This window comes from Carassius gibelio, chromosome A13 (genome assembly GCF_023724105.1).
Source record: "Carassius gibelio isolate Cgi1373 ecotype wild population from Czech Republic chromosome A13, carGib1.2-hapl.c, whole genome shotgun sequence".
NCBI classification, from domain to species: domain Eukaryota; kingdom Metazoa; phylum Chordata; class Actinopteri; order Cypriniformes; family Cyprinidae; genus Carassius; species Carassius gibelio.
Genome location: NC_068383.1, coordinates 27,639,315 through 27,711,403, shown reverse-complemented (window position 1 = coordinate 27,711,403; position 72,089 = coordinate 27,639,315). Strand labels below are relative to the sequence as shown.

At 41.1% G+C, this 72,089-nt stretch overlaps 1 protein-coding gene across 1 annotated transcript; it reads right to left on the bottom strand.

Annotated features, from left to right (window-relative positions):
- Nucleotides 1-16,665: 16,665 nt before the first annotated feature.
- LOC128026715 (phospholipid phosphatase 4-like) lies at nucleotides 16,666-43,049 on the bottom strand. Its single transcript, XM_052613972.1, has 6 exons — nucleotides 43,027-43,049; nucleotides 28,712-28,820; nucleotides 27,420-27,510; nucleotides 17,901-17,964; nucleotides 17,431-17,555; nucleotides 16,666-16,703 (listed from the first exon to the last, which is right to left on the bottom strand). The coding sequence occupies exons 1-6, from the start codon at nucleotides 43,047-43,049 to the stop codon at nucleotides 16,666-16,668; spliced, it is 450 nt and encodes a 149-aa protein (XP_052469932.1).
- Between the last annotated feature and the right edge of the window lie 29,040 nt (nucleotides 43,050-72,089).

Sequence of the window (72,089 nt, the reverse complement as noted above, 5' to 3'; positions counted from 1 at the left end):
GAATTTAGACATCCAATTCAAATATACATCACAGGGGATTATAAATTAGCAATCAGAGCGCATTATCTGAAATGGCCACAGGTTGGCAGCTTTGCACTCACGCAAGCTGGAATCAGAAAGCAGGGTGTACCCTGAAATTTCTAACCCACGCGTTCCCTCTGGTGTTTAGATAGCGGAACTACAATTTCAATATGACTTAGAAATTATCTGATCGTTTGTCAGGCTGATTTTCTGCATCAAAAATAACCAGTAACAAACCAAAGGTTTTAATCTCTGAGGTGCTATATTAACATAGGTTGAAGAAGGATCCGTTCACTTCCAAAACACAAATGTAACAAAAACAGGAATTTTCCAACTGTTGACTCCAATAGACATTTATCAAAATAGCACTTATGATTTAAATGTTTTAGGTTTAAAATCGGGTAGCTAAGCCAATTCTAGACCAGGAGTTTTTATCGTTTATTTTTTTTTTGAATATCATGTGGTTTACCATGAATTCAATAACGATATTTAATAAGGCCTTTTTAACTGAATCAGAGGAACATCGCTCATGTTCAGATTTACATGTTGCAACTAATAAAAGATTTCTTTATCTTTTAATTATTCATATTAAAATGTTCTCACTGTAAAAAGATTTTGGTCTTTCTTAACAGGATACTTTTAACATTATACTGCAGTTTACTTTCATTAAAAATAACAGTGACTATACTGTTAAGTTTCTATAAATACCTAGCGCGCTGACTGACCAGCTTTTTGCCTCAGTCAGTAGTGAGTTCGCGTCTTGCGACTTATCTCACAAGTAACATTACATAATTTCATACCGCACGTGCAGAAATTATTAAAAACCATATACATAGATTGATTGCTCACAAAACGAAGTTTGAAATGCCCGCGTTATCTCCACCAAAATGTAAATACATTGAGTTTTACATAGTAATTAACTCAAATGATATATAGGGAATTTGAATAATTAATCAAGAATTTGATTAATATATATCTCAGATGACAGTTACATTTAATTTTATTGATTATGAAAAATAGTTCAATTGCCAATACCAATACTAATCACAGGGCACTGTAATTTACTCATTAATATGTCAATATTACATTCTTCATATCAATTATTGTGATCTCTTACTGTAAATTACTGCAGATCAAACCGTGGTATGTCCAGCACACCACTGTAGACCTATCAATTTTCAATAAAGTTATCACGCCTTATAATTCAAGGAAAAGTATTCTCTGGCCATGAAAATATTATCCTATCCTTATGATAAATTTCTAAATTTAGAGCTTGTAGCTAAAGATCAGAACATTTCAGTGACTCGTAATGTGAGTGGGGTGGAGTCCAGGCCAATCATTTTATATATGGGTTTTTAATAATTCAACTAGTAATACATCAAACTACAAATCACACAGAGTAAATATGCGTACGAAAATACAGACAATAAACATTTACAAGACATAACGGAATCCAAATAAAAGAGAGAGAGAGAGAGAGAGGGAGCGCGAGAGAGAGAGAGAGAGGGAGAGAGAGAGAGAGAAGTGGAGAAAGCGAGAGAGATCACAGAATGAGCTCAGGTATGAAAATCAGTCAGTAAACCTTAGTGGAACCAACAACGAATCAAATAATAGCAACACTTTAAAGCAGCATTTAAATCTCCATAGAAAACGATACTTGCATGGCCCAGTGGGTGAGCGTGGTACCGGCGACGCACGTGTGATGTCACGTGGTCCTTTGAAAACTGCGCGCGTGGGCCGGAGGCCGTGTGACGCGCGTGCAAGCTGCGCTGGATCTTGGCGTGAGCGTGGAGTCACGTGTTCCTTTGTTGCAAAGAGGTGTTCGTTCATCTTCGCGCGGTATTTGAAAGGTTCAACAAACAATGTTCCAGAATTCGTCTTCATTGTGTGGAGAGGCGAATAGTTGAATAAACTTAGTAAAGAAAAGAAAACAAAAACAACGAAAATGAAAGTTTCCAAATGAGCCATGAAAATGGCTTTCCTCTCCTCAGTCCGTGTGCTGAGGGGGGAGGAGAACTGAGCGCGGCCCGAGGCCGCGCGGAGCGATGTGTCCGAGAACGGAGAACGGGAAGAAGAGAAGAGGAGAGAGGCGGACCTTGTTCGGTCGACTCTTATAGCTTGAGATGTTCACGCCTCTTTTCGCGTGAACCACCCAATGAACATCCGCGATCTGAAGCGGCGGGAAAGTTCCTTTGTCTCTGGGAACAACCCACCCTAATGATTTAGGACTTGTCCAATTTCATCAGGGATATTCTAGCACGTTCGTAATTCCAGAATAATACATTTTTCATTACTTTACTTTAGATAAGTGGGTCTGTCAAAGCATGACGATTAGAACAAGACTAGACATAATATATATATGACCAAAGATCTAATTTTTAGATCGAATTACACATTTAAAGATTTGTTTAACACATGATAACACTGCAGATGTTGGGAAACATCTAAATGTACCAAAAGGGAATACGTAATACATTTATAAAACATGAAAACAGAAAGTTAATGAATACATTCCATAGAATGCATTGTTCAAAAGAAGCCAGTGACTTGGCTTCTCTCCTGTCCTGTGTGGTCGTAAAATTTTACGAGCTACCAAGGAGTGTGGGGGTTGCAGAACATTTCTTTTTGAGAAAGTTAAAGTGAGGAGAGACATTTCCTAAAGTATGAGCTTGCAACTTATACTCTTCACATAACAAGGATTAACCATTTTATGCAATCCAAAAACATAATTAAAATACATATTAATAATAAAATGAAAGTAAGGAACTTATACAAAAAGGTTTCCTTTGTCTCCAGTGTGTTGGAGGAATTTGGGGGGGGTTTCAGGTATCCTTTGAGGCTCGCATGGGTATCAAAAAGTAATTTAAGTCCAGCCAGGCTGGCATTTAGTACCAACAGTCTGAATTTATAAAACAGAATTTAACCCATGAATCGCTGACCTGCATATCTGTTACACTTTAGTCAGTTAAAAACCTCATAATCATGAAAAGTTTACATTTGAGTTTTGCAACAACACCCAAATACAGTAACAGCAATAATGTGCATATGAGGATTTAAGTCTTGAAGATATAAAGTAAATAAATTAGGTGTCATCAGCGCAGAAACCATGATCCACTTCTACTAAACATAATCCATTGCGATGTATTTGTTATTAAATGAACTTACGTTTCACCAGATTGCCCTTCATCCAAGCCCTCGGATTACCCGTGCTCATAACATTAGCACAGAATCAGAATCAATCACCAAAAGAATCACTTCGGTTCAGACATGCTGTGAGTCAGTTGGCTTCACGCTGAATCGCGCATACGCAATATAATCAGCTCCTTGGTTTTAGAATCGGATGTGTCCGAAAGAAATGGTTTTCGGTTCAGTGTACTGATGATCCGAAAACCGATGCAACCGGTTCTTGACTCGAGAACGAGAATCGCTCTAACCGGCACGTGCTGCAGTTCAGTGTCATCAGCTGCTCTCCTCGTGTTCATGTTCTGTTTACTACAAACTCAATTTGTGTATGTATCATCATTAACTATAAATACAGTACAGATATTTCATAAATCATCCCTTATTCCTATTAAACATAAGAGTCTTTATTATTGTCCAACTTCTCTGAAAACCCATTTGGCCTATACACTATATACAATATAGAGATTGGAAACATTCATTTAAAAAAAAAAAATCTAAATAAAATATAGTTATTTTATCACACTTTCCGATGTTTAACAAAATACTTCTCAAATCGGACACATCCGACAGAAACGATTCTCGGTTGAGTTTACTGGTGATCCGAAAGCCGAAGCAACCGGTTCTTGACTCGAGAACAAGAACTGCTCCAGCAGTGGGCGTGTTCGTTCATTATCTGGCTCGTCTCGGTGTTCATCTTCAGTTCGGTCTTCACAGCAGTTCAGTCAGTGTACTGTTTGAGTAAATGAATTACTCCGGGATATTGGTTTATTCTGACTCAGAGGGAGTGTCAGTCACGTTAAAAAAGTTAACATCTCAAGTAATTTGTGGATTAATGCTTACTGGAGACGTGAACCGTTTCAAATGTTTCAGTTCGATTTGGTGAACTAGTTCAACCGGTTCACTAAGAAGAACCGGTTAAATTAAACGTTTCGTTCACAAATCAGCCATCACTAGTGGAAATTAACATGAACAAAGATGAACAATTGCTGTATAAGTGCAGTTCAATATTAGTTAATGTTAATTAATGTAGTTAACTAATGAACCTTATTTTTTAAGTGTTACCGATTTGTTTATTACGGTTAAGGTGTACAGTCAGACACATAAGCATTATTTTAATAAGAGATAAGAGAGATATATTTAATAATAAAAAACAGTGCCTATGTGAAGCAAATAAACAACTTAACTAATTTTAATGATTGTATTCTTCAATAGGCTACTGTAGAATTAACAATACATTATTTAAAACAATTACTAAAGTTCAGTAGCAATTAATATTTTATGAAAACATGTTTTAAGTTGTGATTTACCACCACTGCAATGTCATCGGACCTGTGGTTATCGTGGCCCCGAAGGGTTTGTCCCACCCAGGCATCCCTTATTTTTCTGTATTGACGGTGGCAACCCTAGGTTTACAATGCCTAGGAATGTGGCTGAGCAACTCTTAACTCAGGTCTCTCAAAAGCAGACACATAATAGACTGCTCCATTTATGGAAAAAAAAAAACAACTCAAAAAAGAAAAAACTAACAAAAGGTTTGTCAGCTGTTTTTTGTAGTATTGGGTGTACTTTATAACATACAAAAAGCTTACCAACGTTTGACCACTAGAAATGTGTGATTTTCAAGATGGTGTCCAAGATGGGCAGAGAGCCCTTAAAATATTCTAACTGCTTCATTATTTGACCTAGCCAAGTAATCTTGGTGTCTAACCCAATGTTTTCTGGGTCTATGAATCAATTGGCGATGTCTAAATTGCACTGACATGATTACATACTTATGAAATACATGATTTTGTGAGATTACTGTAAGATTTTATCATTGTTTGGGGTGAACCAGAGATGTATACAATTGAGCCTATGTCATGTAACTGCTACTCAGATGATCCACTGTTATTACACAACTGCCGAACACAACGGTGCAGTTGCAGGGCATGTGGACTGCCATGCATGCCTGCTTGTGGACCATGTCAAGTTGGGAATTGTTAGAATCATTATAATCAACCTCTATTGGAGGAAGACTATGATGACTAATGGGAAATATACAGGTGCTGGTCATATAATTAGAATATCATCAAAAAGTTGATTTATTTCACTAATTCCATTCAAAAAGGGTAACTTGTATATCAATTCATTACACACCGACTGATATATTTCAAATGTTTATTTCTTTAAATTTTTATGATTATAACTGACAACTATGGAAAATCCCCAATTCAGTATCTCAGAAAATAAGAATATTGTGAAAAGGTTCAAAATTGAAGACACATGGTGCCACACTATAATCAGCTAATTAACTCAAAACACCCGAAAAGGCCTTTGTAACAATATAAACTCCATGATCACGGGAAGAAGGAGGCGGGAACCGGCGGACAATCAAATAAAAACTTTAATACCAAAATAAAGACAAAATAGAGCAACAGCCCCTCGCGGACGACTGCCGCGCACAAACAAAAACCAAACACAAACTAAAATCCAGGGCTGGTCCTCTCTCGTCCTTCACTGTCATCGCTCCTCTTTTGTATCCTTCCGATCCACTCCATGGGACTCGAGCCTGGTGGGTCGAGCAGGTGTTGCTCATTTCCAATCACTCCACCGGCTTCGCTCCGTTCCCATGGCCCTCTGCCCCGCCCCACTCATCACAGCCTTTAAATGGTCTCTCAGTCTAGTTTTGTAGGCTACACAATCATGGGGAAGACTTGACAGTTGTCCAAAAGATGAACATTGACACCTTGCACATGGAGGGCAAGACACAAAAGGTCATTGCAAAAGAGGCTGGCTGTTCACAGAGCTCTGTGTCAAAGCACATTAATAGAGAGTTGAAGGAAAGGAAAAGATGTGGTAGGAAAAAAGTGTAAAACCAATAGGGATAACCACACCCTGGAGAGGATTGTGAAACAAAACCCATTCCAAAATGTGGGGGATTTCACAAAGAGTGGACTGCAGCTGAAGTCAGTGCTTCAGGAACCAATATGCACAGACATGGGTTTCAGCTGTCGCATTCTTTGTGTCAAGCCAATCTTGAACAGCAGACAGCAGACATGGGGACTTGTGACTTGGACTCGAGTCGACTCGAGTCGCTATTTTTAGGACTTGAGACTTGACTCGGACTTGGAAGTTAAAGACTCGGGACTTGACTTGACTTGAGACACGATGACTTGAATGACTTGAGTGTTAATCACATCATGTTTTCAGTTTGAATATAAAATATATAAATTATTTTTTAAAATAAAGTTGATTACTCAGCTGGAGCGCAGGCTGAGAATAGCGTCGTGACTGGATCAGGACACTATCATCAGTCATGCCCTCTCTACCTTACACACACCACGCCCACTTAAATCAGATATCACATCACATCAACATGTCAGCATGAGAGGTACCGAGGGTCATCGCTTTTGTTTTCAAAAGTTCGCGCCTGAAAACGCGTGGAAAACGCTAGTCGCGCCACTTTCTCCTTCTTTGCAAAGCGCTCGGGAAGAAGTGCTCCTGGGGCGTCTGTCGTTGCTAAGCATCCATGACACGCTCTCTCTCATTGAAGACGCGGAAATTTCAGCAAAGGATAAATGGATTTGCAGCACTAAAAATCTCTCGCAGTAGCTCTGCTACTAAATTCATTTCAAAATGGCAATCCATATACAGCTATGATCAGCTGTTCCTTCATCTTAAGCTGAGCTTTCAACGTTGATACGGGAAAGGTTGAAGCTGATTGGTTAGTTATTGTCACATGAACTGCGGTGCGCTTGCGGCATTCTGAAAAGTTTAGATGTTTTTAACTTGATGCGGTGCAGCGCGTCGTACATTGGAAATAACGAACTTGCACGCGCAAAAGACGTGATGTGAACGGCCCCTAATGATCCACTAGCAGGCCTTCAAAAAAACGCATTCCAGGGGCGGCGCTGGGGATAGGGCTAAGGGGGCATAAGCCCCGAATATTTTGTTACCTTGTCTTTCTCATAGAGCAAAACAATTAATCAGAAAAACAAATGTAGCTGCCGCGATTACCCAATCATGAGAAATGCATATATATATATATACATATATACAGTACAGTACAGAATATAAATATGACGTATTTTAAGTTGTTTCATACTTTTTTGTTATGTACAGTACAGACCAAAAGTTTGGACACACCTTCTCATTCAAAGAGTTTTCTTTATTTTCATGACTATGAAAATTGTAGTCACACTAAAGGCATCAAGGGCTATTTGACCAAGAAGGAGAGTGATGGGGTGCTGCTCCAGATGACCTGGCCTCCACAGTCACCGGACCTGAACCCAATCCAGATGGTTTAGGGGTGAGCTGGACCGCAGACAGAAGGCAAAAGGGCCAACAAGTGCTAAGCATCTCTCGGGGAACTCCTTCAAGACTGTTGGAAGACCATTTCAGGTGACTACCTCTTGAAGCTCATCAAGAGAAAGCCAAGAGTGTGCAAAGCAGTAATCAAAGCAAAAGGTGGCTACTTTGAAGAACCTACAATATGACATATTTTCAGTTGTTTCACACTTTTTTGTTATGTATATAATTCCATATATAATTCCACATGTGTTAATTCATAGTTTTGATGCCTTCAGTGTGAATCTACAATTTTCATAGTCATGAAAATAAAGAAAACTCTTTGAATGAGAAGGTGTCCAAACTTTTGGTCTGTACTGTACATAACAAAAAAGTATGAAACAACTGAAAATACGTCATATTTATATTCTATACTCTGAGAGAGAGAGAGAGAGAGTGTGTGTGTGTGAGGGAGAGAGAGAGAGTGTGTGTGTGTGTGAGAGAGAGAGAGAGAGAGAGAGAGAGAGAGAGAGGAGAAATGTAACAAAGTTTAATGTTGTATGTAAACTGTGTTTGAGAGAGAGAGAGAGAGAGAGAGAGAGGTGTTCAGAGAGGAGTCTGTTGGATGTTTAGTTTTATGGACTCAATGTTGATAATGTAAAACATTTCAAACACTGCTGGCAGAAGTGAAAAATAAATATTTTAGGAAGTTACAATTTTGTTTGATTCCATGATGTATTTTACTGAACATGAGTATTTACAATGCAAATCCAAATTATTTTAATTTACTGACAGTTACTTATATCTTGTCTTTTAACTTTATTAAGATCAGATTCTGCAGGTAAAATAACAATATTAAGGTGACTTGACTTGGACTTGACTTGATATAGCTTGTGACTTGACTTGACTTGACTTGCCCAAGAAAAAAATACTTGGGACTTACTTGAGACTTGAAGGTTAAGACTTGAGACTTACTTGAGACTTGCACATGTGTGACTTGGTCTCATCTCTGGCAGACAGCGTCAGAAGCGTCTCGCTTCAAAAAGGACTGGACTGCTGCTGAGTGGTCCAAAGTTATGTTCTCTGATGAAAAGTAAATTTTGCATTTCCTTTGGATATCAGGGTCCCAGAGTCTGGAGGAAGAGAGGAGAGGCACACAATCCACGTTGCTTGAGGTCCAGTGTTAAGTTTCCACAGTCAGTGATGGTTTGGGGTGCCACGTCATCTGCTGGTGAGGTCCAAAGTCAACGCATCCATATAGCAGGAAGTTTTAGAGCACTTCATGCTTCCTGCTGCTGTCCAACTTTATGGAGATGCAGATTTCATTTTCCAACAGGACTTGGCACCTGCACAAAGTGCCAAAGCTTCTAGTAACTGGTTTAAGTGAGTGAGTGACGATGGTACGAAGGACCATGGTATCCCTGTTCTTAATTAGCCAGCAAACTTGCCTGACCTTAACCCCATAGAAAATCTGTGGGGTACTGTGAAGAGTAAGATACGATATGCCAGACCCAACAATGCAGAAGAGCTGAAGGCCACAATCAGAGCAACCTGGGCCCTCATAACACCTGAGCAGTGCCACAGACTGATCGACTTCATGCCACGCTGCATTGCTGCAGTAATTCAGGCAAAATGAGCCCCAACTAATTATTGAGTGCTGTACATACTTTTCATGTTCTTACTTTTCATTTGGCCAAGATTTCTAAAAATCCTTTCTTTGTATTGGTCTTAAGTAATATTCTAATTTTCCGAGATACTGAATTTGGGATGTTCCTTAGTTGTCAGTTATAATCATCAAAACTAAAAGAAAATATAGCTGCAAGCAGCAATAACGGGGCCAAGCACTAAAGAAGCAAGCTTCAGACGAACGGCAGGAATGAGTAATTAAAACCGTTTTAAGATTATTTTAGGCAAAATGGCTTGAATACAATAAACACAACATCTAGTAATAGGATTTATTGGCCTTTCACGTGTAACCAATAGCTGTTACCAAATTAGTGTGGAATGGTCAGTGTGAGGTGACTATTGCACATACAAAGTTTGGTGTCAGTATGTCAAAGATTTGAATATATATAGCCTTAGATTCATTTAGACACAGTGCTTAAAGTTCATAGTGGCGCTGTACGAAAACGGTTGCGTCTATCGATACGAAATCCATAACTTTTTGTGAGCACAGTCTGAAGATGATTTGAATAAATGTTGGTGAAAATCGGAAGTTCGGCCAAATAAGGAAAAGTTGGTATCTATGTTCTCAGCTTGACCCAGGGAATCTAATAAGACCAGCGTCATTTCAATAGCCAGATTAATTCAAAAGTTATTAGCCTTTTTGGAAATTTTGTTATAAATTTTGACCATTAGGTGGAGCTGTTTCGAAATATTTTGAGTACCTTCAGGGGATGGTGTTGTTGGCAAATTCTGAGTTTTATAATATTACACCAATGCATTTGTTTAGTATAGCATTTTATTTCACAAAACTGTATTGAAGTCAATGGGAATTTCATGTTTTGTTCTATTATAGCGCCACCAAGAGGCACCAATGGAGTCCCACCATTTTTTAATTTTTCTTTAGAGGGAGCCCATTCATATGTGTATCAATTTTGGTGAAAATATCTCAATTCACTTTAGAGTTATAGACATTTGTATGAAAAAACACGTAAAAAATGACTGACACATGACTTTGATTGAATTGTACTACCCCTTACTATCAATATTTTCGCATTTGGGCATTGGAGTATAGCTATCGACCTATGCTTTCGAACTCCTGACGGTGGTTCCGTCTCGATCGGAATAGCGGTTCGGAATCAATCTGAATGCCATAACTTTTGGTCAGCACTGTCTGAAGATGATCTGGTTCAATTTTCATGTGAATCGGAAAAACCGTCTAGGACGAGTTCGAAAAAGTAGGGTTTTCAAAAAATTCTAAATGGCGGACATATTTCTATGATGAAAAATGACTTCATAGGGTGCAATCGAATCGGCATGAGGTCAGGAATCAGAGAAAAAAAAATTGTTGATTGGCCTTACGGTTAAAAAGTTATTAACAAAATATAAGTGAAATTTTGGACAGTTGGTGGCGAATGACTTAGACACACCAAAATTGGTGTACTAAATGTTGGTTAAATCAGAATGTCAAACCGTTACAACTTTCCCGCAATTGGCTCTATGGGCTGCCATAGACTCCTAGTCGGAAGAAGGAAGAATAATAATAATAAGAACGTGAACAAATACAATAGTTATAATAAACATTTGAAACATATCAGTCTGTGTGTAATGAATGAATATAATTTACAAGTTTCACTTTTTGAATGGAATTACTGAAAAAAAAGAAACTTTTTGATGATATTCTAATTATATGACCAGCACCTGTAGTGAAGGTCAAAGTGCAATAAAGTATATATATATATATATAAAAAAAAAAACAGAATAAGAGGAAACAACTGAAGAAAATAGAAAAATATATTTATAAATGAGAAAAGTAAAAAAAAAAAAAAGAAGCATAATAAATAAATAAATAAATATTTTTTAGTTTTGACTAATTTTACAGTACCACACAGTTCTAATTAACTTATTCTTTATTGGAATCAAAAGAATGGTTATGAACCATTGAAACCACCAATACTAAGCAAAACGATATGAGAAAGGAGAAATATGTAATTATTTAAAGAAAATTGCTTTAATATATAATTGTACTTGTAATCATTTAACTTGTAATCAATTATCTATCATGCAAATATGATAAATAGAATATGACATGCCCAAAAAATGTATCAGGTACCAGTATTCCTGCTCTAGGAAGAATACAAAGGAGTAATGGTAATTTTAAGGACCTGACGATTTTGAAAATGGGACATTTCTTGGAGTCAAACTTTGGTAAACTTTTAGTATGTTTTTAAGTACATCTGATACTACTGTAAACCATTGAGAAACCTTTTGTTAGAGTTTTTGGGGGGTCAAGCCATATTTGCAGCTCACTCTAAGGCACATAAAAAGGGACTCTTCTCTGATCAATTCAAAGAAAAACCTTTCCTTGAATTAATTCACATATAGGGCATTGTGTATACTGTTACTGTTCTTGTATATTGTGTTTTGTGTATTGTATATGTTTTATAAATGCTTATGATGGATCACCTCATCTACAGTATATGATGTTTGGTATCTATGAGTTCGTATTTTCATGATCTAAATGAGAGTGTATATATTATATGTCAATGCCTATGATTCGAACAGGTCTCATTTATTCTCTTCAGCAGAAATCAACTGGAGCCCCGTAATGCATCAGGACTCTTTATCAAACAGGTGAGACTTGCAAGTATCAAACTTAGTCTTATTAAATGATACATTAAGTATCATATGCACCTTTTACAAAGGTTTGTTTGAACTAAGAAACGTCTCGGTTACGTACGTAACCCTCGTTCCCTGATGGAGGGAACGGAGACATTATGTCGACCGACAAATGGGGTCTCACTTGGGAGGCCAATCATCTCTGATTTTAAGAGAACACGCCAATGAAATTGGCAAGTGGATTAACACACCTGAGCCACTCCCCGTGCCAACGGGTATAAATAGGGCGACAGGTGCATCCACTCATTTGGTTTTACGCTGAGGAGCCGAGAACGTGTCCCGGCAACAGGGAATGGTTCAAGGTTGTGGCATGGGGACAACGTAACCGAGACGTTCCCTATCTGTCGGTCACTACGAGTTATGTCGACCGACAAATGGGGTCCTATGGAAAACGCCATAACCTGAACCTCGTCACAACCCTGAGGCGCTGCAATTGTTGGCAAGCCTTGGCGTGCCACAAAAGCTACGCTTAAGGTCGTAACCTTCCCAAAGCCCCAGCGCAAATTCACTGACCTTGGTATCGAAGGGGCCAAAGGGTGAGTACATCGCTGCTGGAGAAGGCCATGCTGCTGTTCCGCCCACATAAAGTAAATGGAAGGGATTTCAACCTTATGTCGACCGACAAATGGGGTCTCACTTGGGAGGCCAATCATCTCTGATTTTAAGAGAACACGCCAATGAAATTGGAAAGTGGATTAACACACCTGAGCCACTCCCCGTGCCAACGGGTATAAATAGGGCGACAGGTGCATCCACTCATTAGGTTTTACGCTGAGGAGCCGAGAACGTGTCCCGGCAACAGCGAATGGTTCAAGGTTGTGGCATGGGGACAACGTAACCGAGACGTTCCCTATCTGTCGGTCACTACGAGTTATGTCGACCGACAAATGGGGTCCTATGGAAAACGCCATAACCTGAACCTCGTCACAACCCTGAGGCGCTGCAATTGTTGGCAAGCCTTGGCGTGCCACAAAAGCTACGCTTAAGGTCGTAACCTTCCCAAAGCCCCAGCGCAAATTCACTGACCTTGGTACCGAAGGGGCCAAAGGGTGAGTACATCGCTGCTGGATAAGGCCATGCTGCTGTTCCGCCCACATAAAGTAAATGGAAGGGATTTCAACCTTCAGTGAAAGATTGCTTCAAATCTTCCCTATTTGTTCTTTCAGCTGGCAAGACAATGGGGAAGCGAGCCTTTAGGAAAAGGTCGCTACGGAGACCACATCCTACCCGTAGGGAGGTGACATGTGGATATACCGATATGGACTGACCCAGGGGGCAGTACTACATATGGAAGGGTCTCTGAGGCAGGTCCTACCTTGGAGTAGGGATGGAACGGCTGCCAGAAGAGACTGACAGAATGATCTGTCAAGGGAAGACACGGGTTTGCCAAGAGGGAAACCTTACCGTGGAAGAATACACATATGGGATTACCCATAAGGAACCCAGCCATATTCGTCTCCGAACCGCGACCTCTTGGCCGCTGGCGAAAGGGGGCATCGTGGGTGAGAATGAGGAAGCTGTGCGTCGCTCATTGTCAGCCCACGAGCCTTGCAACTCGGAGGAAGGAGAAATTGCTCTTTCAATGAAAATGTGGGTGCCACTGGCCGTTCGACCAGCGGCGGAACAGAACCAGAAGATTCTCCACCCGGCCCTCCTCCGGGGGAAGGAGTGGCGCTGTCTTCGCCATCTCCTGAAGAGCAGTTCTCCACATCTCCGAGTTGCCCGTGTCAGGGCCGCTTAGTCGACTTCCTCGAGGACTTTGCAGCCGGGAGTGACACGGGGGGGCGCCGCTTTCCTGCGCGGGGCTCGACGCGCCGGCCTCGAAGAACTCTCAGCACGGGGCGGAGCTGGTGTGGAGGATGCAGGGGGGCGCCCTCGGCGACGAGCAGGCTGAGGCACTGCCTGCGACGGAATGGTGGCAACCGGAGGATCACGTCGTGGCAAGATGTGCTGTATGGCCTCAGTCTGCTGTTGTTCTGTCAGGAACTACTGGGCACAGCCCCTGACAGCGTCGCCACACAGGACAGCCTGGGACATGGGAGCATCGAGAAAATGCACTTTGTCAATGTCTCTCATACAGACCAGGCTCAACCTGAAACGGCACTACTGGACCACCAGAGTGGACATCGCCTACCCGAGGGACTGCGTTGTGACTTCCGTCACCCAGAAGGGGGAGGTCAGTCGCCATGCGCAGCTCCTGCATCAACCTCGGGTTGGTCCTACCCTCGTGCATTTGTTAAAGCCTTGGCTTGTTGGGTTTGCAGGATAGCCATGGCATGCAAAGCAGAGACAGCTTGGCCCGCAGCACTGTAAGCCTTGGTAGCGAGTGCAGCCGACAGCTTACAGGCCTTGGGTGAGAGGCACAGACTATCCCTCCCAGTGGCGGCGTTTTGCGGACACAAGTGCACCGCAATCGCACTCTCCTGCTGGGGAATGTCAACACACCCCTAGCTGCCCCGCCATCGAGGGTAGTGAGGACGGAGGAACGAAATGAGCTGCTTCCGGCCGTAAAAGGGGCCATCCACGACTACATCTCTTCCTCATGCACATCCGGGAAGAAAGGAACCAGAGTAAAACGCGGTTGTGAGTCGCGCTCCATACCGAGAACCAATCAAACAGCCATGAGCACTCAGGGCTGGGCGGTGCATTCACCTCCATCCTGATGCTCACAGCTGCCCGGGCAAGCACGGCTGTCAACTCTGGGTCCAATTCGGCAGTGGTGACAACACCCGAGGGGGGCAGCCCCGCCGAATCTTCATCCACAGAGGTCAACAGCCCATCCCCGATGCTGCAATCGACATCTGATCTCCGGCGGCAAACTGAATGACCCGTTGGGACTGCCATAAGACAGCCCAGCAAAATCACCCAGCAGCCGCACAGGACAAACACTGCGGAAGGGGTAAGAGGTCCGTGGGGCGTGGCCCGGCGGAGAAGCTCTCACTGTCACCTTCAAATCTCCCAGAGCACTAGCCGGCGGTCCTCTGCTCGGGACAGAGAAACCAGAACGGGTAGTGACAGAGGGGTCTGCTCCCTTCCCTTTAAGAAAGGGGAGACGCGATCACAGCGTTGCCATGGTCACACACGGAGTGTGTGCATGAACCATCCACGAACGCGCCTTCAGCGTGCTGAATGCCCAGACACGGAAGAGAGCGAACGTGGCCGTTGTCAGAGAACAGGAAACGACCGCATCCAGAAGGACGCGGACGAAACGGCGTCTTGAAAAAGACGCGAATCGTCCACGATTTGCTCTTTTAGGAAATCTGCTCTCTTAGTTGAAGCGCCCAGGGGAATCGCTGAAAGGGACACCGCTGTTTGCGCCGTACCGCCAACCAGAACAGCTTCCCGACACAGCAGATGAATGGCTTTGTGGAGTATAACAGCTTTCATACAACCACTCTTATTCGTATAACACTTGAGGTTGTTCATTGTTTGCTCATAACTGAAGTCCCTTATCATGCAGATTTTTGCTACATGCTCTGAGTAGTATTGTATGGTAAGAAAGTTATTTTTCCTTAACCAGGAAATTAACGTTCTTAGAATTGACAGGTAGTTGACACGGAGAGGCCAAGTAAAAACTTACAGCGGATCTAAATATTTATAACTTATCATAACTAGTTATGATTGATTATTTATATTTCCCCCTTGAGCTGATTCGTAACACTTGTAAACCCCCAAAGAGAGAATTGCAATAATCAAGCCATGATGTGATGAAGGCATGAATAAGCCTCTCAGCATCAGGCCTAGAAAGAAAGAGTCTATTGTGAGCAATGTTATGAAGATGGAAAAAAGCAACTTTAGTTATGTTTTTGAAGTGAGAATTAAAATTCAACAGAGCATCAAAAATCACACCCAAATTATGGACCTGAGCAGAAGGAGATATTTGGGTATTGTAAACTGAAAGTTACTGAACTTATTAAAATTAGATGGAGTGACCTTTAATAAAATTTTAGAACAATTTATTTTTAGAAAGTTGTGTTTCATCCATGCCTTAATTTCCAGCAAACAGGCAGAAAGAGTTAAAGAGGAAGAAGTGGGATCAGGCTGAGTGCTAATATAAATTTGGGTATTGTCCACATAATGATAGCCCAGGCCATACTTCTGAATAATCTGCTCAAGAGGCAGCATGTAAATACTAAATAGAACAGGTCCTAAAACTGACCCCTGAGGGACACCCTGACATAAAAGCACAGTCTGAGATCTATTAGTACCCATGTAATCAAACAGAACATTCTGAAAGATAAGATTTAAACCAGTTCAACACAGTTCCAGATTGAAAAGTCTCTAATAGGCTATTCGTGTAAAGATGAGTTTGGAGTTGGCTAACAACCACTAGCTCTAGGAATGGTAAATTAGAAATTGGCCGATAATTGGACATTATCACCAATATCACTCCCAGGTTTTTTTTAGAACTTGTGTAACTGCTGCTATTTTTAATGCTGGAGAAACAATCTGTACACTAAGTGAGACATTGATGGAAAATATGGGGTAATATAACAAACAGTTTTACAGTATTAGGGAAAGGATCCAGTATATACAAGTAGTTGAATTCATTGACAAAACAAGTTTGGAAATAAAATCAGAATCAACAACATTTTCATTTACAATTACAATTAGGACCAAAGATATGTTTACTTGGTATGAACCAAGAACTCCCATCCAAATTCCAGGGGGCCCACCTTCTTCAAATCCTACACCAATGTGTCCGCAAATGCATACTTGTTTGTTGGATAACAGGCAAACCCCCATCAATAGCACAGTGGATTAACACGGCCAAAGGCCTTATTCCATATGAAGCTTTTTCAACAGAATTAAAAGATAAACCTTTTAAATTTTATAAAATATGGTACCCTTTCTTCAATTATCTTTGGGCGGGAGAGACACATCTGCTAGAGCTGGGAATACAGAACCTGGCATGGAAAGACTGAATAATTACCCAATGGTGATGTAATATATTGGTATGCTTATTCTACGTTGCATATATTATTATTATTATTATTATTATTATTATTATTTATTTATTTAAAAAAAAAAAAAATTTTTTATATAATGTACTTTAATGTGTACTTTGTAGAGAATTCAAATTTATAGTCACCTGGGCATTTTGTATTAGCTCAGATGTGCCAACTGTGTTTAAACCCTGTCAATTTCAAAAGCTTGAATAATAATAATAATAATAATAATAATAATATATATATATATATATATAAATAAGCATAGAAACTTGCGAAGACATAGTCAGAGAGATTTGGAGGATGCAGCTCAACAAATTCTGAAGCAAGTTCACCGGCAATAAAATTATAGATATTCTCAATTTTAGATGATAAAGTAATTGAGAAACTCATTACACTGTTGTGGAAAGGAGGTTTAATAAGATTATTAACTGTTCTAAACAGAGCTCTGGAATTATAGATGCCACTGCTAATAATTGTAGAATAATATGTCATTTTTGCAGCTTTAAGAGCATTATGGTATTCAATCTGATGCTGATCAATCATTGATTTATGAACTGTTAGAATGTTTTTTTTTTTTTTTTTTTGCACCTCTGCTCTAACTTTCCTTTACTGGAAAACAAACCTAACATTCAAAGTAAAGTCATTAAATGTAGACACTGGCACTTACAGGAGGAATGGCTGCTGGGAAAACTTTTCCGGCCCTCAGACACTAGGTCTGGCTCTCCAGTACACAGCATCTTTGCATTCATCTGTCCGTCAGGGAAACAACGGTGGAAATAGTCTGGCCTTGGCCTGTGATCAAGATCAACACCAATGGTAAAATCATGATTATGAATGACAGAACAAATAAAAAATAGCTCTTTATGTACAGTGTGGATGCTTATATAATGTCCTACTGGCCATTCTTCCAGGGTACCCCACTGCCTGCAAGTTTTAAGATTGAATGGATGGATGTTTTCAAGGTATGGATGTTCTATTACATATCTCTATTCACAATATTTTTTTTATTTAGAGGGGAGTGAGGAATGTAAATATAATAAGGAATGTTAAGTGTATAAAAGCAGCTCAGCTGAATGCTAATTTTAAACCAGATTCCTTCTGGTCAGAAGTGTTCTGGTGAAAACAGGAAAACATTACCTGCCAACGATCAACTTGATTGTATTTGTGAAGACGCCATTCAAAGCTAGTGTGAGAGATACTGCTGCAAAACAGAAAAAAACAAGAGACAGGCAGATTAATAGTTACTTTTTTACCTAGACAGAATTCATAGTTACTGTAAATGACTTTTCCAATCTGATATCAGCCTTAAACCATCCACTATAATTTGTCCTTCACAGCAATGGTTACCTTCACAACTGATGTCTGATTCTAAATCATAATTTTGTTAGCTCCTGAAATGGGTCATACAATTGATATAACCAGAGAACACAGCAGTATTAAGTACATAGAAAACTCAGTTGAATCATAGAATTATTGCATGGATGGAGCAAGAATAATGTAAGCATCTAAAATACATCCACACAGTTTTGTTGAATGGTAAAAATTGCCCTCTTTAACAGGGCAGTTAAACTAAATTTATGAAGCTAAAATACAACCTCAACATTAACAACAACACTGAAATAAGAGCGCATGCATTTTTATGTGCATCTGGCTGATAGATCAAGTATGATTTATTTTTTAATCAGATTTATTTTAAATTACTTTTTCTGTGTGCATGCTCTGTATGTGTGTGCACATGGGCAAAGACACTAGATAGTCTACGTATGACAGGACAATTTATTCATATCCAAAACAAGATGATGTGAACAAGCAGTGCTTGTTTCGAAAGTCCGAAAGTGTCACGTCCGGGAACACAGCAGACGAGAGATCCAAGTGCAGTGTGAGATTTATTGGGTGATGCAAAATCAGAGTCAAAACAAGCCGGGGTCGTAACCAAACATCAGTCCAAAACAGAAACAAACAAACAAACAAACAAACAAAGGAACAGGAACAGGAACTCGAAAACTAGGAACGCGAGGCAACCAGGTGACGGAAAGTAAGGACTCCATGCAGACAAAAGACTGGTTAATATAGGGAGGATAATGACTAACAAGTGAAGATACCTGAGTGCAATTAACAGGAGCTCAATTACTGTGATGAAGGGACAAGGCTTAGTGGGAATTGTAGTGCCTATGGTGAGGTGGCTATGGGTAAGTGAGACCACTAGTAGAGACTCAGGGAAATAGACACCAGACAGCGTGACATTACCCCCTCCTCCATGGAGCAGCTACCAGATTCTCCACCTGAACCCAAGAAGAGACCAAGAAACACAGAGACCGAGGGGAGGATCAGGAGGAGGGACGGAGGGCCAGGTCCATAGAGGGAAACAAAAAGAAAAACAAAAACAAGGAACCCAGGAGGGAGGTGGACCAGTGGATGATCAGGGTAACAGAGACAGGAAGTGCCAAACAAAAACAAAAAAATCAATCAATCAATCACCTTTATTTATATAGTGCTTTAAACAAAATACATTGCGTCAAAGCACTGAACAACATTCATTTGGAAAACAGTGTCTCAATAATGCAAAATGATAGTTAAAGGCAGTTCATCATTGAATTCAGTTATGTCATCTCTGTTCAGTTTAAATAGTGTCTGTTTTTATTTGCAATCAAGTCAATGATATCGCTGTAGATGAAGTGACCCCAACTAAGCAAGCCAGAGGCGACAGCGGCAAGGAACCGAAACTCCATCGGTGACAGAATGGAGAAAAAAACCTTGGGAGAAACCAGGCTCAGTTGGGGGGCCAGTTCTCCTCTGACCAGACGAAACCAGTAGTTCAATTCCAGGCTGCAGCAAAGTCAGAAAAAAAAACAACAACAACAAAACACAAGTCCATGAAAGAACAGAAAGTTCAGTGGCCCAGGACCGAACCAACAGGGCAGGAATCCAGGGTGGAGCAAGGTGGAATTGGACCCATGCGGTTGAGTCAGAAACCCACCAGGGCGGCGCAGAAGACCACCACATCTGTGCGGGCGAGACAGAAGCCCACCAGGGCGGCGCAGAAGACCACCACATCTGTGCGGACGAGACAAAAGCCCACCAGGGCGCCGCAGAAGAACACCACAACTGTGCGGTCGAGACAGAAGCCCACCAGGACAGCGCAGAAGACCACCACAGCCGTGTGGTCAAGACCGGAGCCCACCAGGGCAGCGCCGAGGACCACAACAGTGGGATTGATGACACAGGAGAGCAAGTCTGGATAGACAAGAGAGGCTCTGGTAGTTCAGCAGAGACGTGGAGAGAATGAATGGACAAGGCTTAGTGGGAATTGTAGTGCTTATGGTGAGGTGGCTATGGGTAAGTGAGACCCCTAGTAGAGACTCAGGGAAACAGAGACCAGACAGCGTGACATTACTCCCTCCTCCATGGAGCAGCTACCAGATGCTCCACCCGAACCCAAGAAGAGACCAAGGAACACAGAGACCAGGGGGGAGGTGGACCAGCGGAGGATCAGGGGGAGGGACGGAGGGTCAGGTCCATAGAGTTAAACAGAAAGAAAAACAAAAACAAGGAACCCAGGAGGGAGGTGGACCGGCGGATGATCAGGGGGAGGGACGGAGGGCCAGGTAATAGAGGGTAACAGAGACAGGAAGTGCCAAAAAAACAACAAAAAAACAACAACAACAAAACACAAGTCCATGAAAGAAAAGAAAGTTCAGTGGCCCAGGACCGAACCAACAGGGCAGGAATCCAGGCTGGAGCAAGGTGGAATTGGAGCCATGCGGTTGAGTCAGAAACCCACCAGGGCGGTGCAGAAGACCACCACATCCGTGCGGATGAGACAGAAGCCCACCAGGGTGGCGCAGAAGACCACCACAACCGTGCGGTCGAGACTGAAGCCCACCAGGGCGGCGCAGAAGACCACCACATCCGTGCGAATGAGACAGAAGCCCACCAGGGCGGCACAGAAGACCACCACATCTGTGCGGACGAGACAAAAGCCCACCAGGGTGGCGTAGAAGACCACCACAACTGTGCGGTCGAGACAGAAGCCCACCAGGGCAGCGCAGAAGACCACCACAGCCGTGTGGTCAAGACAGGAGCCCACCAGGGCAGCACCAAGGACCACAACAGTGGGATCGATGACACAGGAGAGCAAGTCGGGATAGGCAAGAGAGGCTCTGGTAGTTCAGCAAAGACGTGGAGAGAATCTGGTAGTACATTTAGAAATTACTAACTGCGATTGTTTTTGTCAGGTTTAATGATGATCGTGAGTTGCAGAAATGTCAGTTACAGAAGCGTTAAAGTATCTCATCATTCGGTTTCCTGAAAAAAGGTAATTAACGTTACGTGTAAAATAACTTTTTGGAATGTGCTTACAATGTAAGTCATTTATGCTTTACGGTTCTTTCATTTCTGCTGGTCGACACGTCCTCTCGCCTCTGTTCCCGCTGAGGCCTGGGTTTACTGGAGTCTGGCACCGAAGACTGAAGTAGCTAAATTTACATTCATTAGGTTTTCTACTCAAATGAGAGAATTCATCAAATGGTAAATGTATTTGTGTTGAAAGCATTGAGTGCAGCATTTCATTACCCGCTAATAACAAATTCGTTTTTGTGACTCATAACACTGTGTTGAAGTGTCTGTCTCGCCGCTGCAGATGTGCAGTCTTTCTGCAGCCAGAGCTGCTATAACGAGGGACATTTACCAGTCATTTGATGGACGTTATCTAAAGCAAAACTCTGAGACTAAAGCACGTTTAAAAACTTATATTCGCCACTGTCTTGCGTTGCTTGTTCTCAGTGCTGAATATCATGTCATTTTATATCTGCATCAAGACACAAACCCGCTATCATCAAGTTTTTCTTAATTTAAGACAATTAACGTTACGTTTATTTAAGTATCGTGAAAGTACGTGCAGCCCAGCACCTCACCTGTAGGAGAAAGAAGTACAGTCCGTGGCCCAAATGCTTAAATCGTGTCCCAAATGCTTCCAGATATACAAGGTTACGTGTTAATGGAGCGATACGTCTGAATCTATCTATAGTTTCTTTTCAAATTATAAATAATAAATAGATAAATTATTAACAAGTAATGTAGTACACTGTTCATTTTAAGATGTCTTATTACTCATGTTACTCATTAAAATTATGTACAAATGTAATACTTGAATAAAAATTGTAAAAATACAAATGTATTTAATAATCAGATTAAATAAATACTTAAATTGTTTCAGGCCTCCATGTGAATATTGAATGCATGTTTCATTTAATTGGCCTATAATGAAGGCTATATAAAAAATAATAATAAAGTTTATGATTTGACACCCGTTTTATAGACAGTTCTCATCGTACTCATAATTAGGGGTAATCACAATTGTTTCACCACATTTACTTATTTAAATAACTGAAATAAGTGTTTTTTTTTAATCCTTTTTCAATAGAATTGGCTCAGACTTCTGCAGTATCAAGAGAAGGAAGCTCCTGTGAGTCTGATGACTCTGAGTGTGAGTGATGTAGACCTTCAAGAAAGGAGCAGAAGGCTGAAGATGACGCCAGAAGTGTGAGTCTGTCTCATTCATTTGTTATTCTGTGTGCAGTAGAAATTTAAAACGCACAAATGAATATGAAAATGTAAAGTTTAACTGGGCAGGCACACAATTTTAGTTTATGTTTACTCCTGGAATTTACTAATTACTAATTTAAGATATCAAACTGCAAAAAGATAAATGGTAAGCTGACCCAAAAATAGAAAAATTGTCATAATTTCCCACTCTGTGTGATTCCAAACCTGCAGGACTTGCATTCATTTTCCGAACACATGAATATTTTGAATGAGACACAACTACCACTTTAATACTTCAAGAAGTTCATAAAGAGATCATAAAACTAATCCAAATTAATTGAGTGGTTCAGACCAAATTTTCTGAAGAGACTGAAGAGGAACATAAACAGAAAATTTGGACTAAACCACATGAAACATCTAAATTACTTCTCTTTATGGATTAGATCTCTTTATGAAGTAATAAAGTGGTAGTTAAGGGACAGAAATCTTATATTCTATTAAAATATCTTCAGTTGTGTTACAAAGATAACAAAAGGCTGAGTAAACTGATTAAATATTCATTTTTAACGAACCCTGTAATATATATTTATATGGCCATATGTGTCAACCAAGATGTGTGCTAATGCCAGGTTGTGAACAAAGCCATAGTGTGTCTACACAATCAACTTAGCAGAATGGTTCCTGAGAGAGATGTTGTCATTAATTGTTGTGTTGTTGTTGTCATTGTTTTTTCTTTTTTTTTTTTTTCTTTTCAAGAAGCCAAGTCCCTGCTTCTCCCAGGACCTTCAAGGACCCAATTGACCTCTGGTCAGCTGTAAAGGAGGAAGAAACCGATTGTCTAAGGTGAGATTATATTTCAGAATAAGAACATCTATATTTTTGCTGTATTTTGCTGTAACTGTAGTCTGTGTTCATGCATTTATTTTATTTTTTTGTTGATTTTGTCATATCTGTTATCTAGAATGGACAGCGATATTGCATCCATTGGTCTTCTATTTCATTTGATTCCCACATCATCACAAGGCTGCAAGGGACCTGGAAAAATATCATCCTGTCAAGCTGAAAAACATCTTCAAAAAGGTACATTTGGACATTTCTGTCACTACCTATTTTCTGCCTCAAAATATTGCCAGATGGTTGGTATATGAAAAACACATTTAATATAAATAAAATCAGTCATCAAAATAAATAGCTGACCTTGAGTGTTACTTTTCTCTTTTATCTGCAGGCACTAACAAGAACAGTTTGACTGCTGAGAAGAGACAACACAGCCGTACCTGCTCGCTGATGGGACAACGAGGAACATCATTCATGAATGCTTCACAACTCCGATCTTCACGCCATATTTGTTTGTCTAGGTACATTTTATGATGTTGTGTTTTATTAACTATTTTATGTTTCTGTGCAACACTTAATGAATGTAACTAATTAACCTCTACACATCTGGTATATGCTTTAAAGTTGCCAGTTTGCCCATTTGGTCAATAAAGTTAATAAATAAATGTGTGTGTGTGTGTAAATTATATATATATATATATATATATATATATATATATATATATATATATATATATATATATATATATATATATATATATATATCATATCAAGGATTGTACCCTGTCGAAGCCGGTTTTGTACCCTTTTTGAAGGGTCCATTTTTGTACCGTTAAATAAAGGTACAAAATTTTATGTTATGTGTAAGCCAGGTTAAAGGTGAACAACGCCTCCATCATTGACTAATGCCCCATTTGAACCATTGGCTCAGGCTGATCTTAGATTATCGTGGAAAACTGTTTTCAGTTCAGCAAAAAGTGCGCATGCTCCATGCCTTGTCAGTATGTGACGATTTTTTGAGATGGAAAACAGATTACTCGTGTGTCTGTCTCTGATCGAGCGTTTAAACCTAACCCAGATTTCTTATCTACAGGTCTTGACCTTTCTTGTCTGTGCCCAGTAAGAGCACTCTACACATACATTGAACACACACATGAATTATGGCAGTCACATACTCAGTTGTTCCCGTGTTTTCATAAAAAAAGTATTGGACGACCAATCTCGAAGCAGCGTCTCTCACACTGGATAGTGGACACTATTGCACAGGCATTCTCCACCCAGAGCTTACCAGTTCCAGGGAACCTGGTGGCTCATTCTACTAGGAGTCTAGCCACATCATTGGTAGCACTAAAAGGTGCTACACTGCTACTTTCATGTTGTTTCTTTCAGTCATAGTGCTGTTTTTATTTAAAAAAAAAAAATTCAATGCATACTTTTACCCATATAATCGCATGCACTTTAACCAAGTTATAGCTCAGTGTGTGTCCATAATGTCCATGTCCATTTCTTATAGAAGCTGTCAATATGCTTTATGTAAATCACTTTTTGTAACTGAATTAAATTATTCTGTGGATTTTAACTTAATTTAAAGTAGGAATATCAAAATGTATTTAGCCTATGTAGAGCTAAATAAAAAAGTAGGCTATGCATTACTAGCTGATTGTAGGCTAATTTGAATCTTAATATTTTTTCTTAGAAGCTGTCAATATGATTTATACGATTTTTATGCATCTGTGTTCGTCTTGTGTCCTTTTTTGTAAGTTGTGCCTTTTTGTCAGTTTTTTTAACTGAAGACCTGGAGCAATATAATTATTCCAACTATTTTAGCTAATTGTTAAGTTAGAATATTTTGTTTAAGTCATTATTTGTTCATAGAGATTCGTTAAAAAAAAAAATGAAAAGAGCTCCGTTTATGTAACTGTGCAACAGGAAAATAAAGTTTGTCACGTCAATCGTAAGTGAACACGTGTACAATATTTACAGAATACAATATATACAGAAGCTGTCAATAATTAATAAAAAATTAATTTCTTATGTAGCCTATATACTTCATTGTATATTTTATGAAAACACGGGAACAACTGAGTATGTGACTGCCATTGTATCACGCCAATTTGAAAAACTAATGGAATGCATAGTCGATATAAAAAATTGGATGACGAGTAATTTCTTACTGCTAAATTCAGAAAAAACAGAGGTGTTAATCATAGGGCCTAAAAACTCTGCTTGTAATAACCTAGAACACTGTCTAAGACTTGATGGTTGCTCTGTCAATTCTTCGTCATCAGTTAGGAACCTAGGTGTGCTACTTGATCGCAATCTTTCCTTAGAAAGCCACGTTTCTAGCATTTGTAAAACTGCATTTTTCCATCTCAAAAATATATCTAAATTACGGCCTATGCTCTCAATGTCAAATGCAGAAATGTTAATCCATGCATTTATGACCTCAAGGTTAGATTATTGTAATGCTTTATTGGGTGGTTGTTCTGCACGCTTGGTAAACAAACTACAGCTAGTCCAAAATGCAGCAGCAAGAGTTCTTACTAGAACCAGGAAGTATGACCATATTAGCCCGGTCCCGTCCACACTGCACTGGCTCCCTATCAAACATCGTGTAGATTTTAAAATATTGCTTATTACTTATAAAGCCCTGAATGGTTTAGCACCTCAGTATTTGAATGAGCTCCTTTTACATTATACTCCTCTACGTCCGCTACGTTCTCAAAACTCAGGCAATTTGATAATACCTAGAATATCAAAATCAACTGCGGGCGGCAGATCCTTTTCCTATTTGGCGCCTAAACTCTGGAATAACCTACCTAACATTGTTCGGGAGGCAGACACACTCTTGCAGTTTAAATCTAGATTAAAGACCCATCTCTTTAACCTGGCATACCTATAACATACTAATATGCTTTTAATATCCAAATCCGTTAAAGGATTTTTAGGCTGCATTAATTAGGTAAACTGGAACCGGAAACACTTCACATAACACCGTACTTTCTACATCATTAGAAGAATGGCATCTACGCTAATATTTGTCTGTTTCTCTCTTGTTCCGAGGTCACCGTGGCCACGAGATCCAGTCTGTGTCCAGATCAGAGGGTCACTTCAGTCACCCGGATCCAGTACGTATCCAGACCAGATGGTGGATCAGCACCTAGAAAGGACCTCTACTGCCCTGAAAGACAGCGGAGACCAGGACAACTAGAGCCCCAGATACAGATCCCCTGTAAAGACCTTGTCTCAGACGACCACCGGGACAAGACCACAGGAAACAGATGATTCTTCTGCACAATCTGACTTTGCTGCAGCCTGGAATTGAACTACTGGTTTTCGTCTGGTCAGAGGAGAACTGACCCCCCAACTGAGCCTGGTTTCTCCCAAGGTTTTTTTCTCCATTCTGTCAACGATGGAGTTTCGGTTCCTTGCCGCTGTCGCCTCTGGCTTGCTTAGTTGGGGTCACTTCATCTACAGCGATATCATTGACTTGATTGCAAATAAAAACAGACACTATTTAAACTGAACAGAGATGACACGTGTTCCGGCGCAAATAATCCCTTGTGCTATTTTGCTGTTCCATTAAACAATTGCGCCACTGACCAGAAAAAACCTAGATTAAAGTCAGTGGCGCGTTGCGCGTTGTTCATTATGCTATTTTAAGGGCGCATGCTTGACCATAATGTATAGCGTGCACAACGCGCATACACTTTGCTCATGTAATCTACACAGATGCAACAGTTATTTTTGCAAATCATAAATTGTTACACTAAAAAAATATTAACACATGAGATGACGGAAATCATTGTGGTGTGCCACAAAGATGTGAAAAAATAGGCATAAATCTAGCTTACAAATTATTCAGGCTAATTATTCTCCCATCCCCATACAACACAACTTCTCTGTCTTTCACTGCTCTTACAAGAACATCAGTCTCCTCGGCTGTGAACCGCTCCTGGCGTGCGCCTGGTAAATACGCCATAATAATAGCAATCCATAATGGAACTTGCGCACCTGCTTTTAAAGGGAATGTTGGATGATGCTCTGATTGGTTTATTTCACGTTACGCCCAAACCACACCTATGAATAATGAAGCTACTTCAGACCAACCCATTTTAGATTTGCGGCGGGCGCAAGGGCCATTTATCCCGCCGGGAAAATAGCAACAGCGCCGAGACCCGCCCACAAAGTTACTTGCGCTTGGCGCTTTGACACTTGCGTTTCAGATAGTTAAAATAGGGCCCTATATCTTTTGACTATGGTTTGGGCACTCACCTAAACAAGCCTCTTTAATTTCTGTCTTGTCTGTCCTCTGTATAATCTTCACCACAAATATCACAGCCAACGGGGTGAGGAATGAAATTGTCTGTAAAGAAAAAAAGAACACAATTTCTAATTTTCAAGCATCCTATTTCACACAAAAACCCAACATAATTGGGATTTTAAAAAAAGCTGTTTTTCTATTGTAAGGCTGTTTGGCCTGAAAAAAGCAAAGGCTTCTTCTGCCTCTTCATTATGTGAATCTATTTTGAGATATGTTCAGTCTCCATGCTGTCTATGGACACAAGATACTGCTTTCCTAAAATAAAAATAGAGATATGCATTTTCAAAAGATTCTAAAGCTTTACTGTGACATTTGTGGGACCATCCACAGAAAGTAATCTCTACAATGAGGGATACCAGGTTAAGTTGGTCAAAATGATTACTGAAACATGGTACTAAATTTATTGGTTGACCAAAGTAACCTTGGTAGTCTGTCTAGTAAAAATTCACACAAAAAAAAAAAAAAATCTAGTAGCAATTTTATTATGACTGAGGACAATATCAATGGACTGAGCAAAGAAATCTTTATATGATCATTAAATGCTCATATACATTCTCATACTAGCCTCCCAAAACTGCTCAAACTGATGGATGCAACTGATAAGATTTAAAGTAATGTAAAATCTAAAGAAGAGTGAGATCATGCCAGTGCATTTTACATCTCAATTATTGTTCTTTGCAATAAACATTAAAAAAATAAACATCTGTGTTTATTCCCATTCTTGTTGATCTGAAGGGAGAATATGAATTTGAGCATTTTTCCAAGTTATTGTTCTTTTTCCTTTTATCATATTTCTTAACTTTTAAATAAATCCATGTCAAACTTTTTAACTAACACACACACACACACACACACAAACAAACAAATTTCCTTAAGATAATACAACATTTTAGTTGTCAGATTTATTTGTTTGTGCACCTATAACATCATAAAAAAAAAGAAAAAGAAAAAGAAAAAAAAAAAGTAGTATAAAATCTAAAACAACCAGTGCACTTAGTGATTGACACATTTACAGGCTGGATTTCAAAATGCTAAATATGTTTGGCCGAGGTAAAGTGATGCAGTCTTATTGGTATCTGGAAGCATGATCAAATTAGCCATAATATTTAATAAAACATTGAAAAATGTAGAAGCGTGTGAATGATGAATTTTGTGAAGGTGTGGATTTCACATATTTAATCACCATAGCCATTATGAGCTGTGCACAATGGTTCTGAAATGTACTAAATTGACGTATACTTACAAACATGACTCTCTTTGGGATGTGGTCTGATTCCACCAGAGGGTTCTTGTAGAGCCATAGTTCCTCACGTTGGATAACTCTTTCAAAAGGCTCCAGGAACTCTGTGAACCTAAATAAAAGGCAGAGATAATGAGACTGTACACCAGGATCCCTCACATTCAACACTGTGCAAACTAATCAAGGTCTTACTAAATACAGGGAGGTAAGTTTGATTGGATTTTCAGGGCATTATCCCTAATTGAAGAACCCTGCTATACACATTGCAATCAATGTAATCCACAAACTTTCAGTGAGTGGTTTTGTATGGTTTTAATGATCACAGAGAAAGGAGCAACACTTTATTTTTAACATAAGAGTGGGCACAGATTCAATTTGAATGTGCAAGGCTTGCCATGTCAGTCGCTTCCAGTTATTTTAGCTGTATAAAAATAGTCCTTTATGTTGCTTAAAACTGCAAACTGATATTTATTTATACATCAGATGATCACAATCATAAACAAAACTTGTTGTTCTTCTTAATGACACACTTTGTTATTCTTCTATCAAGTGACCGGGATAAAACAATAAAATGTATACTTTGAAATGCAATTCAAGTTGCCTTGGATAAAAGCATCTCCCAAATGCATAAACGCACATGTAAAATTTCCAAACCATTATACATATATGAGAATACACATTTTAAAATTAGACATGCTGCAAATATTAACAACAAACAAGAGTAAAGCCAAAACATGCTATTATAGTTGTATCATTATTAGGCTACCTATTTGCTTGTACACAAGAAGCTCTGTTTCCTCTCTGAAGGCATTCTGTCATGGCAAGAGCAAAACTGGCTTTTAAAAGGAAATAGGAGTTGAGACTCTCATTGGTTTTTTGCACATTACGCCCAAAAAATACCCATTACTCGTTAAGAGAATAGGGACAACCCATTTAGACCATGCACCCGGGCACTCCAACCATTTTCCCTTCGTTAAACTAACAAAAGTGGATTCAGACATGCCCTGAGTGCACCTCCGCCATGTGCTTTAGACCATGTGCTTAGATCATTAAAATAGGGCCCCTGTTGTTTAAATAAGTCCAACAAAACCCAAAAACCAAATTACATATCCCCCTCTAAGGGCAGCTCCAGACCCCTAACATAAAACCAAAATTCAAGGGGCAGGATAGAGGGCCAGACCTGTGAAGGGGAACAGGACCAGGATTGTGGAACAGTGGCTGGCTTGGACCATGGAGCAATGGCAGGCCTGGGCCATGGAGCAGAGGGCCATGGTGCAGTGGTGAGTCTGGACCATGGGGCAATGCCAAGCCTGGACTGTGGAGCAATGTCAGACTGTTGAACAATGGAGGACCAGGGCCGTGGAGAGGCTCTGGTGTGGTGGCTGGACATTTCTTTTCAGATGTCAAATAGATGTTTAGAAAATGTCTTTAAGATGTTTATGATTTAGAATGTATGTACAGTACAGACCAAAAGTTTGGACACACCTTCTCATTCAAAGAGTTTTCTTTATTTTCATGACAATGAAAATTGTAGATTCACACTGAAGGCATCAAAACACATGTAGAATTATATATGGAATTATATACATAACAAAAAAGTGTGAAACACCTTTTGCTTTGATTACTGCTTTGCACATAACTCTTGGCATTCTCTTGATGAGCTTCAAGAGGTAGTCACCTGAAACGGTTCCCCGAGAGATGCTTAGCACATGTTGGCCCTTTTGCCTTCTGTCATCTGGCGCAGCACCCCATCACTTTCCTTCTTGATCAAATAGCACCTGATGCCTTCAGTGTGACTCTACAATTCTCAGTAATGAAAATAAAGAAAACTCTTTGAATGAGAAGGTGTGTCCAAACTTTTGGTCTGTAATGTAAAACTGATGTACCCACTCTTGCGGTCTTGGCCCCTTGAGAGCAAAGTGCGCGACAGGAAGTAATGACTGCGCAAGACTCCAGATCTTAAAAATTCCAAAGAACAATCCCCTTTTTGCCAAGATCGCACAAGAGGTCACGTAAACCTTTGCAATGTTTTCTTTGCAATTTTTGGTTTACGTGTCATAGACTTGTCAGCATGTTCAATAGAACTGAAATTTCTGTCTTTAAATCTCAGACTGTCTCACAGTCTAGATTACTCTTAATACCATCAAGCAGGTGTTTTGAAGTGAGACATGGTTTAAGCAATGGATTTTGTGAATAGAATTCACAATTTATTAGAGTGCAAAGTGGCTCTAACAAACACTTTCAATCTCAGCTCAATGCTAAAGGTTAGTTGAATCCTCCAATTCGCTTTTATTCATTAACCTATGGAATTGCATTGTTTTCCTGTGTTTTTTATTTATTTATTTATTTATTATCTCTTGAAAGTCTTCACACTTTCTTATTGACAGTTGAAGAAAGCATTGCCAAATAATTGCTCCTCCAGAATAGACAGCTCCCTTGAAAAAAGCATAAATTCGGCATAGCAGCCTAATCTGACACATTTTTGCCAGCAAAACTGATAAACATGGCATTTTATAAGCATTAGTGTAGTATTCGAAATCTCATCCCAAGGGTCATTGCTACAGGACTGAGTGAAGTGGCATAATGCACGACAGATTAAAGGTTCTTCAAAGAACCACTGATGAATAGGGTTCTTTATGGCCCCATTTCTTCCAGATCAATATCCTTACATTTATCATACTATAAATTTTATTTTAATAGGATTGTTCATAAAACAACAATAAAAAAGATCCAGAATTAACATGACATGACAAGATGATTAAAATGTTTATTGCATTTACAGTTTACACAACTCTCTACACACACCTTGGCAATATAATCGCCATTGGCTAGTAAACTTTTTAGTTTACTCGCCAGACTTGTATACTATTTTACACACACACACACACACACACACACACACACACACACACACACACACACACACACACACACACACACACACACACACATACATATACATATATGATTCCAAATGGCTTATCTTAGTAAAATGGCACTGCTTCTTAAATCTTAGCTTCTTAATCAGTCAGTCAAACATTATATTATGGTATTAAGCACTATTTAATGTTAGAACTATAGTGATTAGAGCTAAAACTTGATAACCATGTATAAATGCATATTTTTCATTTTAACTGAACTTAAGACTGGCGGTGATGCTTTAGATATTTTTGGTCATTGAGGTTTTCTGTAAAAAAAAAAAGTAATATTTATTATTAAGTAATATTAATTATTATTAAAAGATAACACTACTACTAATTCTACTACCATACTAACAATATACAATGAGCTGCTGGGTTCATGAATATTAATCACGTTGTCTGCGTTCAGTCAAACTGATTTGCTGAAATCAAAACAGGGTAGCTGAGTGCCAGCCAATGAATGAAATTGCCATTTGTGCATTAGCTACGCCCACTACCGGCAAAACTGTGATATCTTCTGCTTGTTCGAAAAAGTTGATTATTTCTAAATGAACTTTACTATTTTGACAGGAAAATACAACAAATGATAGTTTATGTATAGATTCATACGTGTAGATTCAGCGTGGTAAGACCCTCGCTCTCTCTTTTTGCATGTGTGAGAAACAGCGATATCAGTAAAGCAACGGTGAGTCGAGCGCCTTCACACAGAGTTTACTGCTCGGCAAATACAGCGCTGTGTGTCCATTTGAGATGAACTGAAAAGTACAGATTGCTTGATGGAGAGGGAACTCTGAAGCGCTCAGTCAGTGTTCAGCGAGTGAAAATGTGCTAATCTTATAATATCCTTGAGCACACACACTGGCGAGTAAAATCTAATAATTTATTAGCCAATGGCTAACAATAGACATAATTTAGTCGCCCAGAGTAAAATTTAGTCGCATATGCGAGTGATTTGCATCATACCTCAATACCGTGTACAGTATATGTGTTCAATAGGGATGTGCACAAGTAGTAGAGTACTTAGACTTGACAGCAATGATTGATCATTATTTAAAGTCACTGCAAACATTAGTTTCATGATTCAATCATCACTGTCAAGTCTGAGTAATTAATGATAACATGACTTAATACATTTCTCTGCTTCTGTTTGGTTATGGCAGCATTTTAGGAGGTACCTGAGCTCTGACTAGTAAGTGTTAGGCCTTCCAGACAAAATCAAAACCACCAGTACTTGAAATGAAAAATGGACAAAAATGTGTCAGTATCCCCATCATCCACTAGTACGCCCTTTTTGAAACCGTGGAAACTGCAACTGGTGGTTCAAAGAAATCCCGCCTTCAAAGTCTTTTTGATGAATGGTTGAGGCTGGGTACAAAAAAAAAAAGGCACTTTCATTACTTTCTTATTTTTCATAGGTTTAGCATAGGTATAATAATGCAAAATGTCAAACAAAGATAATGGAAAGGTATTTTTAAGCTAGTAAGAATAGAAACAAAATCAAAGCAAGTCAAACATTTTTGGGAAGTTCATCCTCTCTAGGGTCGTGGGGGTTGAAGCCTATCCCAGCATCTTGGGCCATAAATGCATCCAGTTAATGGTATTTAAGCAATATAAGCACTAGGTAACAATGTTATACAGTACCTGTCAAAATTTTGGAAAAAATTACAATGTTTTTGAAAAACAAACAAGCAAACAAATAAAAATCTCTTCTGATCACTAGGTATGCATTTATCAAGAATACAGACAAAATAACAATATTGAAAAATATCATTACAAATAAAAACTAGAAAAAAAAAGTTTTTTTGAGAGATACTTTAAGTTGGCTTGAGAAAGCCTGACCAGAAAGTTTGAAGAAGTTTAAAGAAGTTAGAAGTTTATAGATTAGTTGAAAGATAGAAAGATATATTAGTTAGAAAGAATGACAGATAGACTAGTTAGAAAGAATGATATAGATTAGTTCAAAAGAAGAAAATGATAGATAGATTAGTTTGACAGAAAGAATGCATGCGACTAACATGTTTCTAGCATGATTAGCAAGTTACTAGCATGTTGTTAGCATGACTAGCATGTCGCTACCATGTTTCTAGCATGACTAACATTTTGCTAGCATGATTAGCATGCAAATAGCATGTTGTTAACATGACTAGCATGTCGCTACAATGTTTCGAACATGTTTCTAGCATGATTAACATGCCGCTAGCATGTTGCTAGCATTTTTCTAGCATGATTAACATGCTGCTAGCATGTTGCTAGCATTTTTCTAGCATGATTAGCAAGTTACTAGCATTTTGTTAGAATGACTAGCATGTTTCTAGCATGATTAGCATGTTAATAGCATGTTGCTAGCATATTGTTATCATGACTAACATGCTATTCAAATGCTATCATGACTAACGTGCTATTCAAATGCTAATCATGCTAGAAATATACTAGCTACATAGCTAGTATATTTCTAGCATGATTAGCATTTGAATAGCACGTTGCTACCATGTTTCTGGCATGATTAGCATGTTGTTAGCATGTTTGTAGCATGACTAGCATGCGACTAGCATGTTGCTAGCATGATTTTAGCATGATTAGCATGTCGTTAACATGTCTCTAGCATGATTAGCATGTTGCTAACATGTTTCTAGCATGATTAGCATGTTGCTAGCATTTTGTTCACATTTTTCTAACATTACTAGCATGTTGCTAGCATTTTTCTAGCATGATTATCATGCGACTAGCATGTAGCTAGCATGTTTCTAGCATGATTAGCATGTTGCTAGCATGTTTCTAGCATGATTAGCATGTTGTTAACATATCGTTAGCATGTTCCTAGCATTATTAGCATGTAGCTAGCATGTCGCTAGCATGTTTCTAGCATGATTTGCATGTTGTTAGCATGTTGCTAGCATGTTTCTAGCATGATTAGCATGTGACTATCATGTTGCTAACATGATTAGCATTATTTTAGCATGTTGTTACCATGTTTCTAGCATGATTATAATGCGACTAGCATGTTTCTAGCATGATTAGCATGTTGCTAGCATGTTTCTAGCATTACTAGGATTTAACTAGCATGTTGTTAGCATGATGTTATCATCATTAGTATGTTGCTACCATTTTTATAGCATGATTAGAATGTTTGCTAGCATGTTTCTAGCATGACTAGCATGCGACTAGCATGTTGCTAGCATGATTTTTATCATGATTAGCATGTTGCTAGCATGCGACTAGCATTTTGCCAGTATTATTTTAGCATGTTTAGCATGATGCTAGCATTTTTCTAGCATGATTATCATGCGACTAGCATGTTTCTAGCATGATTAGCATGTTGCTAGCATGTTTCTAGCATTACTAGGATGCAACTAGCATGTTGCTAGCATGATTTTATCATCATTAGCATGTTGCTACCATTTTTATAACATGATTAGAATGTTTGCTAGCATGTTTCTAGCATGACTAGCATGCGACTAGCATGTTGCTAGCATGATTTTTATCATGTTTAGCATGTTGGTAGCATGCGACTAGCATTTTGCTAGTATGATTTTAGGATGTTTAGCATGATGCTAGCATGTTTCTAGCATGATTAGCATTCGACTGGCATGTTTCTAGCATGATTAGCATGTTGCTAGCATTTTTCTAGCATGATTAGCATTTTGCTAGCATGTCGCTAGCATGTTTCTAGCATGATTAGCATGTTTCTAGCATGATTAGAATGTTTCTAGCATGAGAATAGCATGTTTGCTAACATGATTAGCATGTTGCTAGGATGTTTCTACCATGACTAGCATGCGACTAGCATGATGCTAGCATGATTATAGCATGATTAGCATGTTGCTAGCATGTTTCTAGCATGACTAGCATTCAACTAGCATGTTTCTAGCATGATTTACCATAGTTTACCACGATTTACCATAGTTTACCATGATTTACCACGATTTACCATAGTTTACTATGATTTACTATAGTATACCATGAATTACCATGTTCAAGTATGATTTACTGATTCTAGCATGATTTACCATAGTTTACCATGATTTACCATAGTTTACCATTATTTACCATAGTTTACCATGATTTACCACGATTTACCATAGTTTACCATGATTTACTATAGTATACCATTATTTACCATGTTCAAGTATGATTTACTGATTCTAGCATGATTTATCATAGTTTACCATGATTTACCATAGTTTACCATTATTTACCACGATTTACCATAGTTTACCATGATTTACCACAATTTACCATAGTTTACCATGATTTACTATAGTATACCATGAATTACCATGTTCAAGTATGATTTACTGATTCTAGCATGATTTACCATAGTTTACCACGATTTACCGTTGTTTACCATGATTTACTATAGTATACCACGATTTACCATGTTCAAGTATGATTTATTGATTCTAGCATGATTTACCATAGTTTACCATGATTTACCATAGTTTACCATTATTTACCACGATTTACCATAGTTTACCATGATTTACCACGATTTACCATAGTTTACCATGATTTACTATAGTATACCATTATTTACCATGTTCAAGTGTGATTTACTGATTCTAGCATGATTTATCATAGTTTACCATGATTTACCATAGTTTACCACGATTTACCATAGTTTACCATGATTTACCATGATTTACCATAGTGTACCATTATTTACTATGGTATACCATGATTTACCATGTTCAAGTATGATTTACTATGATTCTAGCATGATTTACCATAGTTTACCACGATTTACCATAGTTTACCATGATTTACTATAGTTTACCATTATTTACCACGATTTACCATGATTTACCATAGTGTACCATTATTTACTATGGTATACCATGATTTACCATGTTCAAGTATGATTTACTATGATTCTAGCATGATTTACCATAGTTTACCACGATTTACCATAGTTTACCATGATTTACCATAGTTTACCATTATTTACCACAATTTACCATAGTTTACCTGTCACGGTTGGGTTTGGGAAAACACAAAGAGAGGGTAGATCCAAATGCAGGTAAGGGTTTTTATTTAAACAGAGGGGTAACTACAAAAATAAACAGTCATGAGAGACAAACGTAACCAAAAGAGGGAACCGGATGAAACGGGGAACTTGGAAGAATGAGAAGGTAGAGGAAGTCTCGGGGGAACGAGAGCATGAGACACATAGGGTAAGGACTCCATGAAGACAACAGAGAAAGACAGCTCTATATAGGGAAACTAATGACAGAGTATTGTCAACACCTGTGCGATTCTAATTGGAGTGCAATTACTGTGAAGACACAACCAGACTAGCGGAATTAAAGTGCCTATGGTGAAGTGCCTAAGGGGAAGTGAGCTCATTAGGGAACACCCAGGAAAACAAAGACTGGCAGCGTGACATTACCCCCTCCCTACGGAGCAGCTACCAGATGCTCCACCTAAACCCAGGAAAACCCCAACAGAAAAAGAGGCAGGAGGGAGGTGGAACGGCGGCGGACCAGGGGGAGGGACGGAGGGACAGAAAACAGGGACAGGAGCAACCAGGAGGAATGGAAAGGTGCAACACAAAACAAGGAGTCCAGGAGGGAGGCGGGCAGGTGGAGGCTCAGGGGGAGGGAAGGAGGGCCAGACTAAACTAAAAGGAACAGACAGAAACAGAATTCAAAAAACACAAAACATAAGTCCATGAAGGGCATGTTGAGGCGTCCACCAGGACGGAGCAGATGACCACCACATCTTTGTGGTCGAGGCCGGAGTCCACCAGGGCGGAGCGGAAAACCACCACGGCCTTGTGGTCAAAGTCAAAGCCCTCCAGGGCGGAGCGGAAGACCACCACGTCTTTGTGGTCGAGGCCGGAGTCCACCAGGGCGGAGCAGAAGACCACCACGTCCTCATGGTCACCGCCGGAGTCCCCCAGAGCGGAGCGGACGACCACCACGTCTTCGTGGTCACCGCCCGAGTCCCCCAGGGTGGAGCGGACGACCACCACGTCCTCGTGGTCACCGCCAGAGTCCCCCAGGGCGGAGTAGAAGACCACCACGGCCTTGTGGTCACCGCCTCGGGAACTGTATCAGGCACCGCCTCTGGAACTGCATCGGGCACCGCCTCGGGAACTGTATCGGGCACCGCCTCGGGAACTGCATCGGGCACCGCCTCGGGCACCGCATCGGGCACCGCCTCGGGCACCGCCTCGGGAACAACATCGAGCACCGCCTCGGGAACTGCATCGGGCACCGCCTCGGGAACAACATCGAGCACCGCCTCGGGAACAGCATCGGGCACCGCCTCGGGAACTGCATCGGGCACCGCCTCGGGACCAGCATCGGGCACCGCCTCGGGACCAGCATCGGGCTCCGCCTCGGGAACAGCATCGGGCTCCGCCTCGGGAACAGCATCGGGCTCCGCCTCGGGAACAGCCTCGGGAACTGCATCGAGCACCGCCTCGGGAACAGCATCGGGCACCGCCTCGGGAACAGCATCGGGCACCGCCTCGGGAACAGCCTCGGGCACAGCCTCGGGCACCGCCTCGGGAACTGCATCGGGCACCGCCTCGGGAACAACATCGAGCACCGCCTCGGGAACAGCATCGAGCACCGCCTCGGGAACTGCATCGGGCACCGCCTCGGGAACAGCATCGGGCACCGCCTCGGGAACTGCATCGGGCACCGCCTCGGGAACTGCATCGGGCACCGCCTCGGGAACTGCATCGGGCACCGCCTCGGGAACAGCATCGGGCACCGCCTCGGGAACTGCATCGGGCACCGCCTCGGGAACAGCATCGGGCACCGCCTCGGGAACAGCATCGGGCACCGCCTCGGGAACAGCATCGGGCACCGCCTCGGGAACTGCATCGGGCACCGCCTCGGGAACAGCATCGGGCACCGCCTCGGGAACTGCATCGGGCACCGCCTCGGGAACAGCATCGGGCACCGCCTCGGGAACAGCATCGGGCACCGCCTCGGGAACTGCATCGGGCACCGCCTCGGGAACTGCCTCGGGCACCGCCTCGGGAACTGCCTCGGGCACCGCCTCGGAAACTGCATCGGGCACCGCCTCGGGAACAGCATCGGGCACCGCCTCGGCCTCCGGAACAGCAACGGGAACCGCATCGGGAACGGCTTCGGTCACCGCCTCGGCCTCCGGAACAGCAGCGGGCACCGCCTCGGCCTCCAGAACAGCAACGGGAACCGCATCGGGAACGGCCTCGGCCACCGCCTCGGCCTCCGGAACAGCAGCGGGTACCGCCTCGGCCTCCAGAACCGCAGCGGGCACCACATCGGGAACAGCATCGGGCATTGCCTCGGCCTCTCGAACAGCATCGAGCACCTTCTCGGGAACAGCCTCGGCCTCGGAAACAGCATCGGGCACCGCCTCGGGAACTGCATCGGGCACCGCCTCGGAGACTGCATCGGGCACCGCCTCGGCCTCCGGAACATTAGCGGGCACCGCCTCGGGAACAGCATCGGGCACCGCCTCGGGAACTGCATCGGGCACCGCCTCGGGAACTGCATCGGGCACCGCCTCGGGAACTGCATCAGGCACCGCCTCGGGAACAGCCTCGGCCTCCGGAGCAGCAGCGGGCACCGCATCGGGAACGACCTCGGCCACCGCCCCGGCCTCCGGAACAGCAACGGGAACCGCATCGGGAACGGCTTCGGTCACCGCCTCGGCCTCCGGAACAGCAGCGGGCACCGCCTCGGCCTCCAGAACAGCAGCGGGCACCGCATCGGGAACAGCCTCGGCCACCGCCTCGGCCTCCGGAACAGCAGCGGGTACCGCCTCGGCCTCCAGAACCGCAGCGGGCACCACATCGGGAACAGCATCGGGCATTGCCTCAGCCTCTCGAACAGCATCGAGCACCTTCTCGGGAACAGCCTCGGCCTCGGAAACAGCATCGGGCACCGCCTCGGGAACTGCATCGGGCACCGCCTTGGAGACTGCATCGGGCACCGCCTCGGCCTCCGGAACATTAGCGGGCACCGCATCGGGAACGGCCTCGGCCACCGCCTCGGTCTCCGGAACAGCAGCGGGCACCGCATCGGGAACAGCCTCGGCCACCGCCTCCGGAACAGCAGCGGGCACCACATCGGGAATGGCCTCATGGACGGCAGCCGCCCGCTCGGGAACGTTCTCCGGGTCCTGAGGAACAGTAGCTGCCTGTCTCCTCCTCCGCCCTCTACGATGGAGAGTCGGTGGCGTTGAGTCGGCCATCTTGTGCTGTGGTGCTGGGCTGGCGGCCATCTTGAGCTGTGGCGCTAGGCTGGCGGCCATCTTGGGCTGTGGGGCTGGGCTGGTGGCCATCTTGGGTTGTGGGGCTGAGCTGGCAGCCTTGTCTGGAAACTCTGGTGTGGTTGTTGCATTCCACTGAGCACGATGGTGCAGGTAATTGGTAAACCCCCAAAAGTCCAGGATCTCTAACCCCTTCATCTCCCATTGAGGTAAAGGATCATCCAGGCAATTATTAAACCAATCCTTTAGTGCTGCATCATTGTAACCTAACCCGACTGCCAAAGTCCAAAACAATTGCGCCAGGCCACCCACCTCCCTTCCCTCTTGATGAAGGGTGGTTAAGTTCCGGACTCTCCCCCTCCGTTCCTCCATGGTGGCTGGGGAACCGATTCGAAATCTCACACCGCTGGATCTAGGCATGATGGAGTCCTTCTGTCACGGTTGGGTTTGGGAAAACACAAAGAGAGGGTAGATCCAAATGCAGGTAAGGGTTTTTATTTAAACAGAGGGGTAACTACAAAAATAAACAGTCATGAGAGACAAACGTAACCAAAAGAGGGAACCGGATGAAACGGGGAACTTGGAAGAATGAGAAGGTAGAGGAAGTCTCGGGGGAACGAGAGCATGAGACACATAGGGTAAGGACTCCATGAAGACAACAGAGAAAGACAGCTCTATATAGGGAAACTAATGACAGAGTATTGTCAACACCTGTGCGATTCTAATTGGAGTGCAATTACTGTGAAGACACAACCAGACTAGCGGAATTAAAGTGCCTATGGTGAAGTGCCTAAGGGGAAGTGAGCTCATTAGGGAACACCCAGGAAAACAAAGACTGGCAGCGTGACATTACCATGATTTACTATAGTATACCACGATTTACCATGTTCAAGTATGATTTACTGATTCTAGCATGATTTACCATAGTTTACCATGATTTATGATCTATGATCTATGATAGATAGATAGATAGATAGATAGATAGATAGATAGATAGATAGATAGATAGATAGATAGACAGATAGATAGAATTAGTCAGATAGATAGATAGATAGATAGATAGATAGATAGATAGATAGATAGATAGATAGATAGAAATAGTCAGATAGATAGATAGATAGATAGATAGATAGATAGATAGATTAGATGAGTTTGAATGAGTTTAAATTGATTAGCATCAAAGCTTGATTGAGTCTAATGGGATTTGGAGCTTGGGTCATCTGAACATCCTGTCAATGAAAGTCAATGGGCATTTTTATGATTTTTAATATAAATACAAGAGAGCATTGCAGAAGTCCAGCCTGGACAGAACAAGAGCTTGAACAAGGAGTTGTGCAGCATGTTCCGAAATAAAGGGCCTGATCTTGATGTTGAATAAAGCAATTCTGCAGGACCGGACAGTTTTAGCAGTGTAGTCTGAGAAAGTTAGCTGATCATCAATCATAACTCCAAGGTTTCTGGCTGTTTTTGAAGGAGTTATGGTTGATGTGCCTAACTGGATGGTTGATGGTGAGTTTTAAACACACACACACACACCAGTTTCTTAAAATAACAGAATTAACATTAGTGGTTTTAGGTTTGTGACACTCAGGTTTGGATGTCAAAACCTTTCTAAAATGACTAATACAACAGATGCATGGTGATATAAGAAAATATGTTGTGAGAAAATGCATATGAACGTAATCAAAGAGCTTTCTCAGCTTACCTGTGTTACCTGCATTTCTGTCAGCAGCTCCCTTCAGAAACTTTAACATTTTGGAGCTTATCTTCTGTTGTAGAGAGATTATATTATCACTCCTGAAACCACAGAAGAACATTTTATCAATATTTGTTTACAGTGAAAGATAAAAACACATTTAAAATAACATTAGATTCAGTTAATTCACTCTCCCTGTAGGTGAAATCACAAATTAACAGTATAGCGCATACTTAAGGCTAAATAAGTTAGACAACTTTCAATAAACCATTGACTAACTGACAGCAAACCCTTTACAAAGCTATCAAAACATCTTATCTACACATAAAGATGTGATTAAAACCCCAAACCCTCATTAAAAAGAGCTCAAGCTATAGAGTTAGCTTACCTCACCTGAAAACAGTAGAGATGCTAACGGTCTCTTTCAAAGTTTTCTGTTAAGTAAATATTCAACAGAATCATGTCGGTAACATGTAAGAAAGTGTCTGGAACAGTTGTATGTGATATTTGTGTTATTTTAGAGACTAAACTTACCTGAAAGCAGTGAAAATAGTAACAAGAGATAGAGATTTAAAGTTTATCAGTTGTTTTTGTCTCCCCTAATCCATGGCAACTCCCTCCACTCCAGCTTTGAATGAGACTTCAGTATTCAGCGCTTATCCCTATTAAAACATGTCAAAGTCATGTAGCATTTGCATCAATAAACCTCTATTTTGTGATATTTTGTAGTTCCACGACTAATTCATAGGTGCAAAATGGATAGTCGGTGTAAAGCTCCAGCCTCTAGTTGCTTCTCTTGTAATGACTCTCCCAACCATTAGCTGGCACTGACACTCATGAGGTTTAATGACTCTCCCATCCACTAGGTGGCCCAGCCGTTGTAGAACTCTTTGGGTTACCACTAATTAGGACCTGATTTCTCCCACCTGCTGGTTATTATCTTGTTTGTGTTCTGCCTATTTAACCCTCTAGAGTCAATTCAGGCGTACACGTGTAATGAGGCATTTTCTCCTGGTAACCCCGAAAAGAACTTAAATTACACTTTCAGTTTTGATCGTAAAAATAAGAGCAATACATCAAGTGAACCTGTAAAGGGTCTTTTATTTGTATGCAGACATAATAACAACAAAGCTTTGTGGATTTATAAAATAAAGATGTCCAGTCTTTCACGTCTCCCTTCATTATATCTAATGTGACCACACCCACGCGCTGTCACGGTTCATGAATGCACCGTCTCCAGCTGTATTCATGTTACGTCATGTTGATTGTTTCATGTGGGTGTTGCCGCTGATCGTCTGACCAGCGGCAGGTGCATCTCATTCCAACTGCCTATTTAACACCCTGTCTTTCGTCTCTTGTTTGTCAGATCGTTGATTGAGGTCCTCCGTGTTAGATGTCTGTCCTGATTCTCATGTTCCTGCTCTTGCTTGTCTCTTGTTCGGTCATCTCTGGATTGTTCCTCTCTCACACGGATTATCTTCACCTCTCACGGATCTACCACCACCACCGTCATCTCTACCAGCGCACTCAACCCACCTACTCACCAGTCTGTGCTTCCATCGAGGTCCCTGCGTCACTCTCCAACCTTCATCCATCTCATCTCATTACAATAAACTCTGTCAACTTGCATTTGCCTCCTGTCTTCCATACCAAACCGTTACAGAACAATCTGACCATTATGGAGGCAGCGAGTAATCACCATTCCACCCTCAAAGAGTTTCTCAGCGCCAGTGTTCGGAGGATGGACTCCCAGGAGAGAAGTCTTAACGACAATGGTCGTGCGGTTCAAACCTTGGTGACGCAGGTGTCCGAGCTCACTCAACAGTTCCAGCTACTACGAGCTCCCATTGTGCCACCCACACTGTTCTCCCAGTACCATCGGAGACCCCCTCCCAGCTGGAACCACGTCTCCTGATCCCGGAGACGTACTCGGGTGAGCCCAACTTCTGTAGAGCATTTCTAACCCGCTGTGACAATAACTTTTCCCTACAGCCCAGAACCTTTGCCAACGAAAGGGCCAAGGTGGCTTTCATGTTGACGCTACTCTCTGGGAGGGCAGCACTATGGGGGACAGCGGTGTGGGAGAACCAGGATCCATGCTGCGCCTCGTTTCAGGCACTCTCCGCCGGCGGTGGATTTATCTTATGTGCCCGTGGAGTACCTCCATCTTTAGGGTGAGCATACTCGCACCCTAAAGAGAGCAGCCAGAAAAATGGAGCGCAGCTGGAGGAAAACAAAACTAGAGGTATTTCGTATTGCTTGGCGGGAAAGTAGCATATCCCACAGAAAAGCATTAAAAACTGCTAGATCTGATTACTTTTCTTCTCTTTCAGAAGAAAACAAACATAACCCCAGGTATTTATTCAATACAGTGGCTAAATTAACGAAAAATAAAGCCTCAACAAGTGTTGACATTTCCCAACACCACAACAGTAAAGACTTTATGAACTACTTTACTTCTAAAATCGATAATATTAGAGATAATATTGCAACCATTCAGCCGTCAGCTACAGTATCACATTAGACAGTGCACTATAGACCCCCTGAGGAACAGTTCCACTCATTCTCTACTATAGGAGAGGAAGAATTGTATAAACTTGTTAAATCATCTAAACCAACAACATATGTTAGACCCTATACCATCTAAGCTCCTAAAAGAGGTGCTTCCAGAAGTCATAGGTCCTCTTCTGACTATTATTAATTCCTCATTGTCATTAGGATATGTCCCCAAAACCTTCAAACTGGCTGTTATTAAGCCTCTCATAAAAACCACTACTTGACCCCAAATAACTTGTTAATTATAGACCAATCTCGAATCTCCCTTTTCTGTCCAAGATACTAGAAAAGGTGGTATCCTCACAATTATTTTCCTTCTTAGAGAAAAATGGTATATGTGAGGATTTCCAGTCAGGATTTAGACCGTATCATAGTACTGAGACTGCTCTCCTTAGAGTTACAAATGATCTGCTCTCATCATCTGATCGTGGGTGCATCTCTCTATTAGTTTTATTGGATCTTAGTGCTGCGTTTGACACAATTGACCACAGCATTCTTTTGCATAGACTTGAACACTTTGTTGGCATCAGTGGAAGTGCATTAGCATGATTTAAATCGTACTTATATGACCGCCATCAGTTCGTAGCAGTAAATGAAGATGTATCATATCGATCACAAGTGCAGTATGGAGTACCTCAAGGCTCAGTACTAGGGCCGCTACTCTTCATGCTTTATATGTTACCCTTGGGAGATATCATCAGGAAACATGGTGTTAGCTTTCACTGTTATGCTGATGATACTCAGCTCTATATTTCCCCGCAGCCCGGTGAAACACACCAATTTGAAAAACTAATGGAATGCATAGTCGATATAAAAAATTGGATGACGAGTAATTTCTTACTGCTAAATTCAGAAAAAACAGAGGTGTTAATTATAGGGCCTAAAAACTCTGCTTGTAATAACCTAGAACACTGTCTAAGACTTGATGGTTGCTCTGTCAATTCTTCGTCATCAGTTAGGAACCTAGGTGTGCTATTTGATCACAATCTTTCCTTAGAAAGCCACGTTTCTAGCATTTGTAAAACTGCATTTTTCCATCTCAAAAATATATCTAAATTACGGCCTATTCTCTCAATGTCAAATGCAGAAATGTTAATCCATGCATTTATGACTTCAATGTTAGACTATTGTAATGCTTTATTGGGTGGTTGTTCTGCACGCTTAGTAAACAAACTACAGCTAGTCCAAAATGCAGCAGCAACAGTTCTTACTAGAACCAGGAAGTATGACCATATTAGCCCGGTCCTGTCCACACTGCACTGGCTCCCTATCAAACATCGTATAGATTTTAAAATATTGCTTATTACTTATAAAGCCCTGAATGGTTTAGCACCTGAGTATTTGAATGAGCTCCTTTTACATTATAATCCTCTACGTCTGCTACGTTCTCAAAACTCAGGCAATTTGATAATACCTAGAATATCAAAATCAACTGCGGGCGCCAGATCCTTTTCCTATTTGGCGCCTAAACTCTGGAATAACCTACCTAACATTATTCGGGAGGCAGACACACTCTTGCAGTTTAAATCTAGATTAAAGACCCATCTCTTTAACCTGGCTTACACATAACATACTAATATGCTTTTAATATCCAAATCCGTTAAAGGATTTTTAGGCTGCATTAATTAGGTAAACCGGAACCGGAAACACTTCACATAACACTGTACTTTCTACATCATTAGAAGAATGGCATCTACGCTAATATTAGTCTGTTTCTCTCTTGTTCCGAGGTCACCGTGGCCACCAGATCCAGTCTGTATCCAGATCAGAGGGTCACTGCAGTCGCCTGGATCCAGTACGTGGACGTGTGTAGTACCAGATGGTGGATCAGCACCTAGAAAGGACCTCTACATCCCTGAAAGACAGCGGAAACCAGGACAACTAGAGCCCCAGATACAGATCCCCTGTAAAGACCTTGTCTCAGAGGAGCACCAGGACAAGACCACAGGAAACAGATGATTCTTCTGCACAATCTGACTTTGCTGCAGCCTGGAATTGAACTACTGGTTTCGTCTGGTCAGAGGAGAACTGGCCCCCCAACTGAGCCTGGTTTCTCCCAAGGTTTTTTTCTCCATTCTGTCACCGATGGAGTTTCGGTTCCTTGCCGCTGTCGCCTCTGGCTTGCTTAGTTGGGGTCACTTCATCTACAGCGATATCATTGACTTGATTGCAAATAAATGCACAGACACTATTTAACTGAACAGAGATGACATCACTGAATTCAATGATGAACTGCCTTTAACTATCATTTTGCATTATTGACACACTGTTTTCCAAATGAATGTTGTTCAGTGCTTTGACGCAATGTATTTTGTTTAAAGCACTATATAAATAAAGGTGATTGATGGTAGTTGCTGGCCAATATCAACTAGCATCTTCCAGTCCCGGGCCATGGCTAGCTGTCCAACTTCTGTTTTGGTAGGGGGATGTTTGGGCTTTTTCTGTCCCTCTCGGATGAAGGTTGGGACCGTGATGGAATTGATTGCTCTCAGGGGCAGGGAGTTAGTGGTATTCCTCTGGCTCTCAAGAGCTGCTGCCAGACTCTTGAGGACCTGGTTGTGTCTCCAGATGTAACGACGTTGTGTGAGGCAGGTCTTACAACCAGCCAAGATGTGCTTAAGAGTCGCTGGATTTGGGCAGAGGGCACAAGTTGGGTCCTCGCCATACCACTGGTGGAGTTTTTTTGGAGATGGGAGCACATCATAGGTGGCTCTGATGATGAAGCTGATGTTGCTTGCCTCCATTTCCCAGAGCTCCCTCTAGCTAAGCTTTCTCCTCTCCAGACCTTCCCACCTCATCCATTGTCCCTGTTTGACAAGAGAGACAGCCTTTGCGCTTCTTTCCGTCTCCTCCTGACGACGCACCTCCTCGACCACCATTTTCCTCCTTTCTGATGTTGAGGCCTTATGCCAAGTTGGCTTACTTGCCGTAAGGCCAAAGCCTCCTCTTCCCAACTGGACATGCCCTACTATGTTGCTGTGCCTCAGGGCTGAGGTAGCTTGCTGCACAGGAGTGGAACGGCATTGCTGATGGTCTGGTCTCTGGAGTCCTTCAAAGTCATCTGGAGTCTCACTTTAGAACACTTGTACTCTTCGGTGAGGCTTGTGATAGGCAGTTCAAGGACCCCTTTGCCATAGAGGCTGATGTTAGTCAGACAGCGTGGGACGCCGAGCCATTTCTTGATGAATGAAGTCATGGTTCGCTCCATCTTCTTCACCGTTGTTATTGGGAGCTCATGAATAGTGAGTGGCCACATTACCCGAGGGAGATGTTCAATCTTGAGTCTACTTAGCATGTGTAACCTTTGCCAAGAAAGACAAGTTAGTTAAGTTTCTGTATTTGTTTTTGCTTATCCTTTGTTTTGTATTTTTACTGAGGAATCACTTCTTCCTTTATGTTGTTCTTTGGAACTTGGAATCTTCAGTAAAGCCCTTTTGTTTGACCATTCAAGCCTGCATGTAATTCTTCAGCTCTTGATTCCATTGGTTATTTATCATAGCCCAGTGATAAAGAGGTAGTACAGTTGACTAGAAGACTTCCAGCCTCAGACTCCCATTCCAACCAGACTGACTCATGGAAGTGGACCCAGCAGAAGAATTGGATTACAACCTAACAGTTTTCCAATACAGAGCAGTAAGTTTGCATGCATCATCACTCTGCTCACTGGAAAACCACTGGACTGGTCTACAGCCCTGTGGGAACAACAACCCCCACTTACTGACAATTGTGACCTATTTGCTGCAGAGATGAGGAGGGTCTTTCATCACCCTGCTAGTGGGGAAGAGGTTGACCACAGGCTGCTTAAGATCTCTCAATGGACAAGGAGTGTAGCAGAATTTGCTAATGAGTGAACATTAACCACTGTGAGCAGCTGGGACCAACGAGCCCTGAGAGCGACTTTCCAACATGCCCTGTCCCCTGAACTCAAGGATGAACTGGCCTTCCAGGATCTGGCTCCTAACCTAGAGTCCGTTGTTGACATTGCCATCAGGGTGGACAACCGCATTCGAGAGTGCAAATGGGAACACTGTGGGGAGGTCCGGCTGCCCGAGGCCCAAGTTTCTAGAAGTACCCTAGATCCACCTCCACTCCCCAGGAATTTCGAGGGACCCATGCAGCTGGGAAGGGCCAGACAGTCACAAGCCGAGAGGGAATGATGCATGAGGGAGAAGTGCTGTTTGTACTGTGATAAGCCAGACCACTTCAAGTCCAACTGCCCTGAGCTGACAAAGACAACTCTCATCCGAGAAGAGGGGGGCTGTGATGAGAGTAAGCACATTCCCCCAACCAGCAGCTTCTGGGGTTTCACTCAATGTGTCACTGGATTTGGATGACCAACATCACAAGCTTCTGGCCTTCCTAGATTCAGGGGCTGCTGGAAATTTTATGGATTTTAATTTAGCCAGACACCTAAGAATTCAGCCAATCTCTCTTCAAGAACCCCTGACTACAACTGCATTGGACGGGAAACCTCTGGGCTCTGGTCAGGTGAGATCTCAAAATCCATCCTCCATCTCAAAATTGGTTGTCATAAGGAGAAGGTCTAGTTTTTCTGGTCCATTCACCAGAGTTCCCCTTAATCCTTGGTTTCCCATGGTTATCCCTCCAAAATCCACATATAGATTGGACAGCCAGGGCGATGATTGATTGGGGTATTAACTGTGGTATTTCGGGTCTTTCTCACTGTTATTTTTCAGAGTTGTTGGCGAAATCTCCTGACTCACCAACCACTTCCAAGCATCTGCCTATCCCTCTTAAGCTACCAACCCAATTCACAGAGGTGCTAACTATCCCCAAGCTAAAACTTGTATCCTCCGGTGTCACAGTGATCCCTCCTGACCTGTCTCGAGTCCCCTCAGAATATGCAGACCTCTGAAGTTTTCAGCAAGACCTATGCCGCTTCTCAGCCACCCCACAGACAGTATGACTGTGCAATTGATCTGCTACCAGGTACCTGCCCTCCTCGAGGGAGACTTTATTCCCTCTCTGCCCCAGAAAGAGCTGCCATGGAGGAATATCAATGATGCTCTTAACAATGGATTTATCCGTCCTTCTACGTCACCGACAGGGGCTGTTTTTTTCTTTGTGGGGAAGAAGGATGGTGGTCTTTGGCTGTGCATTGACAACCGAGGCCTTAAACGCATCATGGTAAAGAACCATTACCTGCTGCCCCTAATGACCACGGCCTTCGGACTCCTTCTTTCCTTGGTTTTATAGTCTCTAGTGGCAACGTCCAGATGGATCCTGGCAAGATCCGGGCAGTTCTGAATAGGCCCCAACCATGCTCCGTCAAAGAGGTCCAACACTTTTGGGATATGCAAACTTTACTGGAGGTTTATTAGGAACTTTAGTGCTATAGTGGAAAACCCTGACCACTCTAACCTAGAAGACATCAAGCCCTTTTAAGTGGACTTAGAGGGCAGATCAGGCTTTCAACCAACTTAAGCAGCTCTTCACTTCCACACCCATTCTGACTCTCCCAGATCCCAAGTTGCCCTTTGTTGTCGAGGTGGATGCTTCAGACACTGGGGTAGGGGCTGTCTGGTCGCAGAGAGCTAGAAATGACCACAAACTTCATCCTTGTGCTTTTCATGTGATTTTCCCCAGCCGAGAATTACGACATTGATAACTGGGAACTGTTGACAGTAAAGTTGGCATTTGAGGAGTGGAGACAGTGGCTGGAGGGTGCCAAACACCCGATCCTTATCTGGACAGCCCATAGAAACCTCACCTACATCCGTGAGTGTCCGAACAGCCAATGAAAATATTGCAATAATCCACTAGTAATCACCATGACTAATCAGTCAGTTAAAAGTCTTGTGAATTAAAAAGAAATGCTTGCAAGAAGCAAATCCATCAGACTGACCGGCACTGACCAGCAATTGTGACACTCTCACTGCTTGCTGTGCTCTTAAATCTAAAGATCCCCCATGTAATCCTGCCACTCATTTCCACTCCATGCAAGTGGACATGTACTGTAAATAAACATTCCTCAAAACCACAGCATCCCCTAATCTGCAGGTGGTTGAGCCTCTCTATTACTACTAAATATTCTCTTTAATCAGAGAATGTTTAGACTTTATGCCAAGTCAGGGAGCAAAACCTCACCAAAAACAATTTTTAATACATCAACATTTTTTTTCTTATAAATTAAAGATGAAAATGTATTCCTTATTGTGTGTTTGTCAGGGATCTGGCAAGCCCGGTCCCCACCAATCTCCAACGCTCACAGTCACCTGATTACTAACCAGCCACACCTGCCACTCATCACGGAACCAATCAAGGACACCATATAAGCACTCACCCGTACTTCAGTTCCCCATCAAGCCTCCAACAGGAACGATCTCCTCAAAGTTGTCTCCAAGCTCCTGCAAGCCAGACGTAACGCATACTCACTTTAGTGTTACACTAACCTGAGTTCCTGTTCTGCTGTTCCTAGGACCGTGGATCACCGTGCAACATCAAGTGATTTAACGGTCGCTTTAGTCTCCTGTGATTTCCCCGAGCTGGTACTGTCTTTGGCTTATAAGAAGGAAAAGAACAGTAATGAGTGATCAATGACTATGGCTTTGACATCTGTGTTCCAAACAAACTCACCTGTGTGATTCCCCGTTCCATGTGAACTCCATACAAGCCTGGACTAGAAGAACAAAGCTTCACCATGCACTAAGGAACTGAAAACACTGAGCACTTTAAACTTTATTCAATAAAGACAGTTCTGAAATCACCTTTACATCTGTGTCCCGAGTCCTACCTGACAGTATTATTAACGAAGCGGCCTTTTAGAAATTCAGCATGAAAGAGGCTAAAGGCACATTCTCTTAGAAAAAAAAACACTAGTTCTAGGGATGCATAATGGCCAATCTGCATCCCAATGCCAACTTTTTTCTTTATTTCTTGATTTAGAAAGAATAGAAATTCACCATAAAATTAGTCAATAATATGATTTTCATGCCGTATTTTGAGCCTTCCAAAGTTAGACAATAACTTTGAGTAAGTAACAGTCAAAATGTTGTTATTCCCTGACAATCTTGTCTTCCAGTGAACGATCAGCAATGTGACCATATTTCCTCATGAACTCTCATGAGAGCTATTAAGAGGTAGGTTTCATTTCAAGATTTGTTGTGATTATTGGTTTTAATGTGAGGCTGTTCATCACACAAAGATACCTTATGCCTTAAGATGACTTATATAAAAGTAGCTAATGATCACTGTAGCACACAGTAATAATGGTCCTTTTTGTCATTTTAGAACTTGACAGCTGCAGTCTACATCTACTTTCATCATACTGAATTCCCTGACAATCTTGTCTTCCAGCGAACGATCAGCAATGTGACCATATTTCCTCATGAACTCTCATGAGAGCTATTAAGAGGTAGGTTTCATTTCAAGATTTGTTGTGATTATTGGTTTAAATGTGAGGCTGTTCATCACACAAAGATACCTTATGCCTTAAGATGACTTATATAAAAGTAGCTAATGATCACTGTAGCACACAGTAATAATGGTCCTTTTTGTCATTTTAGAACTTGACAGCTGCAGTCTACATCTACTTTCATCATACTGAAATGAGAGCCGAGATCTTCAACAGAATTTCTGGAAATGGGTAAATAATGGGGTGAACTATTCTGTTATTATACTGTAATATACTGTTGTTTAGGTTTTTCTGAGATCCTCACTGATAACGCTCTTTATCTCCTGGTTCACTGATGATTATTTCTGTGATGGAAAAAATATTGTATGTCCAACCATAAAAGCCTCTCAAGAAGCACCAACAAGGACTTTACCACACTCTGTTACCCAACAGGTCAATCGGCATATATTATCTATATATAAGAATACAGAATAAACATAGCAACAAGTGACTCTTTTAGATGTGATGAAACATGCACTCAACCACCCAGGCTCTAGCACAGACACTGAGAGTAGCCAGCCATGCAAAATCACTTAAAAGGGAACATTCTATATGCTAAAACACACCATGAAATAAAAATTAAAATTTTGTCCTGTTAGCTTTGTCCAGTTAGCTTTGAGCCCATCAGTGTTCCAATGTACAATAAAAAGTGACAAAAACGAAACATATTTCATATGGTCATATCTTTAAGTTTTACAGAATACAACCAGCAGCAGCAAAAAGCAAATGCGGATTTGGCAATGCTGTGACATAGAATACAGCATGCAGTGTTTTTCAACTTTAGTCAGAGGTAAAGGGTTAATCAACTACAAATATCATAAACCTGTCTTATTAGGCAAAGTACCAGATGGGTGTCATGTAGACTTCTAAAAAAATTTAATAGGACTGAATTTGTATTTTTAACATTATCACACTTTAATAAAAAAACATAGTAAGTTGCTAATTATAATGTTGTCATTTTCATGATATTCCAACAGTGAATAAATAATATAGAGAAGGGGAGCAAAGAACATCTGTCACGCTGTCAGTCTCTGTTTTCCTGGGTGTCCACTAGTGAGCTCACTTCTCCTTAGGCACTTCACCATAGGCACTATAATTCCTCTAGTCTGGTCCTGTCTTCACAGTAATTGCACTCCAGTTAATCGCACAGGTGCAGGTAATCTATTGTCATTAGTCTCCTTATAAATACCTGTCTTTCCCTGTTGTTTGTATGGAGTCCTTACCCTTCGTGTACCTATGTTCTCGTCTCCCGAGACTTACCCTTGCTATCTCGTCCTCCGAGTTCCCTGTCCGTTCCATCCGGTTCCCTCTTTTGTCTTGTTTGTCTCCTTGGACTGTTTGTTTTGAATTACCTTTTTGTTAAATAAACGTACCAGCAATTGGATCTCTCCCTCTCCTTGTGTTTTCCTGGGGCACGATCGTCACAGAAGGACTCCATTTCTGAGATCCAGCGGTATGTTTGCTCCAGTTTCCTCCTCAGCCATCAAGCGGGAGAGAAATGGTTTTGAGGGCACTCGCCAAGTTGTGCTCCATGGAACCAGGGGAGGTTGCTCCGGAGCAAGCAGTCGAGAGGAGGTCCGGCAGCGATCTCCACTGTGGGCTCCCATTGACCCGGGGTTCGGTTGGGAGCCGCCATTTTCCCATTATAACCAGAGAGGGGAGAGGAGAAGCAAATCGGCTGAGCCAGCGCCGCTGTGCAAGATGGCTGCCAGTCCTGTGCTGCTGCACAAAATGGCCGCCAACCCAGCGCCGCTGTGCGGCATGGCCGCCAACCCAGCACCACGAGGCAAGATGGCCGCCAGAACTGCGCCAAAGCACAAAGTGGCCACCATTCCAGCACCACAGTGCAGGATGGCCGACAGCTCAGCGCAAAAGCACAAGGTGGCCACCAGTCTAGCACCACAGCACAAGATGGCTGCCAACCCAGCGCCAGGAGGCAAGATGGACGCTGGCATAGCACCACAGCACAAGGTGGCCACCAGTCCAGCGCCACAGTGCAAGATGAAAACATAGTACACAGAGTCAGGAGAACCAGGTAGAATGGGAAAATAGAGACAGGAGAACCAGGTAGAATGGGGAAACAGAGACAACACACCCAGGTAGAATGGGGAAACAGAGACAAAACAACCAGGTAGAATGGGGAGACAGAGACAAGACAACCAGGTAAAATGGAAAGACAGAGACAAGAGAAGTGTAACACAAAACAAGGAGTCCAGGAGGGTGGTGGACCGGCGGAGGATCAGGGGGAGGGACGGATGGCCAGGTCCAAAGAAGAAAACAGACAGAAAGACAAAAGAAAAAAACAACAACACAAAAACATAGGTCCATGAAGGACATTACGTGATGCCCTCCAGGGCGGAGCAGAGGACCACCACAACCATGTGGTCAAGGCAGAAGCTGCTCCACCTCCCTCCTAGCTTCTTTATCTGTTGGGTTTCCCTGGCTTCCAGGTGGAGCATCTGGAAGCTGCTCCGTGGAGGAGGGGGTAATGTCACGCTGTCAGTCTCCGTTTTCCTGGGTGTCCACTAGTGAGCTCACTTCTCCTTAGGCACTTCACCATAGGCACTATAATTCCTCTAGTCTGGTCCTGTCTTCACAGCAATTGCACTCCAGTTAATCGCACAGGGGCAACAATCTATTCAATCAATCAATCACCTTTATTTATATAGTGCTTTAAACAAAATACATTGCGCCAAAGCACTGAACAACATTCATTTGGAAAACAGTGTCTCAATAATGCAAAATGATATTTAAAGGCAGCTCATCATTGAATTCAGTTATGTCATCTCTGTTCAGTTGAAATAGTGTCTGTTTTAATTTGCAATCAAGTCAACGATATCGCTGTAGATGAAGTGACCCCAACTAAGCAAGCCAGAGGCGACAGCGGCAAGGAACCGAAACTCCATCGGTGACAGAATGGAGAAAAAAACCTTGGGAGAAACCAGGCTCAGTTGGGGGGCCAGTTCTCCTCTGACCAGACGAAACCAGTAGTTCAATTCCAGGCTGCAGCAAAGTCAGATTGTGCAGAAGAATCATCTGTTTCCTGTGGTCTTGTCCTGGTGCTCCTCTGAGACAAGGTCTTTACAGGGGATCTGTATCTGGGGCTCTAGTTGTCCTGGTCTCCGCTGTCTTTCAGGGCAGTAGAGGTCCTTTCTAGGTGCTGATCCACCATCTGGTCTGGATACGTACTGGATCCGGGTGACTGCAGTGACCCTCTGATCTGGACACAGACTGGATCTGGTGGCCACGGTGACCTCGGAACAAGAGAGAAACAGACAAATATTAGCGTAGATGCCATTCTTCTAATGATGTAGAAAGTACGGTGTTATGTGAAGTGTTCCGGTTCCAGTTTACCTAATTAATGCAGCCTAAAAATCCTTTAACGGATTTGGATATTAAAAGCATATTAGTATGTTATGTGTATGCCAGGTTAAAGAGATGGGTCTTTAATCTAGATTTAAACTGCAAGAGTGTGTCTGCCTCCCGAACAATGTTAGGTAGGTTATTCCAGAGTTTAGGCGCCAAATAGGAAAAGGATCTGCCGCCCGCAGTTGATTTTGATATTCTAGGTATTATCAAATTGCCTGAGTTTTGAGAACGTAGCGGACGTAGAGGAGTATAATGTAAAAGGAGCTCATTCAAATACTGAGGTGCTAAACCATTCAGGGCTTTATAAGTAATAAGCAATATTTTAAAATCTATACGATGTTTGATAGGGAGCCAGTGCAGTGTGGACAGGACCGGGCTAATATGGTCATACTCAATCAATCAATCAATCACCTTTATTTATATAGTGCTTTAAACAAAATACATTGCGCCAAAGCACTGAACAACATTCATTTGGAAAACAGTGTCTCAATAATGCAAAATGATAGTTAAAGGCAGTTCATCATTGAATTCATTGATGTCATCTCTGTTCAGTTGAAATAGTGTCTGTTTTAATTTGCAATCAAGTCAACGATATCGCTGTAGATGAAGTGACCCCAACTAAGCAAGCCAGAGGCGACAGCGGCAAGGAACCGAAACTCCATCGGTGACAGAATGGAGAAAAAAACCTTGGGAGAAACCAGGCTCAGTTGGGGGGCCAGTTCTCCTCTGACCAGACGAAACCAGTAGTTCAATTCCAGGCTGCAGCAAAGTCAGATTGTGCAGAAGAATCATCTGTTTCCTGTGGTCTTGTCCTGGTGCTCCTCTGAGACAAGGTCTTTACAGGGGATCTGTATCTGGGGCTCTAGTTGTCCTGGTCTCCGCTGTCTTTCAGGGCAGTAGAGGTCCTTTCTAGGTGCTGATCCACCATCTGGTCTGGATACGTACTGGATCCGGGTGACTGCAGTGACCCTCTGATCTGGACACAGACTGGATCTGGTGGCCACGGTGACCTCGGAACAAGAGAGAAACAGACAAATATTAGCGTAGATGCCATTCTTCTAATGATGTAGAAAGTACGGTGTTATGTGAAGTGTTCCGGTTCCAGTTTACCTAATTAATGCAGCCTAAAAATCCTTTAACGGATTTGGATATTAAAAGCATATTAGTATGTTATGTGTATGCCAGGTTAAAGAGATGGGTCTTTAATCTAGATTTAAACTGCAAGAGTGTGTCTGCCTCCCGAACAATGTTAGGTAGGTTATTCCAGAGTTTAGGCGCCAAATAGGAAAAGGATCTGCCGCCCGCAGTTGATTTTGATATTCTAGGTATTATCAAATTGCCTGAGTTTTGAGAACGTAGCGGACGTAGAGGAGTATAATGTAAAAGGAGCTCATTCAAATACTGAGGTGCTAAACCATTCAGGGCTTTATAAGTAATAAGCAATATTTTAAAATCTATATGATGTTTGATAGGGAGCCAGTGCAGTGTGGACAGGACCGGGCTAATATGGTCATACTTCCTGGTTCTAGTAAGAACTCTTGCTGCTGCATTTTGGACTAGCTGTAGTTTGTTTACCAAGCGTGCAGAACAACCACCCAATAAAGCATTACAGTAGTCTAACCTTGAAGTCATAAAGTGAAAGTGACATTCAAAAAAAAAAAAATGCATGGATTAACATTTCTGCATTTGACATTGAGAGCATAGGCCGTAATTTAGATATATTTTTGAGATGGAAAAATGCAGTTTTACAAATGCTAGAAACGTGGCTTTCTAAGGAAAGATTGCGATCAAGTAGCACACCTAGGTTCCTAACTGATGACGAAGAATTGACAGAGCAACCATCAAGTCTTAGACAGTGTTCTAGGTTATTACAAGTAGAGTTTTTAGGCCCTATGATTAACACCTCTGTTTTTTCTGAATTTAGCAGTAAGAAATTACTCGTCATCCAATTTTTTATATCGACTATGCATTCCATTAGTTTTTCAAATTGGTGTGTTTCACCGGGCTGCGAGGAAATATAGAGCTGCGTATCATCAGCATAACAGTGAAAGCTAACACCATGTTTCCTGATGATATCTCCCAAGGGTAACATATAAAGCGTGAAGAGTAGCGGCCCTAGAACTGAGCCTTGAGGTACTCCATACTGCACTTGTGATCGATATGATACATCTTCATTCACTGCTACGAACTGATGGTGGTCATATAAGTACGATTTAAACCATGCTAATGCACTTCCACTGATGCCAACAAAGTGTTCAAGTCTATGCAAAAGAATGTTGTGGTCAATTGTGTCAAACGCAGCACTAAGATCCAATAAAACTAATAGAGAGATACACCCACGATCAGATGATAAGAGCAGATCATTTGTAACTCTAAGGAGAGCAGTTTCAGTACTATGATACGGTCTAAATCCTGACTGGAAATCCTCACATATACCATTTTTCTCTAAGAAGGAATATAATTGTGAGGATACCACCTTTTCTAGTATCTTGGACAGAAAAGGGAGATTCGAGATTGGTCTATAATTAACTAGTTCTCTGGGGTCAAGTTGTGGCTTTTTTATGAGAGGCTTAATAACAGCCAGTTTGAAGGTTTTGGGGACATGTCCTAATAACAATGAGGAATTAATAATAGTCAGAAGAGGACCTATGACTTCTGGAAGCACCTCTTTTAAGAGCTTAGATGGTATAGGGTCTAACATACATGTTGTAAGTTTAGATGATTTAACAAGTTTATACAATTCTTCCTCTCCTATAGTAGAGAATGAGTGAAACTGTTCCTCAGGGGGTCTATAGTGCACTGTCTGATGCGAAACTGTAGCTGACGGCTGAATGGTTGCAATTTTATCTCTAATAGTATCGATTTTAGAAGTAAAGTAGTTCATAAAGTCATTACTGCTGTGGTGTTGGGAAATGTCAACACTTGTTGAGGCTTTATTTTTCGTTAATTTAGCCACTGTATTGAATAAATACCTGGGGTTATGTTTGTTTTCTTCTAAAAGAGAAGAAAAGTAATCAGATCTAGCAGTTTTTAATGCTTTTCGGTAGGATATGCTACTTTCCCGCCAAGCAATACAAAATACCTCTAGTTTTGTTTTCCTCCAGCTGCGCTCCATTTTTCGTGCTGCTCTCTTTAGGGTGCGAGTATGCTCATTATACCATGGTGTCAAACTGTTTTCCTTAACCTTTCTTAAGCGTAAAGGAGCAACTGTATTTAAAGTGCTAGAAAAGAGAGAGTCCATAGTTTCTGTTACATCATCAAGTTGTTCTGAGGTTTTGGATATGCTAAGGAATTCGGATACATCAGGAAGATAACTTAAAAAGCAGTCTTTTGTGGTAGAAGTGATGGTTCTTCGATACTTGTAACAAGAAGTAGAATTTACAATTTTGGCTATATGAAGTTTACACAGAACTAAATAATGATCTGAGATATCATCACTTGGCTGAATAATTTCAACACTATCAACATCAATTCCATGTGACAGTATTAAATCTAGAGTATGATTTCGACAATGAGTAGGTCCTGAAACGTGTTGTCTAACACCAATAGAGTTCAGAATGTCTATAAATGCTGATCCCAATACATCTTTCTCATTATCGACATGGATATTAAAATCACCAACTATTAAGACTTTATCTGCAGCTAGAACTAACTCGGATGTAAAATCACCAAACTCTTTAATAAAGTCTGTATGGTGCCCTGGTGGCCTGTATACAGTAGCCAGTACAAACATAACAGGGGATTTATCATTAACATTGGTTTCTCTGGATAATGTTATATGAAGCACCATTACTTCAAACGAGTTATACTTGAAGCCTGCCCTCTGAGAAATCCTGAAAACGTTATTATAAATTGAAGCAACACCTCCCCCTTTGCCTTTTAGACGCGGCTCGTGTTTATAACAATAATCTTGGGGGGTGGACTCATTTAAAATAATGTAAAGATACCATTGTCATTAGTCTCCTTATAAATACCTGTCTTTCCCTGTTGTTTGTATGGAGTCCTTACCCTTTGTGTACCTATGTTCTCGTCTCTCAAGACTTACCCTTGCTATCTCGTCCTCCGAGTTCCCTGTCCTTTCCATCTGGTTCCCTCTTTTGTTTTGTTTGAGTCCTTGGACTGTTTGATTTGAATTACCTTTTTGTTAAATAAACATACCAGCAATTGGATCTCTCCCTCTCCTTGTGTTTTCCTGGTGCACGATCGTCACAACATCAACATTAACTTTGATCTATTGTGAGTTTAAGAACTATCAAAAAAAATAAAAATAAAATATAAAACTATCATTATAATCACTGAAGCTGTACGTACATCTGCACTTGTTTATGATGAGATAATTCAAAAAGTCCAGAATTCAGTCAGCAAGTGTGCACACTAAGGAAGAAACTCCAGATTTTGAATGATGACTCATCTGAACGCCTATGATTGGCCACTGCATTCATACACTAAACTGAATCATGTGTGATTGGTTATAATGCCCAATACTGTAACAACACTGTAAGGTGCAACATGTGCAGATCTTAATCCAATGCTGCACTTGACACTTTGAATTAGTTAAAATGTAAAGCATAGAGAGAGAGAGAGAAAGAGAGAGAGGGATCCTTTAAATAAATAAGAAAGCAGCTAGTAAATAAGAAACAGACTGGCTACCCTGCAAGAACAAATTGTGGCATACTTCTTTCTTGGTGAATCAAAACATCAAAAAAAGCTACCATATTTTCCAGATTATAAGTCGCATCAGTCCAAAAATATGTCATGATGAGGAAAAAAACATATATAAGTTGCACTGGACTATAAATTGCATTTAATTAGAACCAAGAACTAAGAGAAAACATTACCGTCTACAGCCATGAGAGGGCGCTCTGTGCTGCTTAGTGTAGACTACAGGAGCACTGAGCAGCATAGAGCGCCCTCTCGCAGCTGTAGACGGTAATGTTTTCTCTTGGTTCATTTCTATCGGTTCATGTCAAATTAATTTTGATAAGTCGCAGGACCAACCAAACTATGAAAAAAAGTGCGACTTATAGTCCGGAAAATACGGTATGTAAGGGAAACAGGTCCATTTAGCTCAAAAGGGAATCATTTAAGATTTTAAAGGGAATTTGAACAGAATCACTGTTTCATGGCTGATCACTGAGACGCCCTGCGATTCACTGAACGAGCCGTTTAACATCAAATCTGCACTGAATATTAATATCCAAAGTATAGTGAAAACACTATCAATTAGCACAGTAACAAGATCGGCAGTTTAAGACATTAACTTGTAAGCACAAAACACAAGTTACTTCTCTTTTCAATATGAATAAGGCTTTATTAGATAAATCTAAGATATATAAACTAATCTAACACATAAACGCATGCACTCACACATTCACACAAGTTGCAGGAAGATCGAAAGTTAGGGAAAGATGATTTTAAGAGAATGGAAATGTGGAATCCCAAGTTTACAGCAATACATTAAATTGCATAGACATGAACAACCATAAATCACTAAATTAGAGTTCCTCCAGTAAAGGTCAGAGTCTGTTTCACGATGTCGCTGATTGGCTGGAAGTTCAGTAGTCGCTGAAGTGATGTCTTGGGAAGCTCGTGGTGTGGTGTTGGCTGACGATGCAGAGTTGTGTGGCTGGTTGAAGTTGAACGGGCACTTGAGGTCAGACTCGAAGACACGGCGTTACAAAACTTAACTCAGAACATGAAACTCTCAAACGGAAAAGAAACTAGAGTAAAAGAACAGAAGTAAAGTTTGACGAGACTAGGTGGTGTTTCTTCTCATCGTGGCTAAGTAGCAGCAGGCGTGCAGGCCAAAAGTATGCTGGAACCGCGCTCAAAAAAATGCTTAAAGTGATGACTAAAAGTATGGCTAAAAGACTCAACAAGATGATCTTGTACCCAACACCACTTCCAAACACTCTTTTGAGTCACATTGTTTTGTCAAGCAAGATGACAGCATAAAGTTGCATTACTCATTAAGCCCACTAATGAATACAATTTATTTGAAAATATTTACTCCACACTTTTTTGTTTTTACAAAAACCAGTGTTGCTGATAAGCAGAGTGGGCGATAGAAGGTCCAAATGTCATCAATTAAAGAAACAAAAACTGACTTGAAAAACACAGTGAAAGCTGTTAGAAAAAGTTATAGATGAAGCAAAAGGTGCCTCTCCAATGTGATAGTTTGTCAACCCAGGGCCAGTCAGCTAGACATAAGCATGCCATACAATGAACATTTGGACACCCTGTGGAATTACATTGATTAATAAAACAGAGAGCATTACAACAATGTGTGATTGATTACACTGAGAGAAGCAATGTCCAGAATAGGCTGTCCTAAATGGATGATGGGTACACTGGCATATTCTGGCAGACCCATTATTCAATTCTGTTAATGGAACCAAAAGTCCTTTTCCTAAAAATGGAAACAGCTTTTTCTCAATTCACAACTTAACTAAACCGTAATACAATGTTCAGCAAAGGGAAAGTGTATAGTGTGGGCATGGTTGTTAAATGGTCTTGGAAAATTGGGGTCACCTTAGTTTTTCATTTGTACATTTTTTTGGATACATAGTTGTCAAAGAACTTTCAAGGCACCTTACAAACTAAAATCTTAGTGTAAGATGGTCTTCACATGATTTATCCTTTTTCATTTTAATAAGAGATTGCGGTAACACTTTACAATAAGGTTCCATTAGTTAACATTAGTTAATGCATTAGTTAACATGAACTAACCATGAATGACACCTCTGTTCAGCATTAGTTAATATTTGTTAACGTTAACTCACACATGTACTAATGCATCTATTCACATTAACAGCACGGTTACTTAACATTAGTTAATGCATTAGTTAACATGAACTAACCATGAACGACACCTCTGTTCCGCATTAGTTAATATTTGTTAATGTTAACTCACACATGTACTAATGCATCAATTCACATTAACAGCACGGTTAGTTAACATTAGTTAATGCATTAGTTAACATGAACTAACCATAAACGACACCTCTGTTCCGCATTAGTTAATATTTGTTAACGTTAACTCACACATGTACTAATGCATCAATTCACATTAACAGCACGGTTAGTTAACATTAGTTAATGCATTAGTTAACATGAACTAACCATGAACGACACCTCTGTTCAGCATTAGTTAATATTTGTTAATGTTAACTCACACATGTACTAATGCATCAATTCACATTAACAGCACGGTTAGTTAACATTAGTTAATGCATTAGTTAACATGAACTAACCATGAACGACACCTCTGTTCAGCATTAGTTAATATTTGTTAACGTTAACTCACACATGTGCTTATGCATCAATTCACATTAACAGCACGGTTAGTAAACATTAGTTAATGCATTAGTTAACATGAAATAACCATGAACGACACCTCTGTTCCGCATTAAATTTGTTAACGTTAACTCTCACATGTACTAATGCATCAATTCACATTAACAGCACGGTTAGTTAACATTAGTTAATGCATTAGTTAACATGAACTCACCATGAACGACACCTCTGTTCCGCATTAGTTAATATTTGTTAACGTTAACTCACACATGTAGCCTACTAATGCATCAATTCACATAAATAAGGCATTGATTTGTTGGTAAACATAATTCTGCAGCGGAAAAATGTTGTTCATGTTTATAAGCACTTTACTATCATTACTTGCATTCAAATAAGCATTTATTAATGGATTGAGTGAACCTTATTGTAAAGTGTTCACTATTTGAACATTAACTGATGTGTTACTAACATTTGTAGACTCTTTATTGACATGTCTTACCATTAATAAAGCATTTATTGATGGAATTTATGAACCTTATTGTAAAGTATTCACTATTTCAACATTAACTGATTTGTTACTAACATGTGTAGACTCTTTATTGACATGACTTACCATTAATAAAGCATTTATTGATGGAATTTATGAACCTTATTGTAAAGTGTTCACTATTTGAACATTAACGGATGTGTTACTAACATTTGTAGACTCTTTATTGACACGACTTACCATTAATAAAGCATTTACTGATGGAATTTATGGACCTTATTGTAAAGTGTACACTTTTTCAACATTACCTGATTTGTTACTAACATTTGTAGACTCTTTATTGACATGACTTACCATAAATAAATCATTAATTGATGGAATTTATGAACCTTATTGTAAAGTGTTCACTATTTCAACATTAACTGATGTGTTACTAACATTTGTAGACTCTTTATTGATATGACTTACCATAAATAAAGCATTTATTGATGGAATTTATTAACCTTATTGTAAAGTGTTCACTATTTCAACATTAACTTATGGACTACTAATATTTGTAGAGTCTTTATTAACATGACTTACTATTATTAAAGCATGTATTAATGGAATTTATGAACCTTATTGTAAATTGATGTACTAACATTTGTAGATTTGATACAAAGCAGTGATTATTGATTTTACTGGACCTTAAATGAGTGAAAGTCACACATCACTTGCATTTTCAAAACCTTTACTACATTACATAACAATGGTATCATTTAACAATGTATACATATTACAAATTAATAAAAAGACAATTGGAAATTCACTTGTACAACTGTAGTGTTTGAAGCAAGAAAAATCATCTGCAGCAGAATTACAAAATGTACAAAATAAGAAATATAGAAATATATATATATACTGTTTGTATCAATGAATGGGACTATGGAAGAGGTGTTTCAAAAGAGTAAAAATAAGGATGATCTGGGAGTGAGCCAGCATGGTCAAGTTAGGCTGGAGAAATAATGGGCTTCGGGAGTTATCAGCTTTGTGTTTTAAAGGTGATATTTTCTATGAATATCCTTCAACAGTCTTCCAAGAGGACCATTTTTGTGCCGATTTCCAAGCTAGTAAGTCTATCTATCAGTATGTTGTTTAAGTAGGTCCTCTGTCCTATTTCCTCTAAAACGCCATATTTTTCCTTTGTAAGTTAACCATGCTCTTTCCAGATTTTGTGTATGGCTGCCTGTTATTGGATCTACAAAACACTGATTATGCTTCACAGGAAAATGGTTATAGCCAAGATCGGTTAGTACCCCTCTGTAAGCACGCCATTCATCACTAAGTATGGAACTTCCAGGATGCACATGTCGTACAATATGTGGGATAAGATGGTTTCGGGACCTTCGATAAACGAGTTTCAGAATAGGCTTGCTATTTCTTGGTGCAACCCCCAGCATCCCAAAGACCCACTTTCTTCTACGCCAAGTCTTTGCGAACCTTCCACGTCCATACTGAAAAACAAGTATACAACTATACAATATTTAAAAATACAAAGCTTCCAAATGTATAGAATGCCTCATTTCCACTGAGCCGTACGGCACAGTACAGTTCAGTATGGTACTCAATTTTTGTAGTTTCGATTGTCAGAAGATGTGAATGATACCCTAATTTTGAACCGAACCATAACATACAACTTTTTTGAGACCCTTTCATTGGGGTACCTAGCACAGTAGTCCGGTACTAAAGGGTGGAGTTAGCAGAACGTTGATTTGTTGACAGATAATCAACACTTGCGCCTGCTATAAGAGGAATGATAACACAAGAGGAGCCATTTTTAATACAGCTGAAACACAATACCATTTCTTCTTGTGACAAGCAGAAGGACAGCCGAGAAGCAAGAACAAGATCTGCTATACTGTATGCACTCCATTGTTATTTTCTGTGTTGTTTTCTACTTTACAAGATTTATATTGTTTGTTTCTTTCAGGCATACACCGCGCCAATCAAGTAAGGGTTGGCCCACTGTTGGCAGTGGAAATGCAAGCCGGATCAGGGTTTACCATGACGAATCGTACTGTACTATACTGTACCGCTCGGTGGAAACAAGGCATGCATCATTCAAAACAATGCAATCCTTCTATACATTCTAACACTCATCGGCCTAACAATCAAACACTCTTTGAACTTAACACTTAAAACTCTTGGTAAAACTTTACTTGAAGGGGTGTGCATAAGACTGACATGACACCATCATAATCATGACATAACACATGTCATGAATATGAAGGAGGTTTTATGCATGTTTATGACAAATGTCATTAAGTGTCATTCGCTCAATTATGACATTTTTAATGCAAACATTACATTGTTTGAGATGTCTTTGTTATGCCAACTTGACTTTACTAAGACAACACAACCTGTCATAAATGTGTCATAAACATGACATAGCAGATTCATTATCAAACACTTAGCTTTATGGGTTAACTTTTAATTAAACTGTCATGTGGTTGGTTTTGACATTGGCTGTCATGAAGCCATTATAACATTTTAATGACAAATTAAATTTGTACCACTGTAGTTGAGGTCAAGAAAAACCTTCATGACACAGTTATAATGGCCTCATGACAGCCAATGTCAAAACCAATCACATGACAGTTTAATGTAATGTTAACCCATAAAGCTAGTGGTTTCTTAAAGGGATAGTTCGCCCAAAAATGAAAATTCTGTTCTCATTTACTCACCCTCAAGTTGTTTCAAACCTGTATGAGTTTCTTTTTTCTGCTGAACACAAAAGAAGATATTTAGAAAAATATAAAAAACAGTTGATGGACCCCATTGACTTACATAGTATTTTTTTTTCCTACTATGGAAGTCAATGGGGTCCATCAACTGTTTGGTTACCGACATTTTTCAAAATATTTTCTTTTGTGTTCAGCAGGGAAAAAAAAATTCATACAGGTTTGAAACAACTTGAGGGTGAGTAAATGATGACAGAATTTTCATTTTTTGGCGAACTATCCCTTTAAGTTTGATAGTTAATCTGCTATGTCATGTTTATGACATATTTATGACAATTTATGTTGTCTTGGTAATGTCAAGTTGTAATGACAAAGACACTGACAGGTTATGATGTATTGGTTTATGTCAAGTTGTCATAACAAAGACATCTCAAACAATGTCATATTTGCATTAAAAATGTCATAATTGAGCGAATGACACTTAATGACAGTTGTCATAAACATGCATAAGACCTCCTTCACATTTATGACATCTGTCATGTCATGATTATGATGGTGTCATGTCAGACTTATGCACACCCCTTCAAGTAAAGTGTTACCAAACTGGGTATTTTTTGTTTAGCCAAATTGCACATTTTGCCAAATGTACAAAGTACATAATGTAAAACACAATTTCACTAACATAACTAAGGTTATTAATCTAAAATAAAGATACATTTTATGGGAATATTTAAATTACCTTTCGCTTGTGACGGAACTTGCTCTTATCAATCATAACAAACTCCCTGGGTTGTCCTATCATTTGGCCCTTCCTTCTGGCATACAACTTCATGGAATATTTACAAATAGCTCAAACTTTTTTGGCCATGCTGCTGAGTGTACGTGAGCTTCCAGCAATGCCATCTTCAATCATGTCGATTTGTCTCAACTGAAGGCCTTGAGCAAACCTTTGTTAAAAAAAAATGACAAAACTTTAGTGTTCATATTTCTGTTCAACTACTTTCAAAATTAGACTAAAACTTCAATTAAAATGTTTTAAACATACCGATATATGAACTTCATCCAGGAGAATAAATTACACTTTGACTTGGCAAAAAGTACCTCACTGACTTGAACCTTCCCTTATGTCTGTTTCGTGTACAGGACCTTTAAACATGTTATAAAAGATTCTAGTGAGTAAGACTCTGCGTCATATTTGTTTAAATTTTCCTAAAACCATAGCTGACATTTTAAATTGTCCAGCTATGTCTGGACAATAACATTATGAATTATTAAAAAGATAATTTAATCAAGCAAGCTCTGGTCATACAATTATTTTAAATTAATAATAATAATAATAATACTTACCAAACATAGTTGTCTGCTTTGTTGGGTTTATGAGTCAGCTTCATTTTATGTTGGCATAAATTGCACTTCATTTTTGCTTTAAGCTATTTTTTTTTCTGGAGCCATTTAATCAACTTCAATTTCTTCCTCTTTGTTTGAGGTCCTTCAATAATTGACAGCAATTTTTGATTTAATGACGGAGCCATGACACCTTATAAATACATAAACAATTATTTAAAAGAGTATATTTAAAATAATAATAATAATAATTAATACGTTAATATTTAGTATTCATGCAACAGATGGTTTAGACATAGGCCTACTCAGCACACAAAACAAATACATTGACTGAAAACAATGTAAATATTATCTGATTAACTATGGTAAGGTTTTATGCATTTTTGCATTTCATGAATAAAGATGAATATACAGTATATTATAATTCTAATATATAGAATTATTTATTTAATAAAATAGTTAAAGAAAAAATATATCAGAAAAACAATTATAGTGTTGTGCTATATTACATTTCATGTTAGAGCTGAAGAAAGAAACATACATTTATGTAACATTTATAATTTACAATTCTTAGATTTACATAATTAAAAGCTGTAATCAAATCTTACATGATGTGTCACTGGATTGTACGTGATGTTCGCCGTTGCATCTGTTAATTTGCGTGGGAGTTGAGCGGGCTTTTCGGCTTTTCATCAGGAAGTAGCGTTCCTTCCGGAAGTACAAATCCCGAGAGATTTTTAGCAATACAATTTTAAATCAAAACAAGACAAACGTATTATTCACTTTCAAATTGTTAAATGCTGTTATTATATCGAAGCCATCAGTCATTGTTATTTCAGCTTCGTTAAAAAGAAGCTTAATTTCTGCAGTTAATTTAAAGAAAAACTACCATACCCACAATCCTTCAGCACTTTGCGGCAAAAAATATAAATAAATAAATAAATAGAGCTGCCAGCGGTTATCCAGTGGAGACTGATAAACAGGTGTCGAATGCCAAAGCAAGTTTGATGATGGAGAGTGGACTGACGGATGACAATTTAAACCATCAGACCAGAGGGAGACAGAAGAAAAAACTGTCTCGGGATGAACGCACAGAAAAATCAGGTAAATGATGCACGTTTATCAACTACCTAACTTTAGATAGCTACTATTTAAGTTTTACAAATGAAACCATCAAGAAAACGGTTGATCCAGGCTTGAATAGTAGAAATTACTGAGAAAACGAAACGATTTTTACTTACAATTTTTAACTAAGTAAACCTTAAGAGTCCCTCCAACCCCCCTCTCCCTCCCTCTGTGTGTGTAACATGCAGAACCTGATTTTACCAAGTGAGACATGTTTCTGGGACAACATCGTTGTTGACCCTGGAACAACATTGTGATTAACCAATCAGATTTGAAGAACCAGTTTATAGATTTTGTGAAGTTTACGCTTAAAATCACTGTTTGGTGCTTGTACATCAGTGTCATTCATCTATCATATCCTCTGATTTTAGGGATTACTCATGGTTAAGGTTAGGTTTAGGTGTAGGGATATGGTTAAGAATATATTTTTGGAGTAAAATGTTGTTCCAGGGTCAACAAAATATGTTGACCTAGGAACACATCGAACTTGGCAAAATCAGGACGTGCGTGTAACATAATCAGGATGATTTTGTTGTTAAATAGCCTATTATTATTATTATTATTATTATTATTATTATTATTCTTAATAGATAAACCCACTGAAGCAGCACCCACTGTGTCTATAGCTTTGGCTAAAGCCAAGGCAGAGACTGACACCTGGAAGATGAAATGTCAGTATCTGCAGGAGAAAATAGAAGATTTAACAAAAGATCGAGATTTCCTTAGACAACAGCTGTCAGAAGGTAAAGTTTTTGTGAAAGTTTTGTGTTGTTTTAGTGTTAAAATCTCTCTTTAAATACATAAAATGTGGTAAATCTGGTAAACCCACGTATTAAACTTAACTAAGATAGATGTAACGGGCAGTGGTGATGTTAATATGGACTTTTTTTGTCATGGGAGTGAAGTTAACATGTAACCTATAGTCACAAATGCAGGCATACAGAACATGACTTTTAACTGTTTTTCTTTCTTCCCCGATTAAAGCCATCAAAATGGACAACAACATTCCTGACAGAATTAAAGATAAGCCTGCAGACATCCCCAAAAGAATGAAAATCGATTCAGAAAGTGACTCTGATTCTGAAGACTCAGAGTCATCTAGCTTAGACTCTTCGAGGGAGAAGAAGAAAAGAAAGAAGAAGGGAAAGAAAGCAAAGAAAGGGGTGAAAAAACAGAAAAAAAACAAGCAAATGAGTAAATTCTGTCAAAGGGGTAGGTTGTGCAAATTGAAATAATTTAATAAATGTTTTTTTAATATATCAGGAATGGAAAACTTGTGTTTTGTAATCTGTGTTGTGTAGTTTACCATTAAACACATGAATGGAATGGGTTCTTAAAATGTGATCTCTAGAAACATAACAATTGCCGAAATTTCCTCTTTTAAAAAAAATATTTTTTATTTTTATTTTTTTACTGTCTTAGTTACTGATCCATGGCAGGTGGTAAAGCGGTACAAATCAGTCCTGGAGTTTTTCAAAAGAGGAAGCAACATGGCAGAAGCTTTCCGGAAGTATGGTGTTGACCGGAACACAATCGTGCAGAATGCAGCTATTGCTGAACTGGCGATTGCAGCACCAGAGAAATATGCAGAAATCCATGAAAAACAGGAAAAGGGAGAGAAATTATCAAACATAACCCAGAAATGTCAATACGCAATCATGGCCGATGAGAACATTGCAAACATAATACAAACAATGAAAACGGATGGGAAGTTGCTTCCAATAAGAAAATAGTCAATTTTCATGTTATAAAAAGTCGCAAAAAAAAAAAGAACCATATACGTGTTTTCCATGTTTATTACAATAATATATTTTGCCTTGTTTAGGTCTGAATTGATAGGGCAGCACATTTTGTTTTATCCTTAAAAATGTTGTTTTGTACGTTTTTGTGGCGAGGTGGGCGTGGGAAGCCGAAAATACTGCAGCGGGAGAAAGAATGTGGGGACGAGCGGTAATAAGGAGGTCAAATGATTAATGATTAACACCTGTTTGTAATTCCAGTGATTGGTGAGAGAGAATTTATAAGCGCCGAGCAGACCGGCGAGGGGAGGCTGGATCTATGAGAGAGCAGAGCTGAGCAGTGTGTGTGTGCGCGGAAAATATATGTTTAAAGGCAGAGAGCCGAGCCGCAGTTTACTTTTGTTTATCCTGTTTCATTTTGATTTAATAAAGAGCATTTTTCGCCACCCCTGTCTTCCTTGTCCATTATCTAACGAACTGTTTTACACTGGTGCCGAAACCCGGGACAAGGAAGCCGGCACGCCGCCATGCAGCCAGCGACAGCAACGCCACTTGCGGAGCTGGTGAAGTCACTCGCCGGTCTTCACCAAACCCAACATCAGGCGCTGATGGACCTAAAGTTGGAGCAGGAGGATCGCTTCCGGCTGTTGGTCCAAGCCCAGGATGAAGACCGGCGAGTCCTTCGGAGCTTCCTAGGCCGGGAGGGTGCCCCAGCAGCAGTCTCCTCCTTAGCGCACGTCCCGCTGATGAAGATGGGTCCACAAGACGATCCGGAGGTGTTTGTGGATCTCTTTGAGAGAACAGCGGAGGCGTGTGGCTGGGAGCGCACCCAATGGCCGGTGCGCCTCATCCCACTGCTGACTGGGGAGGCTCAGGTGGCGGCCCAACAGCTGCCTATAGCGAACCTCCTGGCCTATGACGACCTGAAGCGGGCCGTCCTTCAGCGAGTCGGCCGTACCCCCGAACAACATCGGCAACGCTTCCGGTCAAGGGAGCTGGGGGACAGCGGCCGGCCTTTCGTGATGGCCCAACAGCTCCGGGATGCTTGCCGCAGGTGGTTGCTGGCGGAGGATCGCGATGTCGAGGGAGTGGTCGACCTGGTGGTACTGGAACAGTTCATCGCTCGGCTTCCTCGGGGGATGGCCGAGTGGGTCCGGTGCCACCGCCCGTCATCGCTGACGCAGGCTATCCAGCTGGCTGAAGACCATCTGGTGGCGTGCCCGGGGGGTGGCGAGCCCCTTTTTAACCTCTCTCTCTCTCTCTCTCTCTTCTCCTTCCCATCCCTCTCCCTCTCGCCCTATTCCTGCTCCCAGGTCGCGGAGTAACGTGCCCCCTCGTGTCCCACAGCGGAGTGGGGCCTTCCAGGGGAACAGACCAGGGGCACGGGAGGGCGCAGGGGCTACTGGTCCCTCCGCCCCTTTCTCCTCTCTCCACCAATCTTTTGGCCATCCTTCTGCCGCTGGGGCGGCGGGAAGGCCTGGGCCGGCCTGCTGGAGATGCGGGGACCCGGGGCATTTTCTGGACCGGTGTCCAATGATGGAAGTGGGAGCATTGATCCGGGTTCCCGACTCCCCAGCGGCTGCCCCCGATCAAGCTGGACTGTACCAAATACCTGTGAGTATTGAGGGGGGTACATATCAGGCTTTGGTGGATTCGGGCTGTAACCAAACCTCCATTCATCAAAGCCTGATGCAACAGAGGGCATTGGATACAAGCCGCAAGGTTAAAGTGAGGTGTGTGCACGGGGATGTGGTGGACTACCCTCTAGTGCCAATTAGTATTCAGTTTCGGGGGAAAACGCATAGAATGAAGGTGGCGGTTAATTCCCACCTTAGGCATCCGCTGATTTTGGGGACAGATTGGCCAGCTTTTACACAATTATTGGGGGTTTTGTGTGCGGATGCTTCTTGGGGGACAGGGCAGGGAAATGGAGAAGTGGTGGCGCAGGCTGGCGATGCAGTTGCGGGACCTTCACAGGCTGACTCAGAGGAAACGAGAGCGAGGGCGGACTTCATGTCCCCTGAGCTAGATGACTTTCCACTGGAGCAGTCTCGTGATGAGACGCTTAAAAACGCGTATGACCGGGTCCGCACCATCGACGGACGGCTTCTCCAGCCTGATCAGCCGCTCTCTTTTCCTTATTTTTCCATAATAAAAGATCGGTTGTATCGGGTGACCCAAGATACCCAGTCAAAAAGGAATATAACACAATTATTAGTCCCAAAAAGCCGTCGGGAAATGCTTTTCCAGGCGGCTCACTGTAGTCCCATGGCCGGCCACTTGGGGGAAGCAAAGACACGTGAGCGGCTCATGGCCCGTTTTTTTTGGCCGGGCATTCACGAGCACATCCGCCGGTGGTGTGCGGGGTGTCGGGAATGTCAGCTGGTAAATCCGCCGGCCACTTCTAAAGCGCCATTGCGTCCCTTACCACTGATGGAGGTCCCCTTCGAGAGAATTGGTATGGACCTCATCGGGCTCAGCACACGGGCATCGTTTTGCATTA

Excerpts from the sequence above, each read along its gene's own strand:
- LOC128026715 (XM_052613972.1), bottom strand. The coding sequence starts at position 43,049 with ATGACGGTGGTGGTGGTAGATCC. Across the intron at positions 17,965-27,419 it reads AATTAAAGAGGCTTGTTTAG|CAGTATCTCTCACACTAGCT; the intron begins GTGAGTGCCCAA and ends TCTGTTTTGCAG. Across the intron at positions 17,556-17,900 it reads ATCAAGTTGATCGTTGGCAG|GCCAAGGCCAGACTATTTCC; the intron begins GTAATGTTTTCC and ends TCTTGATCACAG.